General features: G+C 39.0%; 2 protein-coding genes, 4 non-coding genes and 2 pseudogenes across 6 annotated transcripts; 4 read left to right on the forward strand and 4 right to left on the reverse strand.

The window, feature by feature from the left end:
- The first annotated feature begins 7,978 nt into the window (after positions 1-7,978).
- LOC146937386 (uncharacterized) lies at positions 7,979-18,483 on the forward strand (annotated as a pseudogene).
- Positions 8,342-8,448, reverse strand: LOC146937387 (small nucleolar RNA R71). Its single transcript, XR_015033642.1, has one exon. It is a non-coding gene; the product is annotated as a small nucleolar RNA R71 (small nucleolar RNA).
- A 1,666-nt stretch (positions 18,484-20,149) lies between the features above and the next one.
- Positions 20,150-22,257, reverse strand: LOC146937388 (uncharacterized). The gene is made up of 2 exons (XM_085749410.1): positions 20,584-22,257; positions 20,150-20,319 (listed from the first exon to the last, which is right to left on the reverse strand). Exons 1-2 carry the CDS (start codon positions 22,160-22,162, stop codon positions 20,150-20,152), a joined length of 1,749 nt encoding a protein of 582 aa, XP_085605536.1. The 5' UTR covers positions 22,163-22,257.
- An 895-nt stretch (positions 22,258-23,152) lies between these two features.
- LOC146937389 (small nucleolar RNA R71) lies at positions 23,153-23,258 on the forward strand. The gene has a single exon (XR_015033752.1). It is a non-coding gene; the product is annotated as a small nucleolar RNA R71 (small nucleolar RNA).
- A 6,025-nt stretch (positions 23,259-29,283) lies between these two features.
- Positions 29,284-29,390, forward strand: LOC146937390 (small nucleolar RNA R71). The gene has a single exon (XR_015033731.1). It is a non-coding gene; the product is annotated as a small nucleolar RNA R71 (small nucleolar RNA).
- A 2,393-nt stretch (positions 29,391-31,783) lies between these two features.
- On the reverse strand, positions 31,784-38,516 carry LOC146937391 (E3 ubiquitin-protein ligase RGLG4-like; annotated as a pseudogene).
- A 6,431-nt stretch (positions 38,517-44,947) lies between these two features.
- Positions 44,948-45,054, reverse strand: LOC146937392 (small nucleolar RNA R71). Its single transcript, XR_015033826.1, has one exon. It is a non-coding gene; the product is annotated as a small nucleolar RNA R71 (small nucleolar RNA).
- An 11,254-nt stretch (positions 45,055-56,308) lies between these two features.
- Positions 56,309-57,127, forward strand: LOC146937393 (uncharacterized). Its single transcript, XM_085749411.1, has 2 exons — positions 56,309-56,719; positions 57,047-57,127. Exons 1-2 carry the CDS (start codon positions 56,309-56,311, stop codon positions 57,125-57,127), a joined length of 492 nt encoding a protein of 163 aa, XP_085605537.1.
- The last annotated feature ends 14,962 nt before the right edge of the window (positions 57,128-72,089 follow it).

Genomic DNA, 72,089 nt, shown 5'->3' on the forward strand with positions numbered 1-72,089 from the left:
CATTGTGTCAAGGGAATTGCAAAAGTAAAAGTAACGATGGAATTTAAATGGATTGGGAATTGGAAATTGAATAACACGTAACAACATCAAACAAAGGGAAAAATATGAATCGGAATTGACTCAATAATAATAATAATATAGAAGTTCTACAATACGATAGCAGAAAACGAATGAAAACTTAATCACTAAATTTCTCTCTAAAAATGCTTGGTCCACTAAACTGATTCTTGAAGGTCTCTTTTATAGCCTTGAATCTGCCACTGAATCCTCAAACTTGTGCCCAAAGATGTGGGAATTGATTTGGATGAAATCTCCAGTTTTGGAAGGAAGACTCGGTAATTTTGTTCCCTCAACGCGTTTCCTTCATCTGATTTGGGTGTGACATCAGCATGATGTCATTAACCTTGGTGATGGGTTGTACTAGCTCAAGTTGCTCTTTGCACCTCCTTCTTTCATTCTTTTACTTTTGACACCCTCGGTACCTGAAACACAACGAAATACTAGCCAGAAGACATGCAAAACACAATAAACGACCCCAAAATAAATAAAAATTAAACTATTTAGACCATATATTTTGCGTTTTATCAAACTCCCCCACACTTGAACTATTGCTTGTCCTCAAGCAAATAGCAAGGGACGACAACAACATAATTCAGAAGAACAGAATGAACTAGAAATCAATTGCATTTTTTTTTCAAGGCTTTGTTCTCAGGATGCACTTATCACAACCAAAACACTTTTCAAAGATCACATCAACCCTACAACAGTTTCAAGTGAGTGTGTGTGTGGAGTCCAGCTTTTTATTGCTCCTATGTAAGAGGTATTATGAGGAAAACAGGTTCTAACTTCAATAGTAAATCAACCGAGAAAAGTCCTTTCTTCATTTTATATAAGAGAGATGGGAATTTAGTTAGAATTAAATTAACAATTTAAGCACAAGGGGCTGCAGATTGCTTAGGGGCTATCTATCCTCATAGGAAGTCTTTATGGAGAGGGTGTCCTTTCCTCCTAGATTCAAAATCACCCTAAGTAGTGCTGCAAAATTTTTATCATCTCCGCGTAGGAAGTCTTTATGGAGAGGGTGTCCTTTCCCCCTAGCTTTGATGAATTTATTTCCTCTTTTGAGGGAGTTGGAACTTAAGCTCAATTTAGGGAGTCACCACCACATTTAGGAAGTCAGAGAGAGAGTGTCCTTTCCTCCACATGTTGGTGCCATTCTCCCGCCCCATTTTAGTTTAACAATTTATAACAATAAAGCACATTATTTCCCACACAAACTTATACTACTTTTACTCTGAAGACTTTTAAGGGTCTAAGTTACCATTAAAGTTAGAACGTGCTCCTTAAAATGCCTACTCATACACTTACTCAAAGACTGCAACTTTGTGCTTTTCTCAAAAGAGAATTTTCACATTGAAACATGATATGAGTTTAGTGAAACTTAAAAAGGGAAAGGGTGTTTACATGCATAAAGTCATCATCGAACTCAGCCTTAAATTTATTTTTATTATTATTTTTTTTTATTTTTGAAATTTTATTGGTTCATAAAACGGGAGAATTAGACAACAAAGCAAAAACTACACATTTTTTCGACTCGATAATTAAGACTTAGACTGTTAAGGTGGGAAATTCCTCCCCCACACTTAAAACTGACATTGACCTCAATGGAAATAAATAAAAATAAAATAAAAGGAAAGACACTACCTAGTAGATCAATCGTCGTCTGGGTCATCTGGGGGCATCCAATGATGCTGGATCATCCATATATCCTTGCCAATTTTTTTTCTTCTTGCCTTTTGGACATGCCACCTATCCTTGCCAACTCTGACTGATCTTTTTATTTCTTAAAAAATAATAAACATAAAAATAAAGTCAATAAATAAAAACTGTGGGTTGCCTCCCACGCATCGCTTCATTTAACGTCGGTAGCTCGAAACGGCCCGGACCAACGAGAACGGAGCTTTCCTGGGAACAATTTCAACCTGGAGTTAAACAGTAATACAAGCTCCCCCTCTCTAAATTCTCTCCTGATTATACGCTTATCATGCCATTTTTTTGTTCTTTCTTTGTAAATCTTGGCATTCTCATAAGCGTCTAATCTTAGCTCTTCTAACTCATTCAACTCTAATACCCTTTCTGTAACACCCATACTAGACGTATCTAGAAAGTCTAGTACGTGCGTTATCTTTAGTACTGGATTCATTAAAAATTTACAACATAAAAACTTCGGATGAATAATCTTATACAACAAATGTGTTTGTACAATATATTACAACTCTACTTTTGATAAAGTATACTATATGCAACCTTGATTATCCAAACATCCTGCAGCGGTACAAACGAACACTTGTCGCGATATCCACCCGACTACTAGCTTGCAAATCCAACCTGTTTATCTGAAACGAATAAGGATTGGGATGAGACATAATGTCTCAGTGAGTTCCACCTAATCCTAGGCTATAGGTAACCTCAGGGGAAACATACGGTCACCACGTGTCTAAAATACAACCTGCCGGTTGATTATACGTGTGTGGGGACATGCTTTCTTAGACGGTTGTGCATACTAAGGCCGTCATAATATTCTTAACTTGTTATAGGCTTCTCATCTTACACGTGTCATGGCGGTTAAGGGGAAACTAGAACCGCAAATGCCAAGATACTATCTACGCATCAAGGCCTTAACTTGCTAAAGTCATGACACGACTCTAAACTGGACGATAAAGGGGAAACCTAAGATTGTCGTCGGTATAACTCTCTTTACTTGCTTACTTACTTACTTGAATAAGTTGTATCTATCTTAATCTTGTCACAAAAGTGACTCTTTCTAGCTTGCTAGTTCTTGACTATCTTTTCTTTTATTCTTTCTAATTCTTGACAGTCTATGCCAAGGCTCTATGACATAACACATAAACGTATGATAAATATGCATAGTCAACTTCATTGATTATGTTAGCGTTGAACAAACAATTATCTTGAATCAAATTTTACGGATTAGTCCGGGTGGAGTAGTTCCGGAATCAAATCCTCTTTCTACCGGTGGAAGGCTTAGCAAGAGCGCACCAGACTCCCTTAGTGAACGTGCGGGTCCCTTACGGCTTACCCCATTTCCCTTGGGAAACCTTCTATACCCATCCTTGGATGGTATACAAAAGACACGACACTTTCTCTTTCTTTCTTGTAATTCTTAGTCTTATGCATGAAGAATAAACTCAAACATGCTCTCTCTCTCTTTTACCTCGGATCCTAAATGATCCATCTAGAAGTAATCTTAATGCTTGCTTATCTTTCTTTGTGAATAGTTATTTAACTTTTCACACTTAGCATAAATACATTCTATGCATAACTATCTAGTTCTCGACAAGCTATGTCGAGGCTCTATATTCTTTCCCTTTCGTAAGGTTTAGCTTGCTACCCGATTCATAATTCTCTCTTTTGATATACTTTGTTAACTTGCAAAATACTTGTTTATTTCTTAAGAAAACATTTAAATACTTATGCCTTGATGCCATGACTTGAGGGGTTTAACATAGTATAAAACTGCTCGAGAAAACTGGACCGAAGTGCGTTAAAAAGGGGCTAAAGCAAGCAAACTACATGATGCCATGCAGTTACTCGCATCTGCGAGTTGTCCTACTCGCACCTGCGAGTTGCTTGCGTACAGCTTCCCTCATTTTGTTGCTAGCTCGCAACTGCGAGCACTTTACTCGCAACTGCGAGCACTTTACTCGCAACTGCGAGTTATGACAGTCCAGACCTGCATAAATGGTGTTTTTGACCAAAATCCTCAAATTCAAGTGACTCAAGGCATAACATGACTCTAATGATAATTTAAAACTTCTAAAACATTTGTATAACAAGTATTTGCAAGCTTGGCAAGTATGGCATAAAATGGGCAACTAAACTTATACTTATAAACCTTAAAATGCATAATTAATCCTTACAAGACAACACATAATCCCAAAGGGTGGGAGCTATCTAAGGAACTCACATAATAAATTTGCACTTGATTCCCCATGCTTCAAGCATCACAACACTTCTCATAACAAAACTCCATCTTGCTTCTTTGCTTCCAAAGCCCCAAGCATCACAATCTTCACTTTAGCTCTCCAATTAAACCTCTAATCATATTCTTGGATTATGAAGGAACCACTTCTTTCACAACTTCATGTTCCAAATCCCAACTCACTAAACCCTAGCTTCTTAACTTATTTTGCTTTCTTTGCTCAAACCAACTTAATCTTGTTGTTTTCTTGCAATTCTAAACTTCATGATCTCTTGCTAGCTCATTCTAATCCAACTCCAAGCTTTTAACCAAAACCCTAATCTCAAAGGAATCTCTTTGTGGGAAAGTAGAGACATCAATCCAAAGCTTCTTGTTGTTCTTGAGAGAGAAGGAGAAGGAAACCATGATGTTTGATCCTTGAGGAAGAAGATTTGATAACATGGTGAGGTAGGGAGAGAAGAGAGGGAACCGATGGAGAAGAGGGAAAGAATAGAAAAGCCTTGCCAACATCTTAGGAGAGAGAATGGAAAAGAGGGAATGGGATATTTTGGTATCCAACACAATTAAATATCCAATTGACGTGCAATTACCAAAATACCCCTGACTTAAGCGTGTTTAAAACGACTCTGATACTTTTCCCGTATAAAGCTGACATCTCATAAAAATATTCCCATTAAACTTCCTTTTAATAATATAGTATCTCCAGGACGATCGACTGATACAGCTCAGACACTGACAGGCGGGATGTTACATTCTACCCTCCTTAAAAAAAATTTCGTCCTCGAAATTTAGAAACTATCTATCCATCTTTGAAACTGAACTTATCTTCTTCGGTTTTCAGTTGAACAAGGTTCATTCATACTCACTCCAAAGGGTTCTTAGTATACTTTCCTTGCCAAACATGTAACTCATTCTTCTTTCTTAATCCGCATAAACGAATATTGTCTCTTCAATCTTAGTACCTTATCAAAATCACAAAACTATCTTGGAACATCGTGATTGATTCTCGCCTTACTCAATATGGTTTGGTTGTCTTGGATCCGCATCTTAACTACTTAGTGTGGCCATCAAATAAGTAACTTATCATTAGAGGAAACACTCAGGATTTGCCTTTTAACTGGGGTCCTGTAGGAATCCAGGTTTGCCCTGCAGTGCTTTCTTGCATATAAAACATCTTATCATATATACATAATCTTTCTTACCACACAATGTGACTTATTCCTCTTACTTATGTTACTTATCTTGATAGTTCCACACATTTCTTATCTCTTTTAAGCTCTTCAGAAACCTTTCTATCTTTTCCCAATCTCCTTGCACCCGAAACCATGGGTAACTCACATAACTTGTCTCGGATAACAAAAGCAATTATTCTGATACATCTGACAATCTATTAACCAATCTTGGTGGTTTACTTTCTCTTAAAACTTTTCCACTAAATCCATTTGCACTTGCATTGAACACTTTAGTACAAATCCAGGTATCCTGTACAATATTGTCATCACACGAACATTACTATTCCTTTTGAAACTTTATCTCCATAATACTTGCATACTTCCGAATACCGCTTCTTGTTAGTTAATAACGATACCTAGTCTTGTACTTTGCTTTAATAATTTCTAAACTTTGGTATATAGGTTCTTGGAACGAACATTTACTTGAATAAAGAAAATATCATTTTGAAACCAAGGTTGTAATGGTACCTCAGAACCACAGGATGAGTGTCTAAATTTTATTAAAAAGGTTTTATAACTCGTCTCAAACTTGTTTATCTCAAGTTGGTCCTGAAGCCTGTACATCTTAAGTGAGCTTGCTCGCTTATGGCGCACCTCGTTGGTTTCATCAATGTTTAATATCATATTTTTAAAACAATTTCGTTCCCAAGTTCCTTAATACTAATTCTCACTTTAAGAAAATTAAAATCATAGCTTGAACTATCCCATCTAGTATCGTCATCATTTAACAAGTTTGATATAGGAGGGTATGTACTTCATCGTGTAAATCTCATGAACCTTAATCCATTATCATTACACATACTCTTCCGGACTAACCAATAGCTCTTCCACTCATTCGACGCCACCAGATAGGTAATCCGATTACTTCATCCGTGGTACTCTAGTCATTCTTGTCTTGCTTAAATGAAGATACATCCTTTATTCTTCTACCTTAATCACCACTAACTGTGTGAGTATCATTACTTACTTAGCATATCGAATATTTCTTCACAACGATTCTTCCTATCAAATCCACATTCCATAACTACCAATTGATTTCCGTTGCGCTACTCTAATTTTCACCGGTTGACTTAAACCAATACTCTATTCTGTTGTGACGAGTGAAACACCACAATCCTGTTTACATCATGATTCCTATCTTCTTGAACTATTCCAAAATCTCCCATGATGTAACCTTTCTTTAATCTTTATCACTGGTTTTGGTAAGACCAACTCACGATAAATTTATCGTATACTCTTATTCTTTCTTGGGAATATACCTTATATTCTTACTGGTTGTTTTTACCTTCTGATAAATGATGAGTCATAGATAGTATTATTTATTGCCTTATCTAGTTTAGTTTTATTTTAGATTTGATTTTATTTTATTGCATTTTATTTTAGTTTAGAATATTTTACTTCAAATTATGTTTTATTTTATTTTAGGAATAAATATATGGTGGAAGGTGCCTTGGAGCAAAAGAAAGAGGACTGGAGCAAATACAGCGCAAGAATATGAAGATACGGGACAAAAATAAGTTCCCCCAAACTCAGAAGCTTGGCACGGCCCGTGCCAGTATGTGGCACGGTCGTGCCCGTCTCCAGGACCTGTTTTGCTGCTTTTCTTCAAGCCCAAGTTACCCTGTTGCAGCTTTACTGTTTTATCCTTTTAGTTGCTTAGTTTCTAAGTCAGATGTAAAGCTATAAATAGAGTAGCTCTCCACCATAAACAATTATGCTTTACTTTGTTTATTTCAATTGCTATTTTAATAAAAGTCTTTATTTTCCCTTTTACTTTCTTTGCAATTTATTTTTACCGTATTTCTCTCTTCTTCCTCCATGTCTACGATGAACATGAGTGAGTAGACTTCCTAGTCTTAGGATTATTGGGGAGTCTAATGACTCAATCTTAAACAAAACATGTCTAAACCCTAATTTCTATGTAATCCTAATTTCTAATCTAGATTCACCGTCTTAACGTGGATTAACAATTATCAAACTGTGGAAGCGAAAGCGGAGGGTTTGATAATCGTTAATCCATCATCCCAAACATCAATTCATAAAGCGAGAGCGAAGTCTTGATGTTGGAACAAGTGAATCTAGACAATAATATCAAAACAGTGAAATAATCTTTGCAATTATTGAGACAAAGAGTAGTTTCAATCCTCTATGCATCTTCTAGTAATCATGTCAGCGAAATAGGCTTGGTTGCTAGAAGTAAACTCTCACCGGATATTCATCGGAAAGGTGAGGGGCTAAGGGAAACCGGTCTTTAGAAATTAGTGTGTAAATCATGAAATTAGATGTTTAGGTTTTGTCTAGTGAAGGATTAGTTATTAAGATGAACCAATGATCCTAAGGCCCTTTATTATTATTGTTTTTACCTTCAGCAATCAAACTCTTTCTTAACAACTTTCTCTTCTCTAATCATTCATTAGAAGTTAATTAAGTTGAACAACTCCCTACCAGAACGATACTCTACTTACTACTATTACTTCGATAGGCCGTGCACTTGCGGTTTGGCCCTATCAAGTTTTTGGCGCCGTTGCCGGGGAGTTAACTAATTTAATTAGCTTTTTCTTAGTGATTAGAATTCTCTCTTCTTTCTCTTTTCTTTTTATTTTTAACTTTTTATTTTTCTGTTATCGTTAACTTCTTGGGTTCTCAACCTTTTATGCGAAGAACTAGAAATCGAGCGGTATTCATACCCGAGATCGAAAGGTTCTTACATAGAAGGAGGAGAGCGGCACAAAATAAAACCACCATGGCCAATCGCACTCTCAAAGAGTATGCAACGCCGTCTACGGCTGAGCCACAAGCTGTTATTGTGTACCCAACGGTTGAGGATGACAATTTTGAAATTAAGCCTGCCCTACTCAACTTGGTGCAGCAAAACCAATTCTCGGGATCCCCCACTGAGGATCCCAATCTTCACATCTCTGTTTTCCTACGAATTAGTGGAACCATGAAGGAGAACCAAGAAGCCGTAAGACTTCATCTCTTTCCCTTTTCCTTAAGGGATAGAGCTAGCGCTTGGTTCCATTCCCTCGAAGTCGGTTCCATTACTTCATGGGATCAGATGAGGCAAGCATTCCTTGCCCGTTTCTTTCCACCATCTAAAACAGCTAAACTTAGAGACCAAATCACGCGGTTCAACCAAAAAGATGGGGAATCTCTCTATGAGGCGTGGGAGCGTTTCAAAGAAATGCTAAGACTTTGTCCCCACCATGGCCTAGAGAAGTGGCTTATAGTCCACACTTTTTATAATGGCTTGTCTTATACCACTAAGATGTCTGTTGATGCAGCTTCAGGTGGAGCACTTATGAACAAGAATTACACGGAGGCGTATGCCTTAATCGAAGACATGGCTCAAAATCACTACAAGTGGACCGACGAGAGAGCCATCACTAGTTCTTCACCCTCCAAAAGGGAGGCAGGTATACACGAAGTCTCTAACTATGACCACCTTGCTTCTAAAATTGATACACTAACTGAAAAACTTGAAAAACTCAATGTTAGTGCTATCAATTCTGCTTCTACTCCTTCTTGTGAAATATGTGGTATAACTGGTCATGCTGGTGTTGATTGCCAACTAGGTAGTGCTATTAACGGTGTTGAGCAAATGAATTATGCTCAATACAACCAAGGGATGAGACAAAATCAAAATTTTTATAAAAACTAAAATCCCTGTGGACAAGTAGCACCACCCGGTTATGCAAACAACCAAAGATTCACTCAGAAGTCCAATTTGGAAATTTTGTTGGAAAATTCTATTGCCAACCAAAACAAACAACTTCAAGAACTTAAAAACCAAACTGGATTTCTGAATGATTCTCTTTCCAAGCTCAATACCAAGGTTGATTCTATTGCTACTCACTCTAAAATGCTTGAAACTCAAATCGCTCAAATAGCCCAACAAGTGGCCACCTCTTCCCAAACACCGGGAGTCTTTCCTGGTCAAACCGAAGCCAATCCCAAAGCCCAAGTTAATGTCATATCTTTTGGGGGTAGTAAGTTAGGCGAAACTTTTACTAAGGTTAAAAATATTGGGAAAGAAAATGTCAAGCCCTTAGGTGATAAAGTTGTGATAGAAGAAGCAAAACCACTTGAAGAAAACAAAACTCCATCCCCCTTAAATCCTGAAAAGCTTAAACTAGAGGGTAAGTTCGAAAAATTTGTTAACATACTTAGGAAGATTTGCATTAAACTTCCCTTTGCTGAAGCTTTGTCTAGGATGCCTCTATATGCCAAGTTTTTAAAGGAAATTTTTTCAAAGAAAAGGGCTATAGAGCATAATGAGACAATAGCCTTGGCTAAGGAAACTAGTGCAATCATCCAAGAAGCACCCCCTAAGCTTAGAGATCCAGGTAGCTTTGCCATACCATGTGAAATTGGAAATGAAACCATAAACAAAGCCTTATGTGACTTAGGAGCCAGTGTTAGTTTGCTGCCTTTGTCTCTTCTAAAAAGGATAGGGATAGGAGAATTGAAACCTACCGAGATGGAATTGAAAATTGCCGATCGTTCTACCATGAAACTTGTAGGATTTGTCGAGGACATACCCGTTAAGATAGAAGGGATATACATCCCCACTGATTTTGTAGTCATTGACATTGAAGAAGACGATGACGTCCCTATAATCCTAGGTAGACCTTTCCTTGCAACTGCAGGAGCTCTCATTGATGTTAAACTTGGTAGGATAGTCTTTCAAGTGAGTGATAAGATGGTAGGATTTGAGTTGGAAAACGTTATGAAAGGTCCCGCTCTTTACTCTTGTTGCATGCTTAACGATCATGTTGTGAAAGAACGTTTTATAGCGTCATCTACACAATATGATATCTTTGATCCATTCTAAGGACTCTTTCTAACCGTCAAGCTAACGACATTAAAAGAGCGCTTCGTGGGAGGCAACCCACGCATTTAATTGCTTTTGTTTTGTTTTTCTTTGTTTTAAGCGTTTTTGTAGGTAATTGTCCAAGTTGATTCGAAAAAGAATGGAAAAATTTTGAAGCCCCAGGACCAGAGAAGAGGCACGGCCCGTGCTAGGTATGGCACGGCCGTGCCAAGTTTTGAAGAAAAAAAAATGATGGATGAAGTCAGAAAGATGGCACGGCCCGTGCCAATAGGTGGCACGGCCGTGCCCGACCTCTTGTTGCCCATATATACAAATTTTTCTTTCTTCTTCCTCATTCACAAACAACAACCCTCTTTCATCTTTCAAACTTCTCTCTAAACCTCCATAACCTTCAAACCTTCAAACCTTCATATCTCCCTCAATTCTTCACCAAACCACTCAATTCTTTCACCAATCAATCATAAACTTCATCCCAAACAAAAACCACCAATCAAAAACATCTTTCATCCATTCAAACCCATAATTCACCAAAACCCTAATCTTTCAAAACCTAACTCAAACACCACAAAACCTTAACCAATCTCCACATCCAAACCAACAAACCTTCCTTAAACATCAACCCCAACCCTAAACCAATCCTTTCCACCAAAAATCCTCCCAAACCCTAAACCTTCAAAACCAATTCCAACAAGGGTAAATGGCTTCAAGAAGAAGTGGTAAAGAACCAGCAAGCTCTCAAGGAGGACCTCCCCCGAAGAAGCAAGCACAAGTGAAGAATCATGGAATAAACTTCAAGAACAATAAGCAACGGGACAGGTATAAAATTCTAATCTCTAAACACTTGCATCCTTCTCGTTATCCTGATCCCAATACTTTAGATGTGTTAGAGCTGTTTGATGATGTTTCTAGGATGATAGGAAAGTTAGGTTGGACTGAATTGCTGAAACCTATGCGGGGTTATGAAAACTTCACTTATGAATTTTTAAGCTCAATTGTTTTCACTAAAGATAAGTTGAATTTTGATAACCCTAACCATAGAGTTGTTTTTTGGTTGATGAATATTGATTATGACATGTCACTTCAGCACTTTTGTGAGGCCTTAGGTTTTGCAAATGAGGGATATATTCATGATCATTGGGATCCTAGCCTAAAACCGGATAACTATGACTTAGGTACCTCCAAAGGGTAATGGCTTGCACTATTTGGGGTAGAACCGAGATAGGAAACACTAGAACCGATGAATTGTTCATGCTATGGGCAATGCTCCACAACCACCCCGTCAATACTTGTTTTTATTTGATTGATTACCTAGACTTTGTCGGCACTAGACCGGCCGGTAGAGGAGACATAGTGGTGGGTGGCATCATTACATATATAGCTAGGTGTTTTGGAGTGGGTGAGAATGAGGGGATCAAGCCAATTGAGGGAAACAATAGGCTTAACATAGAAACCCTTGTTGCTATGAATTTCATCAAACATCGTCCACCTCTCCATTACCAACTTAAGCTAAATATGCCAATTGTGTTTTTATTGCCTAACCCATCTCGGACTACCACCGAGGTGGAAGAAAATTGGTTGTATGTTGATGATGTGCAGGTTCTAGAACAACAAGATGATGAGGGAGAAGGTGCTAACTTGCACCATGATGAAGGAGAAGGTGCTAACTTGCACCAAGAGGGGCACCATGGCCATGCAGCCGGTGAGCTTAATGAAAATCAACGATGGACATGGATTCATAATGAGATTGAGAGGATGAGCACCGAGCAACAAAGGCAAGGTGTTGAAATCTCCGGCCTTCGCAATGAAGTTCAAAGGGGCAACCGTGTCACTAATGAAAATAATGAGATGCTCCGTCGGATGATGCAACACCTCCAACTTCAAGGTCCTCCTTACGGACCTCAATAAACAAATGTGAGCTTTCCCCTTCCTCTCTTCCCTTCTTCTTCTTCCTATCTCTCTCATTCTTCTTCTACTCATCTCTTTCTCCTACACTTCTTCTACTCCTTCTTTCTTCTACTTCTTCTCTTTTAATTTCTTTTTCTTTGAATCATTGAGGACAATGCTTCCCCTAAGTGTGGGGGGGGCCTAATAAAGTGTCTAGAGTCGTAGTGTTCCCAAACTCCCTTGAACTTTATTCTTTTGTTTTGTTTTTATAGCAAGAGGCATAACTAAGTAGCTTGTTTTTAATGTAAATATGGCATGAAATTTTTTGTTTTGTCTCTTCCTTAGGTTGCTTCTTGTACATGAAAGTAGTTTCTTGTGTTTCTTATGTTCTTGCTATACCCATGTCTTGTTTTAATGTGAAAATTCTCCAATGAGAAAAGCACCCGGTTGCAATCCTTGAGTAAATGTATAAATAGGTATTTTAAGGAGCACGTTCTATCTTTAGTGTTGACTTAGACCCTTTAAAGTCTTAAGAGTAAAAGTAGTATAAGTTTGTGTGGGAAAATTAATCAAATTGTTCTTAATTGTTATATTCTTATTAATTTGTTAAATGTTAAATGGGGCAGGAGAATGGCACCAACATGTGGGGGAAAGGACAATTACATCCTAACTTCCTAATTGTGGTGGTGACTCCCTAATTTGAACTTAATGTGAAACAAATTCATCAATGCTAGGGGGGAAGGACAATTACATCCAAAAAGACTTCCTACGCGGAGATGAAACAAATAATAATTTTGCAGCACTGCTTAGGGTGATTTTGAATCTAGGGGGAAAGGACAATTACATCCGAGAAGACTTCCTACGAGGATAGATAGCCCCTAAGCATCTGCAGCCCCTTGTGCTTAATTGTTAATCTAATCTAATTTAACTTAAATTCCCATCACTCTTATATGAAATGAAGAAAGGACTTTTCTCGGTTACTTTAGCACTAGGGATAGAACCTGTTCCTCATAATATCTGTCTTATACAGGAGCAAGAAAAGGGTTGGACTGCACACACACACTCACTTGAGACTTGATGTTGGGAAGAATAGGTTCATGAGAAGTGTTTGAAGTTGTAATTAGTGTACTTGAAGCAAAGCCTTTCTTTTGAGACACATTGTTCTTAATATTGCCATAATCAATCTTTTGTTGCTACTATGTTTGTTGCCTTTTGCTTGAGGACAAGCAAAGATTCAAGTGTGGGGGAGTTTGATGAGTCATAGATAGTATTATTTATTGCCTTATTTAGTTTAGTTTTATTTTAGATTTGATTTTATTTTATTGCATTTTATTTTAGTTTAGAATATTTTACTTCAAATTATGTTTTATTTTATTTTAGGAATAAATATATGGTGGAAGGTGCCTTGGAGCAAAAGAAAGAGGACTGGAGCAAATACAGCGCAAGAATACGAAGATACGGGACAAAAATAAGTTCCCCCAAACTCAGAAGCTTGGCACTGCCCGTGCCAATATGTGGCACGGCCGTGCCCGTCTCCAGGACCTGTTTTGCTGCTTTTCTTCAAGCCCAAGTTACCCTGTTGCAGCTTTACTGTTTTATCCTTTTAGTTGCTTAGTTTCTAAGTCAGATGTAAAGCTATAAATAGAGTAGCTCTCCACCATAAACAATTATGCTTTACTTTGTTTATTTCAATTGCTATTTTAATAAAAGTCTTTATTTTCCCTTTTACTTTCTTTGCAATTTATTTTTACCGTATTTCTCTCTTCTTCCTCCATGTCTACGATGAACATGAGTGAGTAGACTTCCTAGTCTTAGGATTATTGGGGAGTCTAATGACTCAATCCTAAACAAAACATGTCTAAACCCTAATTTCTATGTAACCCTAATTTCTAATCTAGATTCACCGTCTTAACGTGGATTAACAATTATCAAACTGTGGAAGCGAAAGCGGAGGGTTTGATAATCGTTAATCCATCATCCCAAACATCAATTCATAAAGCGAGAGCGGAGTCTTGATGTTGGAACAAGTGAATCTAGACAATAATTGCAAAACAGTGAAATAGTCTTTGCAATTATTGAGACAAAGAGTAGTTTCAATCCTCTATGCATCTTCTAGTAATCATGTCAGCGAAATAGGCTTGGTTGCTAGAAGTAAACTCTCACCGGACTTTCATCGGAAAGGTGAGGGGCTAAGGGAAACCGGTCTTTAGAAATTAGTGTGTAAATCATGAAATTAGATGTTTAGGTTTTGTCTAGTGAAGGATTAGTTATTAAGATGAACCAATGATCCTAAGGCCCTTTATTATTATTGTTTTTACCTTCAGCAATCAAACTCTTTCTTAACAACTTTCTCTTCTCTAATCATTCATTAGAAGTTAATTAAGTTGAACAACTCCCTAGCGGAACGATACTCTACTTACTACTATTACTTCGATAGGCCGTGCACTTGCGGTTTGGCCCTATCAATAAACTCATTATTCTAAAGCTTATTTCCGAGCAACCTTGACTTAAAGAACTTATTTTGATTCTTGGTGTACCTTCTTGCTACTACATATTCACTATTTTCATGAGTCGTCTTCACGACTTCCCATGGTAGACTCCTCTTGCTCTCGGCTTACCCTCCTCGAACTTTTAACCTTGTATCTTCGGATTCTACATTTTGTTTAATCATTCTTATGCTTGCTCGTTAGTCCTTCTTTTAAAGAAAATTTTATAAACTAGCACATGGGTCATTGACGTTGACGATTCTTTACTATTAAAACATATACTAAACCAAGGTCCCATTTGTTACTCTAAAACCACGGAATAAGTTGATAACACTCAGGTGTCATCAAATCTTAATTCTAGTGAGTTTAGTCCACTCCACGCGAGTTGTAACAAATTGGTACCTACAAAATTTAAATTTTTAAATTTCAAAAATGTCAACTTCTATCACCCATATGTATATATCTTTCTAAAATCATATAAAATTTACGCTTTAACATCGTAACGAGCCTTAGCAAGTCAATTAAACAAAACATAGATTCAGAGGATACTCTTAGTTCCACAAAATGAGAACCTTGCGCGTTCATGTAACCCTTCGCCACTTAACTTCTTACTTCATGTCTTCACATCCGTGACGTCCATTCTAAATACCGGAACCTCTAAACTCTTAGTCTAAGCTCCTTCATATCTCTTGTCACATTAACTTCCTAATTTACCTTAAACCGAATCAATTTCCGTGGATGATTGCCCATGCCTTTTTCCTTTGAAACTTTAGGGTGTGATATGCATTTATTACTTGACGTCATAAAAAGATTTTCGTGATACAAAAGGATTATGAAAACAACCCCCCAATAGTCGAAGAAACCCTGGAGATGAAATAACAGTTTTTGGAAAATAGGAAATCCCATTCCAGGTCTGCTATTGGTGAGTTTTCTCTAATTCAATTCTCTGAAAAAAAAAATATACTTTACATACCAATATAATTTCAAGTAATCCAATGCACATCAGTCACTCCTAACATCGTAAAATATTTTTTTCATCTATGCATGGCAAGCATCAACCTAATTCGATACAATTTTCGGTACATTGGAAATTAATGCATTAGTCCTGATGACATAAAATTCCTCGCTTAAATTCTTAACTTCTTCCGCTACAAGTAGCTTCTCTCTTTGCATGTTGCTTAACACAATCTTCCGAACACTAGAACCTTCTCCACTCTGAGCATACAAAATCTTAATTTCTATCACGTAACCACTTCTTGAGAGCTTACTAACTTCGTCAACATACGTCGACTTCTTTTCATCTTAAAGCCTTGCGCTTACGTCTCAGGATTAATTCCTTTCTCCCAACGACTCTTGCTGACGCTTCCGATCATACTTGGTTATATCTAACTTCTTCACTTACGGGTATATGAATTATCCTTAACACCTTACCCAACGTCGTCAGGATATTCCTTCTCCTCATTATCTTACATTCCCGGAGGATTCATACTTCTACTTACTTAGTTCACCGGCCACCTTCTGGTACGATCAACCTCTTACTAGCACTCATTCCGAGTTCTTACTTCTGATCTTACACTTTCCAGTGCATCTCCTTCTTATACTTCGTTCCTCCTAGGGCCTATTCAGCTCTCAGGCATCCATTCTAATCGTCAAATGTTAAATTGAGTTGATCAGGCTCAGCTAACAATAACAACTAGAACATTTACCCGGAACCCAATGGTCCCACTACCTTTGTTGTAACTTAATGACCCAAGGCACGATCTGAATCGACCTGCTCTGATACCAAATGTAACACCCATACTAGACTTATCTAGAAAGTCTAGTACGTGCGTTATCTTTAGTACTGGATTCATTAAAAATTTACAACATAAAAACTTCGGATGAATAATCTTATACAACAAATGTGTTTGTACAATATATTACAACTCTACTTTTGATAAAGTATACTATATGCAACCTTGATTATCCAAACATCCTGCAGCGGTACAAACGAACACTTGTCGCGATATCCACCCGGCTACTAGCTTGCAAATCCAACCTGTTTATCTGAAACGAATAAGGATTGGGATGAGACATAATGTCTTAGTGAGTTCCACCTAATCCTAGGCTATAGGTAACCTCAGGGGAAACATACGGTCACCACGTGTCTAAAATACAACCTGCCGGTTGATTATACGTGTGTGGGGACATGCTTTCTTAGACGGTTGTGCATACTAAGGCCGTCATAATATTCTTAACTTGTTATAGGCTTCTCATCTTACACGTGTCATGGCGGTTAAGGGGAAACTAGAACCGCAAATGCCAAGATACTATCTACGCATCAAGGCCTTAACTTGCTAAAGTCATGACACGACTCTAAACGGGACGATAAAGGGGAAACCTAAGATCGTCGTCGGTATAACTCTCTTTACTTGCTTACTTACTTACTTGAATAAGTTGTATCTATCTTAATCTTGTCACAAAAGTGACTCTTTCTAGCTTGCTAGTTCTTGACTATCTTTTCTTTTATTCTTTCTAATTCTTGACAGTCTATGCCAAGGCTCTATGACATAACACATAAACGTATGATAAATATGCATAGTCAACTTCATTGATTATGTTAGCGTTGAACAAACAATTATCTTGAATCAAATTTTACGGATTAGTCCGGGTGGAGTAGTTCCGGAATCAAATCCTCTTTCTACCGGTGGAAGGCTTAGCAAGAGCGCACCGGACTCCCTTAGTGAACGTGCGGGTCCCTTACGGCTTACCCCATTTCCCTTGGGAAACCTTCTATACCCATCCTTGGATGGTATACAAAAGACACGACACTTTCTCTTTCTTTCTTGTAATTCTTAGTCTTATGCATGAAGAATAAACTCAAACATGCTCTCTCTCTTTTACCTCGGATCCTAAATGATCCATCTAGAAGTAATCTTAATGCTTGCTTATATTTCTTTGTGAATAGTTATTTAACTTTTCACACTTAGCATAAATACATTCTATGCATAACTATCTAGTTCTCGACAAGCTATGTCGAGGCTCTATATTCTTTCCCTTTCGTAAGGTTTAGCTTGCTACCCGATTCATAATTCTCTCTTTTGCCATACTTTGTTAACTTGCAAAATACTTGTTTATTTCTTAAGAAAACATTTAAATACTTATGCCTTGATGCCATGACTTGAGGGGTTTAACATAGTATAAAACTGCTCGAGAAAACTGGACCGAAGTGCGTTAAAAAGGGGCTGACGCAAGCAAACTACATGATGCCATGCAGTTACTCGCATCTGCGAGTTGTCCTACTCGCACCTGCGAGTTGCTTGCGTGCAGCTTCCCTCATTTTGTTGCTAGCTCGCAACTGCGAGCACTTTACTCGCAACTGCGAGTTATGACAGTCCAGACCTGCATAAATGGTGTTTTTGACCAAAATCCTCAAATTCAAGTGACTCAAGGCATAACATGACTCTAATGATCATTTAAAACTTCTAAAACATTTGTATAACAAGTATTTGCAAGCTTGGCAAGTATGGCATAAAATGGGCAACTAAACTTATACTTATAAACCTTAAAATGCATAATTAATCCTTACAAGACAACACATAATCCCAAAGGGTGGGAGCTATCTAAGGAATTCACATAATAAATTTGCACTTGATTCCCCATGCTTCAAGCATCACAACACTTCTCATAACAAAACTCCATCTTGCTTCTTTGCTTCCAAAGCCTCAAGCATCACAATCTTCACTTTAGCTCTCCAATTAAACCTCTAATCATATTCTTGGATTATGAAGGAACCACTTCTTTCACAACTTCATGTTCCAAATCCCAACTCACTAAACCCTAGCTTCTTAACTTCTTTTGCTTTCTTTGCTCAAACCAACTTAATCTTGTTGTTTTCTTGCAATTCTAAACTTCATGATCTCTTGCTAGCTCATTCTAATCCAACTCCAAGCTTTTAACCAAAACCCTAATCTCAAAGGAATCTCTTTGTGGGAAAGTAGAGACATCAATCCAAAGCTTCTTGTTGTTCTTGAGAGAGAAGGAGAAGGAAACCATGATGTTTGATCCTTGAGGAAGAAGATTTGATAACATGGTGAGGTAGGGAGAGAAGAGAGGGAACCGATGGAGAAGAGGGAAAGAAGAGAAAAGCCTTGCCAACATCTTAGGAGAGAGAATGGAAAAGAGGGAATGGGATATTTTGGGATCCAACACAATTAAATATCCAATTGACGTGCAATTACCAAAATACCCCTGACTTAAGCGTGTTTAAAACGACTCTGATACTTTTCCCGTATAAAGTTGACATCTCATAAAAATATTCCCATTAAACTTCCTTTTAATAATATACTATCTCCGGGACGATCGACTGATACAACTCAGACACTGACAGGCGGGATGTTACACTTTTTCCCCCGGCGGATTTATAATCCATGTTAAGGGCTTTAATAGCCCAATACGCTTTATGCTCAAGTTCCACCGGAAGATGGCAAGACTTCCCATATACTAGTTTGAAAGGTGTAGTCCAAATAGGCGTCTTGTAGGCAGTTCTATAAGCCCAGAGTGCATCATCAAGCTTGGCGGCCCAATCATTCCTAGAAGTTGAGACAGTTTTCTCAAGGATGGACTTACTTTCTCGGTTAGAGACTTCCACTTGGCCGCTTGTTTGTGGATGATACGGGGTTGCGACTTTGTGTTTCACTCCATACTTCTGAAGCAAATTTTCAAGTTGCCTCGAGATGAAGTGAGATCCACCATCAATTATGACCAGCCTTGGGACTCCAAATCTAGGGAAGATTATTTTCTTAAACATTTTAATCACAAATCGTGTATCATTGGTAGGAGAGGCCATGGCCTCGATCCATTTTGACACATAGTCCACTGCGACGAGTATGTATTGGTTTCCCCTGGAGGACGGGAAGGGTCCCATGAAGTCAATGCCCCACACATCAAAGATTTCGACCTCTAGGATGTTCTTAAGTGGCATCTCATGCCTTTTGGAGATTTTACCGGTGCGCTGGCACTGGTCACATCTCACAACGAACGCGTGGACATCCTTAAAGATATTAGGCCAGTAGAGTCCTGCTTGGAGGATCTTGTAGGCCGTTTTGGACGTGCTGGCGTGCCCACCATAGGCGGACGCATGACAATGGGTAAGGACACTCTCGACCTCTTCCTCTGGAATGCAACGACGGAAGATACCGTCTGCGCCTCGCTTGAAAAGGAGGGGCTCATCCCAATAACATTGCTTTAGATCATTGAAGAAATTTTTCTTCCGCTGATAGTCTATGTCCGGGGGTAGGACCCCAGCGGCAAGGTAGTTGACAAAGTCAGCATACCAGGGTGCCACAGTCTTTACGGACGCTATCAGCCTATCATCAGGGAAAGAGTCATCTAAAGGTAACTCCTCTCGCTTGAGGCCACTCAACCTAGACAAATGGTCTGCTACCACATTCTCTGTTCCTTTTTTATCACGAATCTCAAGATCAAACTCTTGTAGTAGCAGAATCCATATAATCAACTTGGGCTTTGCGTCTTTTTTACTCAGCAGATACCTTATGGCGGCATGGTCAGTGTAGACATTAATTTTCGAACCTACCAAGTAAGATCGAAATCTGTCAATAGCATAGACAATGGCCAAAAGCTCTTTCTCAGTAGTAGCATAATTTATTTGAGCTTCATCTAAGGTTCTGCTGGCATAATAGATCACATGCATCTTTTTATCCTTCCGTTGTCATAAGACAGCACCTACTGCATAATCGCCCGCATCGCACATAATCTCAAAGGGAAGACTCCAATCTGGAGGTTGCATTATAGGTGCAGAGATTAGTGCTTGCTTGAGCTTGTGGAAAGACTCAAGGCATTGTTCATCAAAGATGAACTCTACGTCCTTCATGAGCAAGCCTGTAAGAGGCTTAGTTATCTTAGAGAAGTCCTTAATGAAACGCCGGTAAAAACCAGCGTGACCCAGAAAGCTTCAGACTTCTTTCACTGTGGTGGGATGTGTTAGCCTCTCAATCACTTCGATCTTTGCTTTGTCAACCTCTATTCCTCGTTCTGACACTACGTGTCTGAGGACTATGCCTTCCTTTACCATGAAATGGCATTTTTCCTAGTTCAGCACTAGGTTGACTTTTACACATCGTTCTAGAACTTTGTCCAAATTACTCAGACAACCCTCAAAGCTTGGCCCGCATACTGAAAAGTCATCCATGAAGACTTTTATAATGTCCTCTAAGAAATCTCCAAAGATTGCCATCATGCATCTCTGAAAGGTGGCGGGCGCATTGCATAGCCCGAAAGGCATTCGCCGATAGGCAAATGTTCCATAAGGGCATGTGAAGATCGTCTTTTCTTGGTCACTCGGGTGGATAGGGATCTGAAAGAATCCCGAGTAACCATCAAGATAGCAGAAATGGGAATGCTTAGCTAGGCGCTCAAGCATTTGGTCTATGAACGGGAGAGGGAAGTGGTCTTTCCTTGTGGCCTTGTTCAATTTCCTGTAGTCTATACACATACGCCATCCAGTGGTTGTACGTGTGGCCACAGACTCTCCCTTTTCATTCTTCAACACTGTCATCCCTCCTTTCTTTGGTACTACATGAACTGGACTCACCCACTTGCTGTCAGAGATGGGGTATATCACCATGGCATCCAGAAGCTTCAGTACTTCTTTTTTAACAACCTCACTCATGTTCGGGTTCAGCCTTCTTTGATGTTCTCTAGAGGGTTTGTAGTCCTCTTCAAGTAAAATTTTATGCATACAAATTGAATGGCTAATACCTTTGAGGTCATCAATTGAGTACCCTATAGCTTCCGGGTATTTTCTTAATCCAGCAAGTAATTTCTCAGTTTCAGCCTCTCCTAAGTCGGCACTCACAATGACTGGTCGGTTAGGTCCTAGAAATTCATACCTAAGGTTTTTAGGTAACTCTTTCATTTCGACTTTCGACTGCTCTTGAGTCGGAGCAGGAAGAAGGGTGAGGCATTCATTTTGATAAACCGGATTTATATCCAATTCTTCTTGATGAGGACTTACCTCTTCTACCTCAGTTTCAGTCAAGGACACGTCCATTTCCTTAGTGGGAGGTGGTCCTGACGCATGCTCCTTAATGCATTCATCAACTATATCAACTAAGCAAGCTGTGTCATTAATGGAGGGGTTTTTCATGAATTTAGACAAGATGAACTCGATCTTTTCATCCCCAACCTCAAAGGTAAGTTTTCCTTTCTTTACATCTATGATAGCACCAGCCGTAGCTAGGAAAGGTCTGCCTAAGAGGATTGGGATAGACGAGTCTTCAGTGATGTCCATTACCACAAAGTCGGTGGGAATGTACAACTGGCCGATTCTCAACGGTACATCCTCCAAAATTCCTATCGGGTACTTGATAGATCGATCAGCCAGTTCTAGAGACATCCTGGTCGGTTTTAGCTCTCCAAGGTTGAGTCTCTCGCAGATGGAAAGGGGCATAAGACTCACACTAGCACCCAAATCACAGAGTGCTTTATCAATGACGTAGTTGCCAATAACACAAGGAATTGAAAAACTCCTTGGATCTTTCAATTTGGGTGGCATCTTATTCTGGATGATAGCGCTACACTCTTCAGTGAGTGCTACGGTATCATCGTCATCGATTTTTCTCTTATTTGTCAAAATATCTTTTAGAAACTTGGCATAAGAGGGCATTTGGGTGATTGCCCCTGTGAAAGGGATATTTACGTGGAGCTTCTTCAGGAGCTCCATGAATTTCTTAAACTGACCCTCACTCTTTGACTTAGCAAGTCTTTGTGGGAATGGGATTGGAGCTTTGTAGGGGGTGGAGGTACATAGGGTTTCTCTTTTTCTTCCTCCACTCCCTCCTTTCTCTCTGAGATTTCCTCACTTTCAATTGGCACCGACTCTTTTAGAGTGCCTTCCTTCTCACTAGGGTTCCCTAACTCTTTTCCACTACGCAAGGTAACAGCATTCAGCTCCCCTTTTGGGTTTCGTTGAGGTTGCGTAAGGAAAGTTCTTGAAGGTGCAGTTGCTCGTTGTTGGGCCACTTATGCAATTTGCGTTTCCAACATTTTGTTATGAGTGGCCAACGTGTCAACTTTAGATGCAAGCTGCTTAATCATTTCATCCGTGTGAATGTTTTGATTCAGGAACTCCTTGTTTTGTTGGGACTGTGACATGAAGAAATTTTCCATCATCAGTTCTAGGTTAGACTTTTGAGGAGCAACAGAGGCTCCTCTTTGACCTTGGAAACCGGGGGGTGCAATGGGTGCAGGATTCTGCGCATAGGTGGGACTATTATTTTTATTTGGGAAATTAGGATTTCTTTGCCCGTATGGGTTCCCATGCGCGTAGTTTGCCTGATCCGTACCGACTAACAGATGACACTCAGTAGGGGTGTGTCCAGGTGTCCCGCAAATCTCACAGTTAGGGGCCACAACGGCCACAGGGGCAGGTGGAGTGATGGTTAGACTATCTATCTTTTTATATAGCGCATCAACGTTAGCGCTCAGATGATCAAAACTGCTAACCTCGTACATCCCTGCCTTGGGCTGGCCTTTTTCAGCCAGAGCGCGTTCGCTCCCCCATTGGTAATGGTTCTGGGCCATATCATCGATCAGGCCCCAAGCCTCAGCAAACAGCTTGTTCATTAGAGCTCCTCCCGCAGCAGCATCAATAGTCATCCTTGTGTTATACAGGAGACCATTGTAAAAGGTATGGATGATCAGCCACTTTTCCAACCCATGATGCGGGCAAGCTCTCAAAAGATCCTTGTATCTCTCCCACGCTTCAAAGAGCGATTCTCCGTCTGTCTGCCTAAAGCAGGTAATTAGGTTCCTCAATTATGCCGTTTTGCTCGGCGAGAAATACCTAGCGAGGAACGCCTTTTTTAATTCATTCCATATCGTTATGGAATTTGACGGTAGGGAATTAAGCCATGCGCTGGCTCTGTCCCTGAGGGAGAAAGGGAATAAACGTAAACGAATGGCTTCAAGGTTGACGCCATTCACTTTCAGCATCTCAGTGAACCGCACAAAGGTAGCAAGGTGCAAGTTCGGGTCCTCCGTTGGGTTTCCAAAGAACTGATTTTGCTGAATTATCTGCACTAAAGAGGGCTTGAGCTCGAAGTTATTCGCCGCAATGGCAGGGCGAACAATGCTCGTATGAGGCTCCTCCTCAGAGGGCACAGCGAAATCCTTCAGTGGCCGGTTATCGTTGTTGTTGTCGCCCATTTCTGATTGAGTCTCAGACTGCGACGGGGTATCGAATAACAATCGGCGCCAAGCTCGAAAGTAGCGCTCAATTTCGTCAACGTAGCTGACTAGATTTTCGGCACTTCGGGTTTTTCGCATGCAAAGTTTTTTTTTTAAAATAAATAAAAGGGCCTTAGTATAAACGGTGTAACAACGGAGTAGCGATATCGCCAAAAATTGGTCCCCGGCAACGCGCCAAAAACTTGATAGGTCCGCAAGTGCACGGAAATATCGGTTTTAGTATAAAAGATGTCGAATCCCACAGAGACCAATGTCAAGTACCGTTATCTATTGTCACGTTGTTTATCTAAGGCGATGCTAATTAATTTGGTTGCAAAATTGGGAAAATAACTTGTTTTTAATTACTTTTAAAGACAAGAGACCGGAATATAATTCATGTCGACCGTTGATGCTTGCTAAATTGTATTTTATTATTGTAACATGACAATATTTTCGCGCATAAAAAGAATTAAATTAAAGGGGTCGTCAGCTTTCGCGTGTACGACACCGAATTTTGACTTTGTAATCTATTCGACCGCTTTCGCGTGTACGCCTTACAACGTCAAAACTACGTTTGAAAAATAATCAATTTTTGCTTGAAAAGTTATTTTTAGTAGAAATGTAATTTAAAGGTTACGTTGGCTTTCGTACATCCGGAACCGTATTTTAAACTCATAGACGCCAGCTTTCACGTGTACGGGTACAAGTTTAAAGTAGCATTTTTGAAAATTAGTATTTCTAAATTAATTAAAGAAAACGATTTCGCTGTATTTCAAAACCAATTTCTGAATATTCTACAGTCAGATACAGGTTTCACTCTTTCGATATGAAACCGGTATCACTTTATTTCAGCTTTCGCTGTGAATATTTATCCTTAAAAATCAGAATTTTCAGACTTAAAAAACAATTCTTGTTACAATCTATAATCATACAAATTAACAGAGCATCATTGGTACAACGTTCATCATATTTCGGACTCTATAGAAATCTACTCAGACATGGTATATATAATAAATGAACAATTATGCACGCTAATCATTATAATTGAAACAGAGAAGCAAAAGAACATAATAAATGAATTGAAGCTAAGTAAATAAGAACCTGGCAATAGTTGGAATCTTTAATTGAGTACAATTTCCACTGCCACAATTGAAAACTATGCCAATGTAATTGAAACAGAACAGCCGCAGCAAGTGAACACAGGGGAATAGCAGCAACAATCAGCAATTGTGATGAAATACATTAACTAGCCACGCAGCACTCACGGAACCAGATGCAACGATATTTGATTCAGAATTGGAATTTAAAGAAGAAGGTGCATCAATATAAAATAAGGGAATATAAACTACACACTAATTGTGTTTCCGTAGCAGTGCCATTGTGTCAAGGGAATTGTAAAAGTAAAAGTAACGATGGATAATTTAAATGGATTGGGAATTGGAAATTGAATAACACGTAACAACAGCAAACAAAGGGAAAAATATGAATCGGAATTGACTCAATAATAATAATAATATAGAAGTTCTACAATACGATAGTAGAAAACAAATGAAAACTTACACTACAAGAAATCTTGCGTTTTGCCAGGGAATAATGCCAGGAGCATCAGCTCCTGGCAAATATGCCAGGAGTAATGCCAGGGAAACCCCTGGCAAATTGCAATTACAAACTGGACCATAAGCAGGGGCAAACCCCAGGCAAAGTGCAGTAACCCCTGGCAAATTTTGGGCGGGAAAATTTAATTCAAATTTGAGCCCCTAAAGTCAAGGGAATCTCTGCATTATGCAGAAGATTTGACAAAATTCTGAAAAGTTGACATGCCAGGGGCTCAACCCCTAGCAAAATGCACAATTTCGTGGCAAATTACTGACACCTTTTTTTTTAGGCCTGCGACTACTCAATTGTATTGGAGACCGAGCCTTGCTAGGGGTTGCTCCTGGCTGGGCTCCTGGCAAATTGCAGATCTATAATTTCTACAAAAACAACACCGTTCCATTCATTCATTGAAACACCCCTGTCTCACTTAGAAAATTTTCCTCTTCTCATTTCTTCTTTCTCTCTAATACATTCATTTTCTATTTTCTAATTTTGAGGTAAAAAATTGTTTTGTTATAATTGTATTATTTTTACAATAAATTTTATACTCACTTATTTACTTATTTTTTTCTTGTTTGCTGCATCAGTGTTGTATCTCATTTGCCAAAGTAATTTCCACTGCCTCCTGTGAAGCTTGCTCTTGGATTTGTTTGTTGTTCCTCTTTGACAGGTTCATATAAGTGTGTTGTGTTGATTATGTACAAAATAAAAGGATTTTATTGTGTTGATTTTTTTCTGGCCGAAAAAATAAATAAATGTGGTGTTGTATGTGTTGAATTATTTTTCCTTATATGATCTGTTCCAAAAAATAGATTTGTTATGCTGTCTTGATTTTTTTATTCCTCATAAGATCTTTTATTTTGATTTTTTTGTTCCTCATAAGATCTTTTATTTTATGTTATGTTGTGTATGCATGTATGCTGCTGCTGATTGTTGAAATGAGAAATAAGGTTACTCTTGATATAAAACTTTGGAAATAGTAATTAGAAATGAGAAATAAGGTTACTCTAGTCTAATAAAAAAAATTAATACGATTTTTTTAAGGTAATTTTTTATTTAAGACAAATTATTATAAGGTTGCTCTTGATATAAAACTTTGGAAATAATAATTAGAAATAAAAAATAAGAAATTCTTTTTTATTAGTTTGTAAATTTAAATTAATTTGTAAAACTGTTTTTAAAGTAATTTAAACTGTTATTTTAATTATTAAATTTTAATATTTTGATTTTTTAAACAACTAAAAAAACTTTTTTTTATTAAAAAATTCGTACTCATTTTGCCAGGGGTAAACCCCTGGCAATTTTCCTGGCATGGTCTGAAAATGACAGATGTGATCTCTGCAAAAGCCTGCATGTGCCAGAGTACATCAGAAAAGCCTGCATGCATGTGACACATTTTGCCAGGGTTTATGCCAGGGTTTGTGCCAGGAGCGCATTTTGCCAGGAGCTAAACCCCTGGTAGGACAATTTGCGATGAGCGGATTTGCTAATGATTCTGCTCCTGGCAAAACCCCTGGCAAACGTCCATTTGCCAAGGCTTTTTGCATTTTACCAGGGATTCTGCCCCTGGCAAAATGCAATATTTCTTGTAGTGTTAATCACTAAATTTCTCTCTAAAAATGCTTGGTCCACTAAACTGATTCTTGAAGGTCTCTTTTATAGCCTTGAATCTGCCATTGAATCCTCAAACTTGTGCCCAAAGATGTGGGAATTGTTTTGGATGAAATCTCCAGTTTTGGAAGGAAGACTAGTTATTTTGTTCCCTCAACGCGTTTCCTTCATCTGATTTGGATGTGACGTCAGCATGATGTCAATAACCTTGGTGATGGGTTGTACTAGCTCAAGTTGCTCTTTGCACCTCCTTCTTTCATTCTTTTACTTTTGACACCCTCGGTACCTGAAACACAACGAAATACTAGCCAGAAGACAAGCAAAACACAATAAACGACCCCAAAATAAATAAAAATTAAACTATTTAGACCATGTATTTTGCGTGTTATCAATTCCACTACCATTATATCACCCTTATCATCCGGTTTCTTTTATACAAGATAATCAAGCAAATAATAGCAAATTTTAATATGATGGTTATAAAGCATAGCCCACAATATAAACAGCTCAATAGTCCTCATCATTCCCTACCTCTTTCCTACTCTATATGGTGTCATAACCCTTTGATGGTACCTAAGCACGGGGTTGTGTTATTCAATAGCCTAATCACATTATTCTCTATTCCTAGTCTATCTATAACATTAACATCAAGGTACCTGCAAGTAGAGATAGTTCTAGAGATTAGAGATTTATACCTATTCCTTTGCTCGGGATCCTTTAATTTGATCCTAAGATAGCGGGCTATTGATTGCTTCTTGCACCACTTCCGGAGTCTTCAATCTCCTTACCTTTCCTCTTGGATGCCATTGACCTAGTTGACTTTGTTTTGGTTTGGGTTAAGGTTAGGTTTTGTGTGAAAGGTTGGTTTAGTGATGGGGTTGGGGTTTAAGGAAGGTTTTTAAGTTTATTGATGAAGATTGGTGAAGAAATTGAAGAGAGTTATGGAGGAAGGATGAAAGAGGTTATTTTGTTTAAATAAGGAAAAAAAATAAAAAAATGATAAAAAAAAATTTTCAAATTTTTTTTTTTTTGCTGAAAAGTTGGCACGGCCGTGCCAAGCTTCTGGAAAGAGCCAATTTTTTTTTTTGGGGATTTTTTTTTTGGTTTGGTTTCTGGTCAACAACTTCAACTTTCTTTTACTTTTTTGCATCATATTTGGACAAATACCTACAAAACAAATTAAAATAACACAAAACAAAAATAAAAGCAATAAAAATCATCGGTTGCCTCCCACGAAGCGTTCGTTTAGAGTCATTAGCTTGACGGTTAGAAAGTGGTTTATCTATCCTATACCCAATATTTCAGAAAGGGACAATGGCATCAAACTAACATTCTCTCCCAAATCACACATGGCTTTTTCTATACTTTCACAAGGTAGGGAAAAGCTTCCTAAATTCTTAAGTTTAGGTGGCAATTTGTTTGGAAGTATTTCAATAAATTTTCTAAACTGCTCATCTAACTTGGACTCATCAAACCCTTGTGTTAATGGAATTTCATGCTCATGAGATGGTGAAACAAGTGACTTTTCATTCTCTCCTATGGCTTTCTCACTTTGAGGCTCATCACTCCCTATCTCTCCTTCATTGTTCTTAACTTTCACAATGGGGTCCTCTAATTGTTTACCATCCCTAACGGTAATAACACTTATATGTTTTTTTGGGTTTGTTTTCGGTTTGGTTTAGGAGGATTGAGAGGAAGTAGCCACTAGTTGGGGCACTTGAGAAGTCTGAGTCTCAAGCATCTTACTGTGAGTAACTATGGAGTCTTCTTTTGATGTAAGTTTGGCAAGAGAGTCCTTCAAAAAATCAGTTTGATTTTTAAGCTCTTGGAGCTGCTAGGATTGATTTTTACAATAATTTTCTAAAAAAAGTTCCAAGCTGGATTTTTGAGGGACTCTTTGGTTGTTTGCATAACTGAGTGATGTTGTTTGTTGTCCAAAAAGATTTTGAGGGGTTCGAAAAAAATTGGTTGTTTCTAAACCCTTGATTATATTGAGCATAGTTTACTTGCTCAGGACTTCTAACAGCACTACCTAGTTGGCAATCAATGCCAATATGGCCAAATACACCACAAATTTCACAAAAAGGAGATGCAGAAGAAGAAGAAGAAGAAGAAGAGATGACACTAACATTTATTTTTTGAAATTTTTGGGTTAATGCATCAATCTTAAAGGCAAGGTGATCATAGTTAGAGACTTCATACATACCTGCCTCCTTTTTGGAGGGTGAAGAATTAGTGATGGCTCTCTCGTCGGTCCACTTGTAGTGATTTTGAGCCATGTCTTCAATCAAGGCATATGCTTCTGTGTAATTCTTGTTCATTAAAGCTTCACCTGCAGCTGCATCAACATAAATTTTTGTGGTATACAATAGACCATTATAAAAAGTGTGAATAATAAGCCCCTTCTCTAAACCATGATGGGGACAAAGTCTAAGCATTTTTTTGAAACGCTCCCAAGCATCGTAAAGTGATTCTCCATCTTTTTGAGTGAATTGTGTGATTTGATTCCTTAATTGAATGGTTTTAAAATAGGGAAAGAATCGGGCAAGAAAAGCTTGCTGCATTTGATGCCATGAAGTGATAGAACCAATTTCCAATGAATGAAACCAAGCACTAGCTCTACCCCCTAAGGAAAAAGGAAAGAGGTGCAGCCTTACGGCCTCTTGGTTTGCATTCAAGGTTCCACTGAGTCTTAAAAAAGTTGAAATATGAAAATTCGGATCCTCAATGGGTGATCCGAAAAATTGATTTTGCTGCACTAAGTGAATAAGTGCAGGTTTTATTTCAAAATTTTTACCAACTGTTGGGAACACAATAACATCGTATGACGATATTATTTTGTGTTTCCAAGAAGTTACCGGTAAAAAGAAAGAAATATAAAAAGAAAAAAATAAAATAAAATAAAATAAAAAGATTTTTTTTTTAGTCTAATCGTTAAAAAAAAATTAATCAAATTGCAATAACTCCCCGGCAACGGCGCCAAAAACTTGATGGGACAAACCGCAAGTGCACAGTTTACCGATTTAGTAATAAAAAGATATCGTTCCGACAAGGAGTTATGAATTCAATTAACTTTTAACAACGATTAGAAAATGGTTTTGAGTTATAAAGTTTGGATTTTTAATAAAAGAAAATAATAAAAATAAAAAGAGCCTTGGGATTATTGGTTCATCATAATGACGAATCCTTCACAAACAAACCCTTAAACTTATAACTTTACGTTATTCTTAATTTATAAAGACAAGTTTCTCTTTAGCGTATCAAAGCTTCTCTCGAAGTCAGTGAGTGTATTCCTCCAACAACCACACCTATTCTCATGGGTGATTGCCTTTGGAACCCTTGAAGATCGAAACTTTATATGTCTCAAGCTTTGCTTGACTATCCTCATGATTCGCAATCCTTGTCTAAATTCACTTGTTCGAATATCAAAGCTCCGCGTTCGCTTTATGAATTGATATTTGAGATGATGAATTAACAATTATCAAACCCTCCGCGTTCGCTTCCACAGTTTGATAATGGTTAATTCATGTTAAAACGGTGAATTTAGATTAGAAATTAAGGTGTTATGTAGTTAAGGTTTAAGGCTTGGTTTGATTTGGATTTCGTCATTAGACTTATCCAACAATCTCAAGACAAAGAAGTCTACTCACTAACGTTCATTGTAGACATAGAAGAGAAGAAGAAGAAGAAGAACATAAAATAAAATAACAATAAAGTAAAAGTGAACTTTTATTCCAAGAACAAAAGATGAATATTTGTGATGGCTAGCTACTCTATTTATAGTTTACATTCGACTTAAAATCTAAGCAACTAATCACTAGAATGTTCCACAAGAAACTAATAGGTAGCTTGTCCGGAAAGCAAAAGCAGCAAAAGGACTAAAGTGGGGCGCGCCTCTTGTATATATTTGTACAAGATCTTCAAATTCTTTGCATAGGATATTTTTGTATGAGATATTCATATTTTTGTCCTTAATCCTTGCACCAGATATTTTTGTATAAGATCTTTTATATTTTTGGCACGAATTAGCTCCAATTCTCCTTTCTTTTGCTCCAAGACTCAATCCATCAAATATTCTTTCCTGAAATATAATAATATGCAATTGAAGTAAAATATTCAAAAAGGAAATAATATTAAAATAAAATAAAACTAAATCTAAATAAAACGATACTAAATATTCTAATAAAATAGACTAATTATTGACTCATCAGCATCAAGACTCATCAAATCCACCAGGGGTTCACCTAACCAATTATCGGTCCAGAAATGAATTCGATATCTCGTTCCAACAATCCACACAAATAGTTAATCAAAACTGTGCCAAATTGTACTTTAATGCCCGACTAAACCGAGGATTTAAAATAACGCATGCTTGGCTGCCCATTTGAGAAATAACGCTTCTTGAATAAAATAAGTGAATTTCATGATTCAATCTCTATTCATACAAGTAAGTGAATTTCATGAATTTCTTTATTGAAGAGTTTCTATTTATTGTTTGTTGGATGTAGTTTTTTCGTTTTATTCTGATATGTGTGTAACATATAGGGTAGATGTGATTTTAGATTAAGCAGGTATTGTAACACCCTTAAACCCCATATGCAATGATTAATAATGAATCAACTGATAATTACAAGGTTCAAGGTGCTACGTCTTCAATATTCCAAAACATGCATAATTCATTTTAAAGTTTCTGAAAACAGTCGCATCAAATTTATAAAATAAAACAACATAACACCAAGTCTCTACATCTCAAGGTATATCATCATACACATCATGGTTCTCGCAATAATCCAACGAAAGAAAATAAACAGAAATCCTGACAAAGTCCTAAATCAGAGCCTACAACTAGACTCCAAAAGCGAGCATAAAAACGAGGAAGCGTCAAGCTATCCCCGAGTAGTCACGACAATCATGCGTCCTCAATCCTGCACATCTACACCATCCAAATGAATGGCATAGGCAGAAATCCGCAAAAGGGTGAGAAATACTTAACATAGAAAATCATGAACATAAGAATAAATTCAAGGAAACAATTATCATATATTCAACAATTCAATATCTCAGATAATATTCCTATACGATTAGGCACATCAATTCTCAAATAGTAATTTCAAGATATATCAACTCTTTACATCATCACATTATCACCAATCCATTTCACATTATTCACAATTAATCACCATCATTACAAATGCATACATATCATCAAATATTCACATAGTCATGTATACTTAATATCGGATATGAATTCAAATAGGTTATTACTTGATACACACATTTTTATGGTACTATTGTAATACCTGAAAATTGTCAAAATCGCGTGCCGGAATTTTGTCATCAAACTTTTCCATGTCTTCCCAAGGTCCATCACCAACTCCAACCAGAACTATAGCAAGTGGATATTTACTGTATCATAAATAAGGAATGAACATTAATGTATATTAAGCACATGAAGTTGTTTTGAAATTATTGTAAAATCAGAACAATCGGAAAAAACAAATTCCGTCTTATTAGGCCCTAAGTAAATAATGAAGGAAAATGATATATGCAGCGAAATTTCACGCGAAATCATCCCCAGCCCATCCAACGTGTATTCCGGCCAGAAAAAACTTTAAGTGGTTAAATTTATTTCACTATGTAATGCAATCGTGAGACAATTGCTCACGATGCATAGCACTCTTCAATAAAGAAAGGTATGTGCATGGTTTGTAAATGACATTTAGTCCATCAAATTGACTATGTATACCTTGCATCAGCAATTGCTTTGATTGTCTTCTTTTCTTGAGGACTGAGTTCATTATCTACACTTTTTGTAACCTTAAAATCCAACAAATTCATATGTATTGACAATCATATGCAAACGGTTGAAGAAATTAGTTAAGGTAACATTTTGTATATATACCTGACCGTCTGCAATGATAACCAACACATGGAATTGGCCATGACTTTTCTCGACTATGTCTATAGCAGCCTCAATCACCGGAGCATAAGAAGTTGGTCCTTCGCACAAAATCCAATTATATTCCTTCAGTCGTGTATCTTAAAACAGATATTAGTATTGATTTATCTCGACGATATATCAAATAATTCTAGATGTGCATCAAAATTTAGAGACATGATCGAAATGCTATAAACTTTCAATCCAGTTATGGCTCTTGTATACATAGTTTTCAACACAAAAGCGGTCTACATCTAACTTTTACAACATAGTAAAAATGATTGATTGCAATAAGATTATAAGAATAACACTACAAAAAAAAAGTGAAGATGATATAATAATGACCTGAGAGTTTCGAGTTTGGAACTATGTTTTTGTAGCAAGCCAAAAGTTCTTCAAATCCATGGCCAGGTGAATGATCACTATGAAAGCTGAATACTTCTTAATCATGGGTGGTAGCTGTATTATAATGGTTAAAGTTGAGCCATAGCTTGAATTTCAAAAACCATTAATTACATTCTTTTTAAATATTCTACTCTAAGGATTAATTAGACCTTACCATCACCAAAGCCAAAGCATGGAATCAAGTCTTGCCAACAATTGATATGGCCTTCTCATAGGGGTTAGGTATATCTCCAATTGCATGCAGGCTTCTCTTATTGAATGAGACTTGGCCTACAATAAAAAAAGGGATGCATTGGCTTAATAACGGAACACTTTGAGCAAAAACAAAATATGTTCAAGCTGAAGTTATAATCAATGTTTTAAAAATCGAAACCATAAATTGACACTATCTATGGTCCACTTATAATTAATTTGAAGGTTTCAATCAAGGCTTCATCCTTATTTGAGCAGTTTAAAACAGTTATTTTAATTGTTCCCACGTTGATATTGATTGCTCCACACATCAAGTATTTTATTGGTGTGATTTTTAACGAATTCACAACACTTTTGAATAAAAATGAAACTAACACTTATTTTGAATAAAAAAATAAACTAACTAGGAGAACTTGAATCAAAATCATACAGTTTGTTCATGATAGTAGATTTGCCAACTAGGATGAGGTTCACTTGGCGGCTTTCGACACACTACACAACCTTCGTCAAACTTCTCCGCGTGCATGTGTGGCTATGAAGTTAAATTACGAAGTTTGAGGAATCAAGCTATTTGTTCTTTGCACACAATAAATAACACATCAAAAAAGTAGGCTCATGATGATATGGTATGCTAGTTGTGCAAAAGGCACTTTCACTTGTTCTCTACCTTTGTATAATGCATAACTACAACCATTGGTGGAATCTCTTATTACTTAAAGTTAACCCGTAAGCAATATTTTGCCCTAGATTTACCCTAATTTCTTTGCTTAATTTTACTATATTAACCCTATTTAATTTAAACAAAATGTTTGATTTCTGTGTCAAAAAAAAACTATGTTTGATTTCATCACACTTATGTAGCACCAATAAAAAAAATTAAAAGCTAACAAGCATTTAAGATGAATTCCATTTTGTTTCGTTAATGTTAGTTATTTTATTTGTTTATTGAAATGGATTTTCCTAAAAGCTATAATGGTATGAATGCTTAGTTGTTTCATTTGTAATGAGTAATGACTGAGTCAAGGTCAATCAATATAGGAGTTTTCGTCCCTCTATTTTTACTCAAACGCGGAATTGATCCCCCATTTCAAAATCACTCAGTTTTAGTCGTTCTTTTAGATTTTTAAACTTAAAAAAAATGGTACGACTTATATGTGAACTATGTTTTATTTTGGAATAATACGTTTTTCTTGGAAAGTATTATAGACAGACGAATTGGTGTCTTTTTAGTCAATAAGACCCGTGCGGAGCACGGGTCAATGGTCTAGTATCAATAATTGGGATTGTGGCTTGGGGCCTGGGAGTGTGCTCCTCCTCGAGGTCTTAGGTTCGATTCTCTCCGGTGCCAATTTAGGTGGGTTAATTTAGCTTCTTCAAAAATAAAAAAATTGGGATTGTGATAAAACAAGTACACGAAAGCCAAATTGTCTTAATTGATTTTTATAATCAAATGCTATGATTCTGCATTATACCCTCCAAAATGCAGCACTCGTTATGGCTAAAACAAGGACTACATTTTATTTATTTTTATATCCTTAGATTGTAAAGGAAAAAATTAAAATTAAAGGGGTATATTTGATTGATATTTAAAATATGTGCTGACATAAGTAAGAAAATAAAGTAATAGAGATATAGACGTACTTCCATGTTGAGGCATATATAGTTTTGATTTGGTGATGTTGTGGATGTTTCGTCTTCACAGGTCTTACACATTTTTATTGGTTAAACATTAAAAACATAACATCATGAGCTGATATGAAAAACCATGTAAAAAGAAAACAACGAAACAAATGTTAAATATGTAACACCCATACTAAACGTATCTAGAAAGTTTAGCATATGCATTAACTTGATACTGGATACATTAAAATTTACAACAATAAATCATCGAATGAATATTATATACAACAAATCACGTTCGTACAACCAACAATATAATACACCTCGTCCATACATAAAGAACACATCCTTGATATCCATGACATCCTGCAGCGGGTACGAACGAGCACTTGCTAAAATATCCATCCGGCTATGAGCTTGCATGCCAAACTATTTATTTGAAACAAATAAAGATTGGGATGATACATAATGTCTCAATGAGTTCTACCTAATCCTAAGCTATAGGTAACCTCGGGGGAAACCTATGGTCACCACGTGTCTACAATACAACCTGACGGTTGATTATACGTGTGTGGTCATGCTTGCCTAGACGGTCGTGCATACTAGATCAGTTGTAGGTTCATCTTGACTTGTCATATAGGTTTTGCTTACATCATACGTGTCATGGCGGTCAAGGGATCCTAGGACCGCTAACTCAAGATACGTTAAACGCATCAAAACTTAACATGCTTATACATGACACGATCCTAAACCGGACGATTGGGGAAACCTAAGATGGTCATCGGTATAACATTCATAACTTGCTCTATTTCATAAAATTGTACATGTCTAACATCATTTCGTAATCATGCATTCATATCATATCATACATAGCCATATTCTTTCATTCATTCATTCATTAGGTTAGATGTTAGCGTTGACCAAACATTGTTATCTTGATTCATTTTATGGAGATCCCCGGGTAGAGTAACCCCGAGTACAATCCCATACATGACCGATGAAAACCTAGCTAAGGCACATCGGACTCCCTCAGTGACGTGCGGGCCTACCTTGCGGAGCGTATCCCGTTCTCCTTGGAGAACCTCTCGTATCCCCCTTGGCGTGGATAACGGAAAGACACGACACCTACATCTTACATTATATCCTCAGTGACGTGCGGGCCCCCTTGCGGAGCTTATTCCGTTCCCTTGGCGAGAACCCCTTGAGATCCCAACCTTGCGTGGATCACAAGAGACACGACACCTACATGTTACATTATAGTCTTGGTCTTATTCATTCATGAAAGGTTAAACCTATACATGCTTACTCATTTACCTCGGATCCTTGATCGATCCGATTAGCGGTAAACTACATACTTGTTCATACTTATTCATATGTGAAAGAATTAAATTATCAATTCACGGATTAACATGCTTGAATATTCATTCTTGTTCATGTGCGAAGAGAATACACTAAACACTTTGCGTCTTAACATACATAGATTTCATGCTTAACATTCTAGTTCTTGACCAACTATGTCGAGGCTCTACATTCATTCCCTTCCTTAGTTCATTGCTACCCGAACAATCATGCTTAAACTCTCTTATGCCATTCTTGATGCATATGTTAATTTGGCCATGATTTTCATTTCAAGAATCGTTTGATTTTATGTGCATTGATTAGATGTTGTTTAGGGGTTATAAAGTTGGAAAACATCGTAAGGAAAGGCTTCGAAATGCACTACGGCCCCTTAACAAGCCAACAAGCCATAAGAATGTGGGAGATGGCAGAACCAACTCACCTATGGCGTGTTGCTGTTCTGGGGAAACTCGCTATAAGCGAGTTTTAGGCTTATGGCGAGTTTCTTCGGGACTGTAGTGCATATTTTGTATTTTTGACCCAAACATCATCCAATCTGATCCTGTAATGCATCATACACATCCAACAACTTATATAACCATCATAAAACATCTTACATGGCAATTTTAACATAAACATAAAAAGATCAAAGGCAAGGGTACTAAAATCATACTTTCCTAAACTTAACATAATTCATGTTTTCTTCATAAGATTGTACAAACCCATATGTAGGTAATCTATCTATAGAACTCACCTTAACATAATCTTGCAATTTCTTCAAGCTCCAAACTTCTTAGCTTCAAACCCTAGCTCCAAGTTCCTCAAATCACACTTCAAAACCACACTAAATCCTCTTCTTCTTGATGTTTCTTGTCCATGAAGCTTCAATGATCCATGCTTGATTACCAATTACATAAAACTTGATTGCTTGAAGATGGAAGGATGGGGGCAGTTTCTAGAGAGAAGGAGGAGAGAATTTCATTTCTCAAAACCTAGAGAGAGAAAGAGCAATTCCAAATGAAATATTTTGGGCCAATTTCACTTAAATACCCTTTTTGTGTAAAAGTACCATTATGCCCTTCGCCTTAAACGTGTTTATACCGACACTAATACTTAACTCGTGCTTGACTGATGTCGTTGATAAACATTCTCCGTCATACTTACTTTCCTTGAACATTTGTCCTCTGGCACGTTTGACTGGTAATATTCCAATACTGACGAGTGGGATATTACAAACAATGTTAAATATGCCAGTCTAAGATAAAGTGCAACTAACAATGTTAATCAATAAAGTGTTCATATTGACTACTTGCAAGATTAAGTATACTCCCTACGATGACTCTCCCACTTTTGATACCTAAAAAGACTTACTTTTGTGGTCCAAACAATTACATATCAGAGACTCACCAAATAAAGTGGATGTGGTTGTAACGCCCTCTTTGTTATTTAATTATTTTTCTTGAAATAGAGTCGAATTATATAATTTATTTAATTATGCTGGTATTTTATTGGGTGGTTTTATTATTTATTAGACTATATTTAGTAGAGAATTGTAATTATTAGAATAAGTAGATTTGGGGGTTGAAATAGAAAGGAGAGAGTTATTGGGCCTAATTAGATTTAAGAAGAGAAGTTAGTATTATAAATAGAGGAGATATTAGGTTGAAAGAGGAACAGATACAAAGACAAGGATTTGGAGAAAACAAGGTTTAGAGAGAAAACAACAAGAGGAGAGAAGAACCAAGAGAGGAGGCTGCCAATCGGTAATTCTAAGGTAAGGGTGAGACTAACATTCAGTATTATTAAGTCTGTAATTCTGATAATTAGATTTAACATGTTGTAGGTTGAGTTTGTGAGAATTTGAGAATTAGGGTTTGAAGTTGTTATAGGTTGTTAGTTGAATAAGAGTCTATCAAATTCATGTCCAGTTGGTGTTCAGTTCATAGAATAATCATAGGTAGAGTTTTCTATCAATTTTAGAATTTGGGTTGATGAAGATTGGGATTTAAGAGTGATTCTTAAGTGAAAAACGTATTGTTAAATTGATTTTTGAACTACTGAAAGCCCAAAATCGGCCACCGAATTGCGAAAACCGGCCACCAATTTCTGATCTGAATTTCCAGGCCCCCGATTTGTCAAAATCGGCCATCGATTTTTCTATCGGGCCAATCTAGAAAACATTCACATTTTTCATCCTTTTCCGTTTTGATTTTGCCTTCGGTGTAAACATGAAATTTTAGATAATTGTGTTAGCTTTCTAATGGTCTTGGTTTGGCTCAAAAATAATTTTTTAGATTTTGAGTTATGATGAAAATACTCCAAGTGGGTCTTAGTAAAACTTTATGAAAATTCGGCATAACTATTTCTAAGTTAAACCAAAACTTATGGATTGTCTCCAAACTTCAAAGCTTGTGTACTATGAGTTTAGTTAAGGTGTTAAGAGTATTTAACCTATGTTGTGATGAGTCTAACTAGTGGTAGGCTGCCTTGAATTGTTGCCTTGCGAAACTTTCGCACGTGTAGTCATGAGACGACCTTGGGGTAGGAATGAAAGTTATTTATGATGTTAGAAGCTGTCCAAAAAGCCTGAATTAAGATGATTAATATTATTAGTAATGTGATGTTGTTAAATATGTACTATATGTATTATTTACGATGTTTATGTTGATGTGGTTCATTCTTTAATGATGATATGATACATAAGAACTGTTATATGCTGCCTATGTTGTTGTTCTGCTGTTGTCGACTATTAATGTCAAAAAGTTGTAAATGTCGGTCTAAGTTGTAAAGTTGTAAGATGTCATCCAAATTATTGGAGTCATATAAGATGTTCATGATGTTCAATATGTTTAAGATGTAATATGTTGAGTCCATGCATACTCATTCAAATTTGAGGGCTTGATGCCCTAGAGCTTTTGCTCAAACATGTTGGGGGCTTGATGCCCTGGAGCCTTTTTACGCTCAAATATGTTAGGGGCTTGATGCCTTGGAGCTTTTTGCTCAAATATCTTGGGAGCTTGATGCCCTAGAGCCTTTTTACGATCAAATATGTTGGGGGCTTGATGCCCTGATTGGTACCACATGCATTTGCATTGTCAAGATGATTTAAGATATTAAGAGTTGCATAGTCGAGTTGAAGTTGCATAGTCGAGTCAAAGTCGTCAAGTTGTTAAAGATTAATTTACGAAGTTGATTATGAAGTTGATGTTGATGATTGATTATGAAGTTGATGTTGATGATTGATTATGAAGTTGATGTCGATGATTAATATGAAGTTGTTTATGATGATGATATGATGTTACATGATTATTGTTATGATATGTGGATGATGTTTATGTTGTTAAATGTAATTGATGAATTATATGCTTAATATCGTTGTTTGTGAAATCTCACCCCTTCTGCTTGAAAATGTTGCTCTTCGTATGGGTAACTTGCAGGTAACCAAGACTAGTTGCGGTCGTGAGTGGACTCCTCACAAGTGTGTGTCTTAGGTGCTCTGATACGTAACAGGATGGGAATTTTGTCATTGTTTTCTGTTCCTTACGTATTACCTTATGAATTTTTCCAAGAGCTATTGTTGAACCAAGATATTATGAGATTTTATGTTGAGGCCCTTGTGCCAAAGATTATGTTCAAGTTGTTGAAACTATTCCGCTGCGAAGTTTAAAATAATTATGTTGTTGGATTTTGAAGGATAAATATTTATTTATTCAGTTTATGATTTTAAGAAAAGAATGTGACATTCCGTTATGATTGAGAAACTCTGATTTTTATTATGAAATTTTTATGTTGGGAAAACGGGGTGTTACGTGGTCATACACAATTGCTGTTACATAATTCAGGTTGAAACCTAACAAAATACAAACAAAAAAAAACAGCAAAATCATCAAAAATAAAACGGCGCCCACACAGCTCCAAATTCATCATTATTTGCCAACTTTTTTGGTTTTGGAGCCGTAACTTCTTTGGTTCTGTAGGTCTCTTTTGGAACACCATTCTTTGAGATCTTATTTTTTTGGAGAGGAAGCTTGATGTTCTTCTTCTTCTTCTTCTTCTTCTTCTTCTTCTTCTTCTTCTTATCAATAGGCTCCCAACACAAGATGGTGCAAAATAGTGCAAAGCCAACCAATAAATATACAACATTATGAAAGCCAGCAGAAGAAAAACTCAGAAAGAAACACAAACTGGAAAGAATGCCAAATAACAAGGCCCCACGCAAAGCAATCTTGTTCATCATCCTTGTATCCTCGAATATGAATCTGAACATCAGTAGGTAAAACCAGAGAGAGAGGGAAAGTAAGGGAGAAGAATAAAAGAGAGATTTTGGCTTGTTTTTCTAGGGTTTTGAATAATGATGATTGTTGTAACAGCCCGATTTTCGCTAGATTTATTTTATTATTTATTTATGTGTGTTATATGTGCTCTTATGTGATTATTTGCCTCTGTGTGTATTTTTGGTCGGGAATTGTAGAATTCGGTGTTAGGAGGGTATAATAGTCATTTTAGACTTAGGGGTATTTTGGTCATTTTGAGGGTAGGGGTAATTTTGTAATTTTCGCTGAGGATTGTTTTAGTGCTTAGTGAGAGTTGTTATTTTACTAAGTTAGTAGAGAGAGTGTAGTAATTATTTTATTACCGGTAGTTGACCGTTGTTATTACCTTTTTCCGTTAAGTGAGTAGTAACATTTTGGGTTAGAATAGAAATGGGTTAGGCCCATTAAGGCATTGTGAGTTGAGCCCAATTAGGTGAGACCAATTTAAACACGTGTGTTAGTAGAGAAATAGGGTTTTTACCAACATTTGCCATTTGGGAAGAGATAGAGGCAAGAGAAGAGAAAGGGGTTTGAAGGAGGAAAGCTAGAGAGAGCTAAAGGAAGGTAGAATTCAAGGGGATTGGAGCTAAAGTGAAGCCCTAGCTTGATTTTGTGAAGAATTAAGGTAATGGGGTTAGTCTTTAATCATAATCACTTAGTTGTAGCTTCTACCCTAATTCTTTACTTAAGTGCTTATTTGAATAATTGATTATTGTGGAATTAATTGGTAAATTCGTTCTTATGTTGTGATGCAATGTTTGGGTATGTAAATTGAATGTTAATTGAGTTGTTGATGATGAAATTACAAGCTTAAATCATGTACATATGTATGCTTTGTGTTTTTCCCAAAAATTGATGATATGAGATGTTGTTGTTGATGAATTGTGATGAATTCGTGATTGGTTGTTGTTGTTGATGTTGTGAGGTGTTGTTGTTGATGTTAGAAACCTAGGGTAATCATAATCTTTGACGTTGTTATGAACTTGTGTTGTTCTTGAGGTTTTCATAAAAAATGGGTTGATAATGAAGAAGTTTGATTTTGATGATGTTGAACGAGTTAAGAAGATTGTTAGAATGGTTAGGATGGTATGATTTTCTGTTTTAATCACTTGGTTTTGGAGAGAAATCATTTTCGGAAGAAAATGGGTTTTTAAGTAAAAGTCATTTTAAGAGCTTTTGCAAAATAAGTCATTTTGGGATGAGTTTGATTAAGTTGTTTTAATGTTGAAATGTCAAGTTTTCAAGTGTGGTTTGTATGGTCTAAGTGTTAGGAATGCATTGGCGAAAACGGAACTGAAATCGGATTCGAAAATAAGATTTTATGCACGAAAACGTAAAAATGCATTTTGTTGTAGTGGTGGAATGACACGACCGTGTGTCTGGATGACACGACCGTGTCAGAGTCTCCTGTAAGGGATGACACGACCGTGTGTCTTGATGACGCGACCTTGTCAGTTCTGCATAATCCCAAAACCTTGTTTTTTTGTATTTATGTGTACTTTTAAGCATACCAATGGATTCCAAACACCTAACCTTATTCAATCAATTTATAATTAAGTTTCTAAGAGTATCATAGCTTGGGTCTAACTTGGTTTTGTTTTGGAAATGAATTGGTTTTGCAAAATGATACCAAGGGACGAACTTTGTGATTTTTATGATTTCGTCGTGTTTGGCCGGTGAAACACCAAGGTATCCTCTACTGCACTCATATGTGGCCTAGAGGTATGCTTAGTTGAGGCATTGGAACTTGTTTACTTGGTTTTGGCTTAAAAGCTCAATTATTTCTAATGTTGTGATTTTGAGAGACGAACTTTGTTGAAAATGGTTCTTTTAAACCGATTACCTTATAAATCTTTCATGAATGGTTTTATATGATTAATTGAGGATAGGTGGATGATTGTTGAAGGTTGAATATGATGTTTATCATAATGTGTTGTATTTTCTCCATTAATTGAATTGTGAGAAATGGTAAGGAGTTGTTGAACTATATGATATAATTGATGTTGATGTATGTTGATAATTATGATGATGATGATGTTGTTGGTTGTTAATGAATATGATGATTATTATGTTGATGATGGTGTGGTGATGGCTCTTAATTGAATTATGATTTGATTGATTGTGTGGACGTAAATACTTTATAATGCAACTGTTGTTGAGTTGATTAATGTAAAAGGAGATGGACTTTTACATTGTTGTTGGTGATATGTTTGTTGGAGTTTTGCATTATTGGGTCTTTACTTGTATGTCCATGCATCATAATCATATTGATTCATATGTTGAAATGTAAAAGGAGATGGACTTTTACATAGGTGAATTGTAAGAGGAGATGGACTCTTACTGTAAGAGGATATGGACTGATGACATGCTGTCATTACGTAATTTTTAGGACTTATTTTGACATTTTGATAGAGTTCTAAGCAACATTAAGTGTCCAGGAGCAGTTAAAAGCAACAAATTTGGAAGAACTGGATTGAAGCCAATCGTACTGCGATTCTCTAATCGCAATGCGATTTCTTGAAGTCAGAGAGCATGTTTTTCAAGAAGCTGGATCGTAATACGATCCAGCCAATCGTGATATGATTTCAAGAAGGGCTTTTAAGGAAATTAGGGTTCAAAGAAGCCATCGTGGTACGATTTGCAAATCGCAATGCGATTATGGGCGATCCAGAAGTTGCCTATTTAAGCCCAACTTACTCTCAAACATAAGGATTACGATTTTGGAGAGCTAAAGTGCGATTTTAACACCCAGAAGGCTGCAGCGGAGAGGATTTCATCATCTCTAACCCAGTTTATGTATGTTTTAATTCTTCCATTGATTATGCTATTTGTAAACTCAATTATGAGTAGCTAAATCTCTTAGAGATTAGGTCGGAGATGAACCTATGTAGCCCTAATTGATCATATGTTGCTGTGAAACTCTATTGTTTATTAATGAATTTCTAGTCTTTATTCAATTCAATTGTTCTTAATGCTTTTTATATCCTGATCAAATATAAACATGATTTTGTGAGATCGAATGACTACTGACCATAGCTTTCGACTTAGACCTAATTGAATTGTTCTGATAAACATGGTTAGTCTAGGAATAGATAATCGTTTGTTAGTGATATTAGGTTAACGTTTATAAAACCTTCAAGGATTATTAGACCACCTAAGGAATTAGGGGCTGTAGTTTAAGAAGAGGGTCCTAACTCAAGGGATTGATTAGGGCTAATTTGTTAACTATCGTGAAACTAGAAAATCATTAGTAATAATAGGTGCAGTAACCAATTAGGGGAAACATAGAGGATTCGAAGACCTGATCTCATCTCTCTCCATATTTTCTTAATCAAATCTTATTCTTTTAATTGATTTCTTAAAATCAAACCAAATCTACTGCCTAGTGGCAAAACAAAATAAACTTTTATATATTCTATTTTTATAACGCAATTGAATTATTGAAGTTAAAAACAGTCCTCGTGGGATCGATATTTTTACTACTTCGATAGTATTTGGTGCACTTGCCAGAGATCTATCAAGTTTTTGGCGCCGTTGCCGGGGACTGTTGAATTATTTCAACAAGGCAATTACGTTATAATTTAGGGTTTTTGCAATTTAATTTTCTGTTTTTAATTTTTATTTTTCTGCTTTCATATTCACTTGATTACTTTGCGTTGTGCAGTGCTACTAAGGTATTTTGCTGTTTATGCGAGGTAAACAGAGCTCAGACGACTTAGAGTACGATCCAGAAATTGAAAGAACTGATAGAGCACTTCGGAAAGCTGTCCGGTCGCAAAGGTTAGCTCAGTCTGTTCCACCGGGTGTTCGAGAACAAATATCGGAGCCACTCTCAACTGAATCTGAAACGATCTCTTCTCCTAAATCTGCAACTATGGAAGGAGAAGGAGTTGTACCACCGAGACCTAAGCTAGGAGACTACGGGTTAGCCACTCATCGCGGTCAACTGACCCATACTTTTCAACCAGCTAACCCTGTAGCTTTCGACATCAAGACAACTGTCCTCAACGGTTTGAGGGACAAGCAATTCGATGGGACTGAAGCTATGAGTCCTCATGAACACTTGAGCCGCTTTGCTGAAACCTGCGAGTTTTGTGTGCAACCAGCCACCGTGACTGAAGCACAAAAGAAACTAAGGCTATTTCCTTTCACCTTGACGGGAAGAGCAAAAGATTGGTTGCTAACAATACCAAACGAGACTGTCCAAACATGGGAAGAATTAGAGCTGAAGTTCTTGGAGAAATATTTCCCTATGTCTAAGTATTGGGACAAGAAGATGGAGATCTCTAACTTCAAGCAAGGAGAAGGTGAATCATTGTATGATGCTTGGGAGCGATTTAACTTAGTTCTTAAGAGATGCCCGAATCATGAGTTCACCGAGAAACAATACCTCCAAATCTTCACTGAGGGGGTAACACCAAATACTAGAATGTTCTTAGATGCTTCCGCGGGAGGTAGTCTCAAGAGCAAAACTGATCATGAAGTCCAAGCTTTAATTGAGAACATGGCTGGAAATGAGTATCGGGCTGAAGCTAAGAAGAAAGAAAGAGGAGTGTTTGGGGTAAGTGAGCAAACTGCTATCCTTGCTAACCAAGCAGCTATGAACAAACAAATCGAAGCTCTAACTAAGGAGTTTCAAGGCTTCACTTTGGCTCATAAGCAACAACAAGTAGCTGCAATCAAATGTGACTTATGTGGTGAAGAACATCCCAATGGTGAATGTGTTCCAGAAGGATCAAGTGAAGAAGCTAACTTCATGGGAGGTTATCAAAGGCAGAATCAATACTACAATTCAGGCATCAATAAGCATCCAAATCTAAGCTACTCAAATAACAATGCTTTGAACTCTCAGATGCTCACTCCTCCTCAACAACAACAAAGGAAGCCATCAGCTCTTGAGGAAACTATGATGAACTTAATGAAGATGACTCAAGGCAACTTTGAAGAGATGAAGAAGAGTCAAGAAGCTGAAAGAAAGAACAATGAAGCTTCTAGGAAGATGCTTGAAACTCAACTGGGGCAATTAGCTAAGCAATTGGCTGAACAAAACAAAGGCGGATTCTCAGGTAACACTAAAGACAACCCTAAGAATGAGTCTTGTAATGCTATTGAATCGAGGAGCAAAAAGGTTTTGACACCTTTAGTTCCAAAAGCTCCAAAGAAGGGTGATGATGTAGTTGAGGTGGAGGAGAATGATGTAGTTGAAAAAAATGATGAGGGTGTAGTTGAAAAAGAAAATGATCATGGAGTAGTTGAAAACGAAAGGAAGAAAAAAATAGAGGGAGAAAAAAGTGAGAAGTTAATTGATGAAGATTCAATCTTGAGGAAGACGAAGAGTCAAATATTGAAGGATGGAGACAAACCACAGGTTATTCCATCATATGTGAAGCTTCCATATCCTCACCTTTCGAAGAAGAAAGAAAAGGATGAAGGTCAATTCAAGAAGTTCATGCAACTTTTCTCACAACTTCAGGTGAATATTCCTTTCGGCGAAGCTCTTGATCAAATGCAGTTATATGCTAAGTTCATGAAAGACTTGTTGACTAAACGAAGGAAGCCTAAGGATGATGAGAACATTGCACTTTCTGAAAATTGTAGTGCTATTCTTCAAAAGAAGCTGCCACCTAAGCTGAAGGATCTTGGTGCTTTTACTATCCCTTGTTCAATTGGACCGGTAGACATTGGAAGAGCTTTATGTGACTTGGGAGCAAGTATAAACCTGATGCCTCTTTCAATAATGAAGAAGCTTAAGTGTGGGGAACCAAAACCAACAAGAATGACCATTACTTTAGCTGATCGGTCAATCTCTTATCCTTTTGGTATACTTGAAGAAATGCTAGTCAAGGTTAATGACTTGGTATTTCCGGTAGATTTTGTGATCTTAGACATGGCTGAAGATGAAGAAATGTCACTCATTCTAGGAAGACCTTTCCTTGCAACGGGTCGTGCTTTGATTGATGTTGAACGTGGAGAGTTAATGTTGAGATTCCATAAGGAGCAGGTAGTTTTCAATATCTTTGAGATCATGAAGCACCAAGATGAAAATCCCAAGTGTTACCGGATTGAGGTTGTTGAAGAAACAGTCGTAGATCATTCTCTTGAATCTCAACCTATTCAACCTATGGAAGGAGAAATTGTTAAGTCTGAAAAAATGGTTGAAGATGTTGGGATGAAAGAGTGTGTTAAGCAACTGGAAGCAAGCACATAAATTAGGCAACAACAATCATCAGGAGACATCCTTGACAACAAGGATGGGGGATTGGAAACTTGGAACCATATGCCTAAGACTACTTTCACTAATCCTTGTGGTGTATTTGCTTATAAGAAGATCCCATTTGGAATGCGTAATGGGCCGGCTACTTTTCAATGGTGTGTGCTTTCAATTCTCTCTGATACTTTAGAAAGAGTTAGGAGGTACTGTGACCAAGGGTTGGCAAGGAACAAGCTTTCTGATGAAACTATGGGGCTGAGGAAGTCTGGTACACAAGAAACCTTAAAAGGTAAAGAACGATAGTTGAAACTGCACCATGAAGGTGGACTCCCAAGCAAGGAAAAGGGAGAAATGTCACAGGATCCTTAGGGGTCGTCATCAGTCAAGCTAGTGACGATAAAGAAGCGCTGGATGGGAGGCAACCCACTGATTTATTTTCAGGTATAATTTATTGCTTTCATCTTTTAAATTTTTCTTTTACAACAAAACACAAAACTGGCAGAGGATTTTCTTTAAAAATTTCAAAAATGTGTGCAAGCCCTGCCAGGAAGATTGTAATGCAATACTGATGTTGCATCACAATCTCCTTTTCAAAGAATAATTATTTTTCAAAAGTAGAAGTCCAGAAAAAAATTTCAAATTTTAAAATATCATCATTCTGACTTCACAAAATCGCATTACGATTGTACAATCGTAATACGATGGTGAAGTCAAACACCTGGACTTTGACTTTTGAAATCGTATTACGATTGGGGTATCGTAATACGATCATTGGAAAAATTTTGCACCCTTTCTGTTTCAGATAAATCGCACTACGATGGGACTAATCGCAATACGATGGGGACAAGAATTTGAAAAGAATAACCGTTACAAACTGCAATCGTATTACGATGGACCAATCGCAGTACGATTCTATCAGGTTCTATAAAAGCCCAGCAGTTGCAAGCACAACCCACTCGACCATTTTCCTAGTGTTACTCTGCCCAAATTTCTCCAGAAAACCCTGACCACGAAATTCATCCATTTTCTACCAATTTTTCATCTTCCTAACACTTCCCAACATCAATTCATTCAACAACCTTCATTTTCATCCACATAATCCAACCAATTCATCCTACCCTTTTCACTAAATCCTCCAACTTTCATCAATGGCACCCAAACAACAACAACCCTCCAAACCATTGACCCGTCAACAATCCAAACCCAAGAAAACAACCACCCAACCTTCATCTAGCCAAAACAAACGCAAACGAACCCCTGTTCCACCATCCAATGTTAACCGTTTCATTTCCGATGATGCTCGTGCATGGTTTGATTACTGCAAGGGTTTCGAGGTTGTAGGGGAGAGGCAATTTGATGTGGTGAATCTCACGAAATACCCCATTTTTGACACAATGCTTCGTGAGAGAGGATGGGAAGAATTGAATAACATGGTACCGGAAGAGAATAACAAGTCTGTTGTGATGGAGTTCTATTCAAACGCTCATTTCATGGAAACGAAATATCAGTCGTATGTGCGAGGGAAGGTCATAGATTTTAGTCCTGATACAATCAACAACTTGCTTGGGTTGGTTGCTCCTGAAGAGTGTGCTGTTCGAAGGTTGGAGAGGGAAGAAAAAAGTTGGGGTGATAATCGATGGGCTGAGTTGCTTGCCCAAATGTGTAGACCAGGGGCGACATGGAAGAAAGCCCGGATGTTGACTTATGCTGAGTTCTTGCCCATTCCAAAGGTGTGGGCCTCTTTTGTTATTCAGACGCTTGAGAGCACATCTTGCTCTTCTGAGATTCCTCTCAAGCGAGTACTCACTGTTTCTGCCATTCTTGATCAACAACAAATTAATGTTGGTGAACTCATCGCCAACAACATTCATATGTTCGCAAAGGGTAGCAAGTCGGTCTATGGGCATGGGAGCATGATTAATTGGCTATGTGAAAAGAAGCTGGTGCAAGAATTTGAGGGTGATTTGCATACTCCGACCACTAAGCCTATCACGGACAAGACTATGGATGTCTTGATGAAGAAATATGCTGAGTATATGCAAAGGAGAAGTGGTGAACCTGAAGCACCACCACCGCAGCAGCCACCACAAATGGAGCATGGAGAGGGTAGTAGTCAGCATGGTTCTTACCCTCCAGTTCATCCTATGGTTCTAGAGTATATGTTCAGTTCTGCTAACTGGATGAATGAGACCTCTGATCTCATGTGGGTTAACCGTCCGAGGTTCTCCGCTGAGTTTGCTGCAGAGGCACAGATACATAGGAGGCCTATCACCGGGTCTTATGAGAGGTTTGACAAGTCTAGGGAGTCTATGGATGCTTACTTTGATCGCCAGGAGCGATATGCTGCTTTCATGAAGAAGGAGATCACTGATGATTTCGAGGCAGGAGAGAAGGCAGATGCTGATGACTTCTTTGATGGGATACCCGGGACTGGTGGTGATGATGATGTGGATATGGGACTGGATCACTGAGGGTCCAGCTTTGCTTGTGTTATTGTTTTGTTGTAATTTCTATTTTCTGTTGAACATTTTTATTTAATTCCGTATTGTTTTTAATTTCTTGTATTGTCAAAGTCCATTGAACTTATTTCCCTATTGTAATTGTTCCTGCACTTGTTTATTATTGACGAATTTGTTTGTTATGTGACCTATTCCAGTTTAGTAACAGTTGTTTGATGAAACAGTATTCCAAAAGTTCTAAAGGAGGAGTGACTTGGTATTTCAAAGGCGAAGTGTACGGCAGTAAAGATAGGTAGTCACAACTCCCAGAAATCTCAGCCATAAGGTTCATTGCCAAATTTTGTTTTTCAATTTACATATATTAGAATATTCCATGCATCTACATTTCTAGAACTTGCGATTTTTCTCTACTGTTGATTGATCTTTGTCATTAGCACACTGAGGCAAAAGTGCTTGGTCCTGTGAGCCTTTTGAAGCCTACCCTAATTATAATTGTTATATATTATCCATTTCTTAGCCAATTTGAGCCGGTAGGATTAGAACTTTTTGTTCGGTGACAAACTACAGTACAAGCCTAGAGACCTTTAGGACTTGTCCCTTAATGTATTTTCTGAGTTAAGGCATTATAGGATGTTGCTAAAGATTAAGTTTGGGGTTGCTATTGGAATTTACAACCAATTAAGTTTGGGGTGGGGGTACTAGAGAATAAGAGAACAAAAATGAAAGAAAAAGAAATTGTCATGCAAAATACACACAAAAATGGTGTATGAAAAAAAATATATGATGAAAATGAAATGATGAAAAGAAAGGGACAAAACACATTGAAAATCCGAGTAACTTCAAACTCGATTGTCCCTACTGTTGAAAATATTCTCTAGTACCTTTACATTGATTGTTGTTTCATAAGGTGAATGAATGATGGATTGAATTTTGTGCTTAACTTTCGTAGGAATGCCTAACTCAAATTTTGTGTAGCCTACTTATCCAAATATATCCCACCTTTCACCTAAGCCCCGTTATAACCCTGAAGACCTCAAAAGTGTGTAATGATATTGACTTTGATTGATATTTAGAAACTTTTCAAGCGTATGGTAATATGTAGACCTGCATGTCGACTGGTAGAACCCTATTTCAAATTGATGCGAGGAGTTGTGAATTGGTGGATGCGAACAAGTCAGACTAGCTCATCTTTAGCTAGAAGGAGAATGAACTTTTGGGTACTATCGTTTTGTCAGGTAACTGTTATTTTACTGTCGTTTGTCACTGTTGCAAGCAAATTCCTTGAGGACAAGGAATGGTTTAAGTTTGGGGTTGTGATGACATGCTGTCATTACGTAATTTTTAGGACTTATTTTGACATTTTGATAGAGTTCTAAGCAACATTAAGTGTCCAGGAGCAGTTAAAAGCAACAAATTTGGAAGAACTGGATTGAAGCCAATCGTACTGCGATTCTCTAATCGCAATGCGATTTCTTGAAGTCAGAGAGCATGTTTTTCAAGAAGCTGGATCGTAATATGATCCAGCCAATCGTGATACGATTTCAAGAAGGGCTTTTAAGGAAATTAGGGTTCAAAGAAGCCATCGTGGTACGATTTGCAAATCGCAATGCGATTATGGGCGATCCAGAAGTTGCCTATTTAAGCCCAACTTACTCTCAAACATAAGGATTACGATTTTGGAGAGCTAAAGTGCGATTTTAACACCCAGAAGGCTGCAGCGGAGTGGATTTCATCATCTCTAACCCAGTTTATGTATGTTTTAATTCTTCCATTGATTATGCTATTTGTAAACTCAATTATGAGTAGCTAAATCTCTTAGAGATTAGGTCGGAGATGAACCTATGTAACCCTAATTGATCATATGTTGCTGTGAAACTCTATTGTTTATTAATGAATTTCTAGTCTTTATTCAATTCAATTGTTCTTAATGCTTTTTATATCCTGATCAAATATAAACATGATTTTGTGAGATCGAATGACTACTGACCATAGCTTTCGACTTAGACCTAATTGAATTGTTCTGATAAACATGGTTAGTCTAAGAATAGATAATCGTTTGTTAGTGATATTAGGTTAACGTTCATAAAACCTTCAAGGATTATTAGACCACCTAAGGAATTAGGGGCTGTAGTTTAAGAAGAGGGTCCTAACTCAAGGGATTGATTAGGGCTAATTTGTTAACTATCGTGAAACTAGAAAATCATTAGTAATAATAGGTGCAGTAACCAATTAGGAGAAACATAGAGGATTCGAAGACCTGATCTCATCTCTCTCCATATTTTCTTAATCAAATCTTATTCTTTTAATTGATTTCTTAAAATCAAACCAAATCTACTGCCTAGTGGCAAAACAAAATAAACTTTTATATATTCTATCTTTATAACGCAATTGAATTATTGAAGTTAAAAACAGTCCTCGTGGGATCAATATTTTTACTACTTCGATAGTATTTGGTGCACTTGCTAGAGATCTATCATGGACTCTTACATATGATGTTTTTGTTGCATCATGGGTGACGACCTTGAGTAGATTTGGTACCACATGCATATATGTGTCTAGTATAGGCGCATATCATTTGGCATGAGTCTTAAGTGTTGTATGTGAATGGTGATTGTTGATGATAAGTGTGTTCGATGAATACATGTCTGTGACATTGGAATTGAATAGTTGATTTAATTGTGTCATAATTGAATATGTGACTTGATGAATTTGTGTATTGGTGAGATTTGGTGAATGTCGTGATTGTGTGGATTGGTGTATATGTACGTGGGTGGATTTTGTTGTTGGTTGTGAATAATTGAACTATGTTCTAATTGCATGTTTTACTTGCTTGTGCTTATACACTTGGTGAACTTATTTGATGATAGATACTTTGATAATAATGATGAAGTGAGAATTGTATATGTGTGTATATATATATATATATATATATATATATATATATATATATGATGCGGTGATTCCTTTGATAATGATGATTGCTCGCTTATAACTTGAAATGATGGATTGTACTTGTTGAATTAAGCATGCTAGATGAGTAATGAGGTGAGTAATGTTTTCATTGATTGATCTTGATAAATGATGAGCTTTTGTTGATGACTTGATTAAATATGTCTGTTATGCTATGATAATAATGTGATAGCTTGAAGTGCAAGTGAAGAGGGATAATCATGTGATACTAGTATTCTAGGAGGGATGGTTATGTATATGTGATATGTATGAATCCTTGAATTCTTATGTTTTCATATGTTGATTATGATTAATGTAATGCTTACCCCCAGTGGTTTCGACTGCCTACCTGTCTGTATGGATCGGTAGACGTTGTGCAGGATTAGTTGCTTGGTGAGTTACTTGCTGGATGTTTGGATGACGAGAGCTTTCTCCGTTATCATTTTGGCGTCATAGTTAGGGCTCTGATTAGGTCGAGTCGGTGTCATTTTACTTTTGTTGGATTTCATTTATTTTGAGGTGTACTCATTGTTGAGATTTGGAGAATTTTTATGTTGATGTTATTTGACCATGGCATATATATTTTTGGAGATGTATGAAATATATTCCGATGTGACTGTTGAGATATTATTATATATGCATGTTGGTTGTTGTTTAGATGAGACGTAGCGTCTATTTCTTGAATATTTGTTATATTCGCGTGTTTTATCGCTTTAATAGAAATAGGGCGTTACAAGTTGGTATCAGAGCCATCGTCAGTCTTGTCCGGACTAGCATTCGTTGAATTTCCTGTTTGTATGCGACATGTACGGGAGTACTGTCGGTACTTGTTGTGTTGTTCCGTTTTTTTTTTTGTGGGTTTGAGCGTAGTGGGGTAGTAGCAGGTTGCTTCAGGTGTGTTACTCTAGCAAGGGAAGGTATATTTGGCTGCGGAACCTCAGTTGGTTATGGTCTGCGTTAAGGTTCTAGTTGTCTTTGAATTGGATCTTGTGTGTCTTCTGTTGGAACATATGGACGTGATTTTTGGTATGGATTGGATGTTATCTGATCGTACCTGATCAGAAGGAGACTGCCGGTGCTTTGAATGCGGTGGTTGTGACGGTGGTGGAATGCGTCAGAATGCTTCTTGGAGCGGATGGGGGTGTGTACCTGCAGGCACTCTGACGCTCAAGTCAGTAGAGATCAGAGAGTGAGGGTTTTAGAGGAAGAAAGATTTCTACCATGGGGACTGCGGTGAGTCCCCTATTTATAGAGGTGGAGAGCTGCAGAGCCGTTGAGGAGGCACACCTGGCTCTGGCGGTTACGAAATCGTGGGAAGTGTAACCGGCAGAGATTTAATTGCGGGAACGTGCACAACGTGCAAGAGAGACGTTGGGGTTCGTTTGAACCGGTCTCTTTGCTTCGTGCACCCCCTTCAGGCGAGGGGGTATGTTGTGAGCAATAATGCCAAACATGGAGTTTTGGCTTTGAATGATATTGGGCCTAAGTAAATGGGCCCAGAATCCTTTTGTCCGGTCTAGAGCAGTAGCCCCCCAAGTCGTTGCTCTTGATAAAGAGTGGTGACTTTAGTGCAGGCGTTTTGCTCGTCAGGAGCCGACCTCAAGAGGAATTTAGTTGGTATGTATCCCCGTGCAAGAGGAAGAAATGGATCTCGTTAGCGGTCTTATACATGCCTTGACTTGGAGAATCATTTGTGAGGCGGACTGAGAATGCTGAGACTTTGGACCAGATAGGCTCGCCTGTCTCGAAGCGTTTGTTCCCCCTCTAACGATGTAAGTTTGCCTGTCAATGTGGCGGAGTCCGGCATATGTATGTCCGGCGGTAAGATCGGATGGAAAGATTCTCTCGTCAGGAAGTTTGGTCGGATGTCATTCTGTAATTAATGCCAACGTCTCGAGGAAGAAGTTGAGGGGACCAGACCTTTGGTTTCTGAGTGACACGTGTGCAAACTGTTAGTAGCACTTGAGTCTCTATAGTTTCCAGCGTGTTCTCGGGTTGTATTTCCGAGGCGTCATCATCACCGTTGATTGGATCCTGACGTTTGGAGAATGTAGTGAAGAATCATAGCCCTTGGATGAAAGGGTATGATTGAATCTGGACCGTCGAAGCAGCGCTTTAGATGAGGAGTAGCGAGTGAAGGGATGCACCGGATAGACTTTGTGACTTTTGGGTGGTTTGTGCAACGAGTATAAATAGTTCCACTGTTGTTTTGGAGAGTCATTGCATTTTCGAATTTCTCAGAGACTTAGAGATTTCCACAGTTTCCAAAGGTAAAGTTCTTCCGAGTTTTCGCATCCCCACCGCAACTTCAATCTCTTCTTCTTCTTCTCAAGTAGAGTTCTGTGACTCGTTTATTTTACTTCTGTATTTTAGTTTCTGTTCTTCTTTTAGAAACTGTAGGAATGCATGCTTCTAGGGCAGAAATAGTTTGACTCGGTGGTTTCCGCCGTTGGTTTAGGCGTTTGCCACCGTGCATCAAAGAGTTTTGTAGATATGCTGTCTGTTTTCTGCTTAGTGTTTAGAAAAACATTGGCGACAGGCTTACGCTTCTAGGGTTAGGGTTAGCCGTAGCGTAGGCTTTTTTATCGCTTTAGAGTGCCCCTAGACCTTCTAGAGTTTTTCCTTGTGATTGAACCCTTTAGTTTTGGAGAAGATGATAGTGACCTTCTCCATGTTTTCCTCCTTCCAGGTTTGATCGAGGTGATAAACTTAAGAGGGGACAAAGGAGCAATGTCCGCTGATCCTTTGATAAGGGGGGAGATCTTAGGAGCGGCATCCCAATTTGCGGTAGACGGCGCTGGGGTAGTTCCACGCTGCCCAATAGGGAGGAAAGAAGATTGGGAGATCCTTCTCCCCAAAACTGCGGACCGAATATGCTCGCATTTTCCGAGAGATCGTTTCCCCATGTATGAAGCGACTTTTAAGGAAGTGGGTTTTAGGCTTCCCTTTTCCTCTTTCCAAATCAGTGTTCTGGAGTGGTTGGAAGTATGTCCTTCCCAGTTGAGACCTGATTGTTTCGCCTATACGATGGCTTTCGAATCGGTGTGTCGTTACCTTTAGTTTCCCGTCTCCAAAGACCTCTTCTTTGCTATCTTTGCTGTCCGACGAAACTTGGACAAAGAAGGCGGCTGCGGCTGGGTGTCGTTCCATCAGCGTACCTCTCTCTTTGAGGTTTTTGGCACTGGTGTTGCCAATTTCCATGAGAGGTTCTTCCTGGTGAGGCCTCGAACGAAAACAACCCTTCAAAGTGTTCTGAAGATTGTCGATCGACCCCGGGGGGAGGGCGGTGTCGCGCCTGTGCGTGTCCCTCGAATCTGTTTTAGTTGGAGTCGCGACCATCTGAAGCATGAGCACACCATGTATAGGATTAGCTATGACAAGTTGACCGAGCGGAACAAGGATAGTTTCGCCAAACTAGTGAGGCTTGTGAACTCTTTCTCTCGATCGGTGGTGGTCGATGATGGCGGCGATCCGGTGATGGATTTGCGAGGGAACCCAGTTACCAAACCCCGATTGATTGATTCTCGTTCTTTGGTATTCTCCAAGGATCCCTTGACTCTTCTGGGTATGTTGGTGTTGTGCTTTCTTTTACTTTTCCATCTGCTTTTTCTGTCTCAATGATTGATCCTTGTTTTTCACGTGCAGGAAAGATGTCTCATATCCGTTCCCTGGTGAATAAGGCCAACCAGAAAGTCGTCGGGCAAGGTAGTGGTAGCAGGCAGAGAGATGTGCAGCGGGGGAGGACCGCAGACGCTTGGTTCCCTGTCCGTTTGACTAATGACCAAGGGGAGGAAGAGGACTACTGCTCTGGACAAAGGTAAGCAAGTCCAGGTGCAGGAGGTAGCTCCTTCTCGAAGTGTCCCTTCTACTGACGAAGGCTTGTTCCAACTTCCGAAGGTGTGGTCCCAGTCGGATCACTTTGGTCCTCAAGCTTCACTGTACCTTGGCGATTCTGAGTTGAAGGCCATTCGTGACTTGGGACCTGCTGGTCGAGCCCGTGTCGTGACCGATGGGGTCGTTGCCGGAGGTGGCTGCCATGAAAGCGAGCGCTTCTGAGAACGACAAGCTGATTGCATTCTTGAAGGAGAAAGCAGATATGGGATCCCGCTGCCGTCGTGAGCTGACTGAGGTTCATGCCAAGTACGCTGCAGAGAAAAGAGCCCTGGAGGATGCTCTCCGTGATGCCACCCAGCCAGGCGAAGATGAGACCGAGGACACGGCGGTGTTGGCTCGTCCCGCGTTGGTCTACAGGCTAGAGGAGTTGGAGAGGAATCTTGTAGGCGCTGCGCGTCATGGTTTCGAGAATGCTGTAGAACAACTCAAGGTGGTGAACCCCGGTGTGCAGCTCTGTGAGGACGGGCTTAACTTCTTGAAGTATGTGCGGGATGGTGAAATTGTTGATCAGGATGATGATGGGCATGTCAGAAAAGCCCGGGCTTTATGTTGCCCTGTAATATATTTTTTGCTTTAGCTTGACTGGCCTTCGTGCCTCTGACATTATACGGCCCTTTGTGGCTTGTATGCTTTCTTGCTTCTTTAAACACCTGTTTCTGAAATGCATGATTTACTTTCCAGTGTGATGTTTTGAATTTTGCATGCTCGTTGTGTGAGGCTTTCTATACTATTTGAAGTATTTGTTTGAGAGTGAATTATCTATCTATCTTGTATGTTTGATAAATTGCGATAATTCGTATGCTCTTAGCTACTGTCGAGGGAGAACTATCTATTTGCCTTATATTTTTGGCAGATTGCAATAATTCGTGCGCTCTTAGCTGCTGTTCGAGAGCGAATTATCTACCTGCCTTATGTTTTTGACAGATTGCAATAGTTCGTGCGCTCTTAGTTGTTCAAATTAGGAACTTGTCTGTTTTCGGATTGCGAAGCTCTTTAAGTTGAGTGTGGCGGGATGGGCTACCCCCCGCAGTCATTATTTCGACGAAGTGACTTAATGACTGGAGAGTCTTGCATGCCCGCCCAACGTTTTGTGGCTTTGACTTGATGAAATCAAAGTTGTGCCTTTTGCTTTCCAGGTAATAGTTTACTTTGCTTGGAAAGTTTTTACCTTTGCGTAGCTTTTGCAAGGAAGAGCTCAGGCCGGAAGTTTTCTAACTGTTTACGCGGAGTATTAGTTAGAAGTATTTGCACATCCAAGAGATTGTTTATCTGAATGTGTGTCCAAAGTAATGGACGTGTAACAGCGGATGAACGAGAGAAATTTTTTCTGAGTTCCCTCCGCCGAGGCGTGAAACACCCATCGCGAGCTGGGGTTCTACCTAACATGCCGAGCAGTGATGTCGCAGCGGTAAGCGTACATACTGAGGAGTAAGAGAATTTGTTATGTAAAATCCTCTCATCCTTTTTCTTTTTGGATTCGGAGTGGCACGACTTTCCTCTTCCGTTTATTTGCTCGACGGGGAGCGATGAGTTCGTTGTATCGAACTAAGTACGTACATTAGAGCGAGTTGGCGTTGTTTGCCATCTAAGTGTAGTACTTTTTGAGTTTTTTCTGCATTCCAAGTCCTTGGAATTGCATTTTGATGGAGGTCTTCGAGTCCGTAAGCTCCTGTCCCGGTCTTCATCCAGATCCTGAAGGGGCCGTCCCAGTTGGCGGCGAGCTTCCCTTCTTCGGAATCCTTCTGGTTTCGCCGGAGGACGAGGTCGCCTACTTCGAATTCTCTTTTGATGACTTTCTTGCTGTGGCGAGCAGCTATTTTCTGTGCTGCCTCTCGCAAGGTTTCCCCTATCCTGACTTCGTCGACGAATTCGAGCTCTTCACGTAGATTTGCCGTGTTGGCCGGGAAGTCAGTGCTGGCGTCCGTACGCCATGTGAGTTCGGTTAGCTCAATGGGTAAGACCGCTTCTGTCCCGTACGTGAGTCGAAAAGGTGACTCGCCAGTTGTGGAATGGGGAGTAGTTCTGTAGGCCCAGAGGACTGCGTGTAATTCCTCCGCCCATTGTGTTTTGGCCGCTTCTAGCCTCCTTCGTATTCCTCGCAGAACTACCCTGTTTGCAGCCTTGGCGAGGCCGTTGGCTTGAGGGTGTTTGACGGAGGTGAAGCTTTGCCTGATGCCGATATTCCTTAGGTAATCCTGGAACCGTTGGTCCGTGAACTGTGTACCATTGTCAGATATCACTAATGCTGGCACTCCGAATCTTGCTAAGATGTTTCTCTTGAAGAAGCGGAGTACGTTTTTAGCTGTGATTTTGGCCAATGGTTTTGCTTCGATCCATTTGGTCGAGTAGTCGATTGCGACGACCAGATATTTTAGTTGCCCAGAGGCTTTGGGGAACGGTCCCAGAAGGTCGATTCCCCACCATGCGAAAGGCCAAGGTGAGACCAAGGATGTTAGCTCAGCAGGAGGTGCTAGGTGCATGTCCCCGTGTCGCTGGCATTTATCGCAGAGGTTCACGTAGTCTTGGGCGTCTTTCAGCATGGTAGGCCAGTAGTATCCTGCTCGTAGGGCCTTTTTCGCGAGAGCTTGTGCACCAAGGTGTTGTCCGCAGATGCCGTCGTGGATGTCGGCGAGGACTTCTTGGGTCTCATTGGGTCCTAGGCACTTGATTAGCGGAATGTTGAAACCTCTTTTGTACAAGGTTCCTTCCACCAACGTGAATGAGCAGGCCCTCCGTTTCAACCTTGTCTGTTCTTGCGGATCGGTCGGGAGCTCACCATTCTCTATGTATCGAGAGATGGGTCCCCTCCAATCTTCCATTCCGATGATCGAGTTGACCTCTTGGTGCAGAGTTCCCATGTTCTGGATGCTTGGCTCGCCGTGGACCTCTTGTATTACTGTTTTGTTTCCGTTCGCAGTTCGCGTACTTGCGAGTTTTGAAAGAATGTCTGCCCGAGTATTCTGTTCGCGGGGAACGTGAATTACTTCTACGGCGTCGAATTCTTTCATTTTCTCTAGTACTAACTGGACGTACTTTTGGAGGTGGTCTTCTTTTACCTGGAACTCTCCCGTGACTTGGGAAGCCACTAGTTGCGAGTCGGTAAAGATTTTCACCTTTTTGGCCCCCATGTCTTTGGCAGTTCGCAAGCCAGCCAGGAAGGCTTCATGCTTTGCAGTGTTATTGGTAACAGGAAAAGACAAAGCGAGGGAAATTTCGACAACGATACCTTTGTTGTCTTCGATGATTATTCCCGCTCCACTTCCTTTGGCGTTAGATGACCCATCTACGAAGACGGTCCATTCTTCGGGGCTTTCCACAGCTGGGAAAGTCATTTCGGCGAGGAAGTCGGCGAACACCTGAGCCTTTAGTGCCTTTCTGGATTCGTAATGAATGTCGAACTCAGATAGCTCGAGTGACCATTTCATCATCCGACCAGCCACGTCTGGACGACCTAGGATCTGCCTAATGGGTTGGTCCGTCCGGACTACCACCGTGTGCGCTAGGAAGTACTGCCTTAGTCTCTGGCTGCGGTGAGAAGTGCGAGGGCCACCTTTTCGATCCTTTGGTACCTTGTCTCAGGTCCCAACAATGCTTTGCTGGTGAAGTATACTGGTTTCTGCCCCTCCGCCGTTTCTCTGATCAGGACGGCGCTTACCGCGTCAGAGGAAACGGAGAGTTATAGGTACAGTACTTCACCTTGATCTGGTCGTGATAGCACTGGTGGCGCAGAGAGCGTTTCTTTGAGGTGTTGCAAGGCAGTTTCGCACTCGTCTGTCCATTCGAACTTCGTTTCTTTCCTCAAGAGTTTGAAGAAAGGAAGTGCGTGTTGAGCGGACTTGACCACAAACCTAGAGAGAGCGGTCATCATTCCGTTGAGTGTTTGGATGCACTTTTTGGAGTGGGGTGTCGGAAGCTCAGTAAATGCGCGGCATTTGTTTGGATTTGCTTCAATTCCTCTTTCTATAAGATAGAAACCGAGGAATTTACACGCTTGGACTCCGAAGGTGCATTTTTCTAGGTTGAGTCTCATGTTGTATTTCCGAGTTTGCTCGAACACTCTTCTGAGATGAGCGGCATGATCCACCTCTTGTTGTAAACTCTAGAATGTCGCCCATGTAAACCTCTAGAATGTCGCCCAGAAGTGCCTTGTCGTAAACTCTGTTCATCATCCGTTGATAAGTAGCCCCCGCGTTTCGTAGACCAAAGGGCATTACGTTGTAGTAATAGTTCCCTGATTCAGTCATGAAGGCTGTTTTCATTTTATCTTCTTCAGCCATGGGTATCTGATTGTACCCAGAATAGGCGTCCATGAAGGATAAAAGGTTATAGCCAGAGGAATTATCACCGAGTTTGTCGATGTTAGGAAGAGGATATGCGCCTTTAGGGCAGGCCCTATTAAGATCGATATAGTCGACACACATACGCCATTTTCCATTAAATTTTTTGACAAGTACAACATTGGAGAGCTAGGTAGTGTATTTGGCATCGGAAATAAACTTTGCCTCTAGGAGGTTTTTTACAGCTTTTTCTGCAGCCTCTGACTTTTCAGGAGACTGCTTCCTACGACGCTGGGCTACAGCGCTAACTCTGGGATCCACTGTCAGTTGGTGACAAGCGACGCTAGGGTGGATTCCGGGCATGTCAGCTGCACTCCAGGCGAACAGGTCAGCGTTTTCTCAGAGGCAGGCGACCAGCTGGTTCTTGACCAGATCGGGGAGATCCTTGCCAATCTTGAAGTTCTTCGAGGGGTCATTGCCGAACGGGACCAGCTCAAATTCACCATCGGGAACAGGTCGAAGAAGTTTCGCGTTGAGCGGATCCTTCTTCTCCCGTTTTTGCTCCTTCAGGTCTTCCTTGGTGAACCTGGGGTCAAGTTCGACCAAGTTGGCGTCCAGGGTACTCGCAACAGCTTTCTCTTTGTCCCCGACAGATTTACTGGGTTGGGAAACCGAGTTCTGGGTCTTATTAGCTTAGAGGAAACATCTTCTAGCAGCTTCGATGTCTCCGCTGAGAGAGGCGATGATGCCGTCTTTTGCATGGTACTTCAACTTCAGATGAGCGGTTGAACATGCGGCCCCCAGCTGGGCTAACCAGGTCCTCCCTATAATGCAGTTATAGAGAGAAGGGCAGTCGATCACCAAGAATGGGATCTTTATTGTCTTTTTGGCCTCCTCATCGCCGAAGGTGACCAGTAGCTCTACGTACCCCCATGGTTGAGTGGATGAGCCGTTGAAGCCATAGAGTTCATCCCCAACGTAGGGAGAAAGGTTTTTCTCTGTCAGTTGGAGAGTTCTGAGCAGGCTGGTGTACATGATGTCGTATGAGGCCCCTGTGTCTATCAGGACTCGTTGGACATCTGCATTGGCCATTGATGCTAGCACGAGCAAAGGAATGGCTGAATTTGAAGCTCCACCAGGCAGTTTGGAGTCGTAGAATGCCAAAGGTGGCCTTCCTACTCGAGTGGAGGGGGCCATGGCATTGACTTCCATGAGTTCCTGGAATTTTCTCTTCATGCTGCCCATGGAAATGTTCAGCGTTCCTCCAGTGATGATGTTAGCGGTAGGGAACTGCTCCCAGGTGCATGAGTAGGGGGTGATTTCCACGTTATCAGGGAAATCACCAAGATGTTCCACGGACATGGCGATGGTCCTTCCGGGCTCAGATGCGTCGCCTATAAGTTCGACGACCTTCCGTTCTGCTTCCGGATTTTTGACGTACTGCTTGAGTCGACCCCTTTGGATGAGGAGTTTGATGTCGTCCTTCAGATGGATGCAGTCGTCGGTGGTGTGTCCGTGGCACTTGTGGAATCGACAGTATTTTGTTTTGTCGACTCCCTTCCTCTCCTGAGATGGAGTCTTTGGCGGCTTGATGCCGACTTCTGCTACATCGATCTCAGCGAGGATTTTCTCCCTTAACATAGCCAGTGGAGTGTACTCGGTGAAGTGACCGTTTGGTCTCTTGCTTTCGCGAGCAGCTTTGCCTTCCCTCTTTTTCTCATGGAAGGGCTTTTTGGAGGATTCAGCAGCAGGTTCCTCCTTCCTGACTTTGTTGAGGTTGTCCGCGTACAAAGCCTCTTCGTAGGCGATATAGATCTTGGCGATCGCTAGGAACTCGTTGAGAGTCCTTGGGTGATCCAGGAGGACAGCTTTCTTGACGTCCGTCTCGTCGCTTAGGCCTTTGGCAATGAGGTACATCTTCATTGTCTCATTTGCGCCCCGGACCTGGACAGCTTCTTTGTTGAACCTCTCGATGTAGTCTCACAGAGGTTCGCTTCTTCCTTGGACGATGGCTTCCATGGAAGCCACCGTTTTTGGTTGCGTCCTTGACGCGATGAAATGGGTGGTGAACTCGTTGCAGAGGTCGCTCCAAGAGTCGATGGAGTTTCTCCTCAAGTTCTTGAACCACGTAACGGCTCCTCGCCTCAGAGTAGTGACGAAGAGCTTGCATTTAACGGCGCCCCGCACCGATCGGTAAGTGAGAACTGCTTAGATGTTCTCAATGTGCTCATCCGGATCGGTAGTCCCGTCGTATGAGTCCATTTGCGGCGACTTTTCCAGTCCGTGAGGGATAGGAGCTTCCCGGATAAGCCATGTGAACGGACCGTAAGCATTACGATCTGTTCGGGTATCACGAGTGTCCAAAGAACTAGAAGGTGACCGTGAGCGCCCGTTGCATCTGGGCGGAGATCTCCTGGGTGGAGTTCAACGCAGAGGGGATCTTCACGACGGGACCCTTCTGGGATGGGATCTCCGTGGTGGAGACCGTCGGGGGGACCTTCTTGTTGACCTCCGGGAGTAGGATGGAGATCCGATGCTCGCCGAATGTCGAGGGGATCTGGAACGTGACCGGCTGGGGCTCCCTCCTCTTCTGTTACATATTGGGGAGAGAGATCGCCAGGCTTGGACGGTTGGACGTGCTTGCTCCAGATCCATCAGTCGGCGGTTCTGGTCCTCGATTAACGACGTTTGTCGTTGAACCGTGCGGATCAGGTTGCTGATGAGTACGCCGATTGATGCTGCGTCTTCTGGCGTCTCTGTAGGGCGGATGGGACCTAGCAGAGGCCTTTGTTGGATAGAAAGTACCTGGGTTGGGTCCTCCCTAGGTGTATCCACAGGTGAAGGTGAGGATGTTACGCCATCCTGTTGAGGAATGCGCACCTCACTTCGTAGCTGGGATTTGGCACCGTTGGCAGCCATTGTAGTTTTTTGTGAAAAGCTTTGGTTTTTAGGGATAAAAACAGGGAAGCTTGTATTTTTCCCACAGACGGCGCCACTGATCGTACCTGATCAGAAGGAGAGTGCCGGTGCTTTGAATGCGGTGGTTGTGACGGTGGTGGAATGCGTCAGAATGCTTCTTGGAGCGGATGGGGGGTGTGCACCTGCAGGCACTCCGACACTCAAGTCAGTAGAGATCAGTGAGTAAGGGTTTTAGAGGAAGAAAGATTTCTACCTTGGGGACTGCGGTGAGTCCCCTATTTATAGAGGTGGGGAGAGCTGCAGAGCCGTTGAGGAGGCACACCTGGCTCTGGCGGTTACGAAATCGTGGGAAGTGTAACCGCCATAGATTTAATTGCGGGAACGTGCACAACGTGCAAGAGAGACGTTGGGGTTTGTTTGAACCGGTCTCTTTGCTTCGTGCACCCCCTTCAGGCGAGGGGGTATGTTGTGAGCAATAATGTCAAACGTGGAGTTTGGGCTTTGAATGATATTGGGCCTAAGTAAATGGTCCCAGAATCCTTTTGTCCGGTCCAGAACATTATCTTTTGGTGTTAACATTAATTGTTTGACCAAGAGTGTAACGTTTTCTAAGTCGGTAGTTGAGGAAGATGGAAAGTTCTTGACTACGGAGCAATTGAAGAAGTTTTTGGATGGTGAAGCTAGTGTGTTCATGATGTTTGCTTCCTTGAAGGAAGGTAGTGAGAAAGGAGTTGGTGATTTACTGGTAGTGCAAGAGTTTCCAGAAGTTTTTCCGGACGACATTACCGAGTTACCGCCGGAGAGGGAAGTTGAGTTTGCAATTGATTTGGTACCAGGAACGAGTTTTATTTCGATTGCGCCATATCGGATGTCTGCATCAGAGTTGGGTGAATTGAAGAAGCAGTTGGAAGAGTTGCTCGAGAAGCAGTTTATTAGGCCGAGTGTTTCTCCGTGGGGTGCTCCAGTGTTGTTGGTTAAAAAGAAAGATGGAAGCATGAGGTTGTGCGTGGATTATCGGCAGTTGAACAACGTGACGATTAAGAATCGGTATCCGCTTCCGAGGATTGATGATTTGATGGATCGATTGGTTGGTGCGAAAGTGTTCAGCAAGACTGATTTGAGATCAGGATATCATTAGATTAGGGTAAAGGCGGAGGATATATCCAAAACTGCGTTCCGAATGAGGTATGCTATGAGTATTCTGTGATGCCATTTGGAGTGTCTAATGCACCAGGTGTCTTCATGGAATATATGAATAGAATATTTCATCCTTTTCTGGACCGTTTTGTGGTGGTGTTTATCGATGATATTTTGGTGTATTCTAAGTCAGAAGAAGAGCATGCCGAGCATTTGAGGATTGTGTTGGGTGTTTTAAAGGAGAAGAAGTTGTTTGCTAAGTTGTCGAAGTGTGAGTTCTGGTTGCGGGAAGTGAGTTTCCTTGGTCATGTGATTTCTAAAGGTGGTATTGTCGTGGATCCGTCGAAAGTTGATGCAGTGTTGCAGTGGGAATCACCTAAGTCTGTTTTTGAAGTGAGAAGCTTCCTTGGATTAGCAGGTTATTATCGGAGGTTCATTGAGGGATTCTCTAAGTTGGCGTTGCCATTGACGCAGTTGACTCGGAAAGGAGAAGCTTATGTTTGGGATGCTAAGTGTGAGAAGAGTTTCTAAGAGTTGAAGAAGAGGTTGACTTCAGCTCTAGTGTTGATTTTTCCGAATCCGAAGGAATCGTTTGTTGTTTATTGTGATGCTTCTAAGATGGGTCTTGGTGGTGTGCTTATGCAGAATCGTCAGGTTGTGGCTTATGCATCGAGGCAGTGAAGGTGCATGAGAAGAATTATCCGACTCATGATTTGGAATTGGCAGCAGTTGTGTATGTGTTAAAGATTTGGAGGCATTATCTGTATGGTTCTAAGTTTGAGGTGTTCAGTGATCATAAGAGTTTGAAGTATTTGTTTGATCAGAAGGAGTTGAATATGAGGCAGAGAAGATGGTTGGGGTATCTTAAGGATTTTGATTTTCAGCTGATTTATCATCCCGGAAAGGTGAATGTTATTGCTGATGCTTTGAGTAGGAAGTCGTTTCATATGTCTGCTTTGATGGTTAAAGAGTTGGAGTTGATTGAGCAGTTTCGAGATTTGAGTTTGGTTAGTGAGTTGACACTGGAGGGTGTGAGATTGGGAATGTTGAAGCTGACGAGTAATATTTTGGAAGAGATTAAGAATGGTCAGAAGGAAGATTTGGAACTTGTAGACCGTGTGGTGTTGGTTAATCAAGGTAAAGGTGGAGACTTCAGATTGGATGAGAACGGTGTTTTGATGTTTCATGATCGTGTTTGTGTACCAGATGTTCTTGAGCTTAAGAGACAAATTTTGGAAGAAGGTCACAGAAGTGGTTTGAGTATTCATCCAGGAGCGACTAAGATGTATCAAGATTTGAAGAGGTTGTTTTGGTGGCCTAGAATGAAAAAGGAGATCGCGGAATTTGTGTGTGCTTGTTTGGTTTCTCAGAAGTCTAAGATTGAACATCAGAGGCCGTCAGGTTTGATGCAACCGTTGTTCGTGCCAGAGTGGAAGTGGGATAGTATCTCTATGGATTTTGTTGGAGCTTTGCGGAAGACTGCGAAGGGTTTTGATTCGATTTGGGTGATTGTTGATTGGTTGACAAAGTCGGCACATTTTGTTCCTATCAAGACCAGTATGTCTGTGCCGAAGTTGGCTGAGATCTACATTGAGCAGATTGTTAGATTGCATGGTATTCCTTCCAGTATTGTGTCGGATCGGGATCCGAGGTTTACTTCTAAGTTTTGGGAGAGTTTGCAAGTTGCTTTGGGAACTAAGTTGAGGTTGAGTTCTGCTTATCATCCCCAGACTGATGGTCAGACGAAGATGACTATTCAGAGTTTGGAAGATTTGTTGTGTTGGAACAAGGTGTCAGTTGGGTCGAATGTTTACCGTTGATTGAGTTTACTTACAACAACAATTTTCATTCTAGTATCGAAATGGCACCGTTTGAGGCTTTGTATGGCCGGAGGTGTAGGACGCCGTTGTGTTGGTATGAGTCAGGTGAAAGTGCTTTGTTAGGATCGGAAGTTGTGCAAAAGACTACGGAAAAGGTTAAGATGATTCAAGAGAAGATGAGAGCGTCCCAGAGTAGGCAGAAGAGTTATCATCATAAGAGGAGGAAGGACATTGAGTTTCAGGTTGGTGATCATGTGTTTTTGAGAGTCAATCCTGCAACCGGTGTTGGTCGTGCTTTGAAGTGTCGGAAGTTGACTCCTCATTTTGTTGTACCGTTTGAGATTATTGAGAAGGTTGGGTTTGTAGCGTATCGGATTGCGATACCACCATCTTTGTCGAATCTTCATGATGTGTTTCATGTGTCTCAGTTGCGGAAGTATGTGTATGATGCGTCTCATGTGATTCAATTGGATAATTTGGAAGTAAGAGATAATTTCACCGTTGAGACTTGGCCAGTTAGGATTGAGGATTGTGAAGTGAAGCGTTTGCGTGTCAAGGAGATCGTTTTGGTTAAAGTGATTTGGGTTGGACCGACTGGTGAGAGTGCCACTTGGGAATCGGAGAGTAGATTGAGGGTTGCGTATCCAGAGTTGTTTACTTCAGGTAATTTTCGAGGGCGAAAATTCTTTTTAGTGAGGGAGAGTTGTAACAGCCCGATTTTCGCTAGATTTATTTTATTATTTATTTATGTGTGTTATATGTGCTCTTATGTGATTATTTGCCTCTGTGTGTATTTTTGGTCGGGAATTGTAGAATTCGGTGTTAGGAGGGTATTTTAGTCATTTTAGCCTTAGGGGTATTTTGGTCATTTTGAGGGTAGTGGTAATTTTGTAATTTTTGCTGAGGATTATTTTAGTGCTTAGTGAGAGTTGTTATTTTACTAAGTTACTAGAGAGAGTGTAGTAATTATTTTATTACCGGTAGTTGACCGTTGTTATTACCTTTTTCCGTTAAGTGAGTAGTAACATTTTGGGTTAGAATAGAAATGGGTTAGGCCCATTAAGGCATTGTGAGTTGAGCCCAATTAGGTGAGACCTATTTAAACACTAGTGTTAGTAGAGAAATAGGGTTTTTACCAACATTTGCCATTTGGGAAGAGATAGAGGCAAGAGAAGAGAAAGGGGTTTGAAGGAGGAAAGCTAGAGAGAGCTAAAGGAAGGTAGAATTCAAGGGGATTGGAGCTAAAGTGAAGCCCTAGCTTTAGTTTGTGAAGAATTAAGGTAAGGGGGTTAGTCTTTAATCATAATCACTTAGTTGTAGCTTCTATCCTAATTCGTTACTTAAGTGCTTATTTGAATAATTGATTATTGTGGAATTAATTGGTAAATTCGTTCTTATGTTGTGATGCAATGTTTGGGTATGTAAATTGAATGTTAATTGAGTTGTTGATGATGAAATTGCAAGCTTAAATCATGTACATATGTATGCTTTGTGTTTTTCCCAAAAATTGATGATATGAGATGTTGTTGTTGATAAATTGTGATGAATTCATGATTGGTTGTTGCTGTTGTTGTCGATGATGTGAGGTGTTGGTGTTGATGTTAGAAACCTTGGGTAATCATAATCTTTGATGTTGTTATGAATTTGTGTTGTTCTTGAGGTTTTCATAAAAAATGGGTTGATAATGAAGAAGTTTGATTTTGATGATGTTGAACGAGTTAAGAAGATTGTTAGAATGGTTAGGATGGTATGATTTTCTGTTTTAATCACTTGGTTTTGGAGAGAAATCATTTTCGGAAGAAAATGGGTTTTTAAGTAAAAGTCATTTTAAGAGCTTTTGCACAATAAGTCATTTTGGGATGAGTTTGATTAAGTTGTTTTAATGTTGAAATGTCAAGTTTTCAAGTGTGGTTTGTATGGTCTAAGTGTTAGGAATGCATTGGCGAAAACGGAACTGAAATCGGATTCGAAAACAAGATTTTATGCACGAAAACGTAAAAATGCATTTTGCTGTACTGGTGGAATGACACGACCGTGTGTCTGGATGACACGACCGTGTCAGAGTCTCCTGTAAGGGATGACACGACCGTGTGTCCTGATGACGCGACCGTGCCAGTTCTGCAGAATCCCAAAACCTTGTTTTTTCGTATTTTTGTGTACTTTTAAGCATACCAATGGATTCCAAACACCTAACCTTATTCAATCAATTTATAATTAAGCTTCTAAGAGTATCATAGCTTGGGTCTAACTTGGTTTTGTTTTGGAAATGAATTGGTTTTGCAAAATGATACCAAGAGACGAACTTTGTGATTTTTATGATTTCGTAGTGTTTGGCCGGTGAAACACCAAGGTATCCTCTACTGCACTCATATGTGGCCTAGAGGTATGCTTAGTTGAGGCATTGGAACTTGTTTACTTGGTTTTGGCTTAAAAGCTCAATTATTTCTAATGTTGTGATTTTGAGAGACGAACTTTGTTGAAAATGGTTCTTTTAAACCGATTACCTTATAAATCTTTCATGAATGGTTTTATATGATTAATTGAGGATACGTGGATGATTGTTGAAGGTTGAATATGATGTTTATCATAATGTGTTGTATTTTCTCCATTAATTGAATTGTGAGAAATGGTATGGAGTTGTTGAACTATATGATATAGTTGATGTTGATGTATGTTGATAATTATGATGATGATGATGTTGTTGGTTGTTGATGAATATGATGATTATTATGTTGATGATGGTGTGGTGATGGCTCTTAATTGAATTATGATTTGATTGATTGTGTGGACGTAAATACTTGATAATGCAATCGTTGTTGAGTTGATTAATGTAAAAGGAGATGGACTTTTACATTGTTGTTGGTGATATGTTTGTTGGAGTTTTGCATTATTGGGTCTTTACTTGTATGTCAATGCATCATAATCATATTGATTCATATGTTGAAATGTAAAAGGAGATGGACTTTTACATAGGTGAATTGTAAGAGGAGATGGACTCTTACTGTAAGAGGAGATGGACTCTTACATATGATGTTTTTGTTGCATCATGGGTGACGACCTTGAGGAGATTTGGTACCACATGCATATATGTGTCGAGTATAGGCGCATATCATTTGGCATGAGTCTTAAGTGTTGTATGTGATTGGTGATTGTTGATGATAAGTGTGTTTGATGAATACATGCTTATGACATTGGAATTGAATAGTTGATTTAATTGTGTCATAATTGAATAAGTGACTTGATGAATTTGTGTATTGGTGAGATTTGGTGAATGTCGTGATTGTGGGGATTGGTGTATATGTACGTGGGTGGATTTTGTTGATGGTTGTGAATAATTGAACTATGTTCTAATTGCATTGTCGCGTCATTTTTCGGAGATCAAGGCTATTTGATTAGCTTTTGACTCACTAATTATTTCACGACCGAACATTTAATTTTTTAAGAAAAGGGGAAAAAGTTCAAACACCCCATTTTGAAAAGATTTTAGGTTCGGGGGTTAGTTACATAAAGGGAAAGTGTCGTCACCCTTTATGTCCGTAGTACTCTACGGGAACCTCTTGGTTTCATTTAATTAATGTGCTATAACTTGCTTGTTTTTTTTGAAGAAAAAATGGAGTTTGAAATGATAAAAGAAAGGAGACCTAGTTTATCTACATTTTATTGATTTGGAAGGACGAGTGTCCTCTGCCTACGTACCCGTGAGGGATCAAAACCTCGTAGTTCGGGGTTGAAATTGACGTTTGATTTGTTGTGTGTTTTTTATTTAATTTTTGAAAAGGTTTTAAAATGAAAAGCCAAATGGCAAATGAGAATTGGTTTGTATTTTTTATATTGAAAGAAAAATAGACTCAAAGTATGATTAAAGTTGATTTGATATTTGATTAAGAAAGAAAATAAAAAGGACGATCACTTGATTGAAAATCAAGGTTTATTATGAAAATATTTTTGTGATTTTTGATTTTTTGAATGTTTTTGTTGTTTTGGAATAATAAATGAAAATTAAACTAACAGAGCATTAAAATTAAAAGTGCATGGATTTTTGTAGTGACGTTGGGTCACCACAAAATCCCTAATCTAGTTTTTTTGTATTTTTTTATATATATAAAGCGATAAAGAAATAAAAGACACACACACACACACACTTTTCTTATTTATATTTACATTGGACCTAAATACATTCTAATTGCAGGAAAATAAATGACAATAATTAAAATGCTATATAGAAATAAAATAAAATGCTAAAAAGAAATAAAATGCAAGAAAATAAAAGAAAGGGACAACCGAAGGGACTAAAATTACCGAAGGGACAAAATTCCGAAGGGACTTATTCCGAAGGGACAGAAAAAAGAGAGAGAGAAGAAAAGAATAGCTCGTCAACACAAGCTAAATGAGGGACTTTGACAACTCAAGAGAACTTTTGGTGTGTGAAATTGTGAAGGATGAGAGCTCTATTTATAGGTTCTAAGGTTGATGAAAAATGGAAAATTGGTTTAATGCACTTTGATGGGGATTTGAATGAGATTGATGGTTTTGGAATGTCATTTGAATGAATTTTCAAATGGGAGAGTTGACATGTTAAAATGGCATGATTGGTGGCACACTTGAGAAAGGAAGAAAAAAAAATTGGACCTTGACACTATATTTTTTGACAATTTTTGGACTCATTAAAAAAGTTAATAAAAACCTAAAGAAGTAATTAAATGAAAAAATAAAAATAAAATGGTAAAATGGAAAATAAAAAAATATAAAAATCAAGACTGAATAAAAATGAAAGATAAAAATAAAAACTAAAAGTTTAAAAAAATAAGACTAATAAATAAATAAAAAGTGAGAAGAGGTATTGATGATGAAACGCGTTCCTGATGAAAAATGGGAAGAATGTTTTGACTCTGCACTGATTATGGCATGACTTGGAGGAAAAAAATATTTTGGACCCCTGGACACTTAATTTTGGACTCATTGACACTTTGGTTTTTTTTTTTTACTTGGACAATAAAATAAAAGTGACTAAAATAAAATATGAAAAATGACTAATTAAAAGATAAAATAAAAATTGAAAATAAAAATAAAAATTATAAAATTAAATAAAAGATGGAAATAATAAAAAAAAACTAATAATAAAAATAAAGTGAGAAAAGGGCCCGAATCGGAACAAAAATGAGGTATTTTAAAATACCTTTCTGCCAAAATTTTCATTGAAAAGACAGAATATTCCGGGTCAGAGGACATGTGTCAGTGGGACCTTAGGTCAAAAATTGGGGTATGACAGATGCCCTTATTTAAGTTTCTTCGTCCGGAGACTTGAAGATGAAATCTTTGATTTGACGGAACGAAGAGACTTAAATACAAAAGTACATCAATTTTTGACCAAGATGCTGTGAAATGCTCATTTTTAAAAAAAGTTAGAAGAGGTATTGATGATGAAACGCGTTGCTGATGAAAAATGGGAAGAATGTTTTGACTCTGCACTGATTATGGCATGACTTGGAGGAAAAATTATTTTGGACCCCTGGACACTTAATTTTGGACTCATTGACACTTTGGTTTTTTTTTCACTTGGACAATAAAATAAAAGTGACTAAAATAAAATATGAAAAATGACTAATTAAAAGCTAAAATAAAAATTGGAAATAAAAACTAAAATTATAAAATTAAAGAGTAAATAACAAATAATAAAAAAAAATAAAGAAAACTAAAATTATAAAAATATAAAGAGCGAAGAGGGCCCGACTCGGAATCAAAC

The sequence above is a fragment of the Medicago sativa genome, chromosome 3 (genome assembly GCF_051527215.1).
Source record: "Medicago sativa cultivar Bolivia chromosome 3, Bolivia_mono, whole genome shotgun sequence".
Taxonomy (NCBI): Eukaryota; Viridiplantae; Streptophyta; class Magnoliopsida; order Fabales; family Fabaceae; genus Medicago; species Medicago sativa.

Excerpts from the sequence above, each read along its gene's own strand:
- LOC146937393 (XM_085749411.1), top strand. The coding sequence starts at position 56,309 with ATGGGGTCGTTGCCGGAGGTGGCTGCCATGAAAGCGAGCGCTTCTGAG. Across the intron at positions 56,720-57,046 it reads ATCAGGATGATGATGGGCAT|ATTGCAATAATTCGTGCGCT; the intron begins GTCAGAAAAGCC and ends TATTTTTGGCAG.
- LOC146937388 (XM_085749410.1), bottom strand. The coding sequence starts at position 22,162 with ATGGAGCTCCTGAAGAAGCTCCACGTAAATATCCCTTTCACAGGGGCA. Across the intron at positions 20,320-20,583 it reads AAGCTTTGAGGGTTGTCTGA|GCTTGCTCATGAAGGACGTA; the intron begins GTAATTTGGACA and ends AGCCTCTTACAG.